Genomic DNA, 72,089 nt, shown 5'->3' with positions numbered 1-72,089 from the left:
ATCATAAACCGTCAGCAATTTTGGGGAAGTACGGGGATATTGTCACGCACCCCGTGTCGATCAGTCCGTGCGCCCTGTATCGCAATCGCTGCGATGACTGCCATTCGCGATACGGGCAGAAGTTTCCGCAGCGATTGCAAACAGATGGAATCATAGAGCACATGGACTCATCGCCGTGGATTTCGAACCTCGTAATTGCACGGTGGAAAAATGGCGAACTGAAACTCTGTGTCGATCTCAAGTCTGCATCAACAAAGCATTGATCCCCGACAAGTACCCGCTACCGACAATTCAGGAACCTTCAGCATCATTCCACGGATCTATGGTCTTCTCGAAAATTGACAAGCATCACAGTTACCTGCAGGTGCCATTAGGAGAGCAAAGTCGACATCTCACGGCATTTATCACGCATGAGGGCGTCTTTCCGTACAAAAGGATGCCGTATGGTTTGAGCTCAGCGCCAAGTGTATTCCAGAAGATTGTAACATCTGTCCTGTCAGGCACAGAGGGGACAGTGAATCTGCTCGATGACGTCGTCGTACACGGCAAGGACCGCACAGAACACGAAAAGCGTCTGAACGAGGTTCTCGAGCGCTTCGAAAAGCACAACCTGACATTGAATGCCGACAAGCAGATATCGACCTCCTTGGCTACAAAGTGTCCGCATCAGGAGTGAAACCGACACATGACAATGTGGAAGTGATTCGCGCACTCCCAGCCCCTACAAAAGCAAAGGAATTGTCGTCGTTTCTTGGTACAATGAATTTCTATGGCAAATTTGTGCTGCAGTACGCAGTGATCACGGAGCCCCTTCAACGGCTGCTGCGAAACAACGCGGAATGGGAGTGGACTACTGCACAGCAAGACGTGTTTGAAGCGCTCACAGCAAAGATAGCAGCCCCGCCAGTACTTGCTCACTTCGATCCAAGTGCAGCCACATTCGTCACGACCGACACGTCTGGTACTGCCGTAGGAGTCATGCTTTCACAATTGATCGAAGGAAGCGAACACCCATCGCATTCGCGTCTTGAGCATTAATGGACACCGAACGTAAGTACAGTAAAGGTGAGTGTGAAGCGCTTGCATGCATCTATGCTACTGAACATTGGCATATGTACTTGTATGGACGTCACTTCACACTTCGCACGGACCATCAAGCCTTGACTACGTTCTTGAACACTTCAGGATCTGGACATAGACTGCTCCGAATCTATCGCTTGTCAGACAAACTGCATCAACACGACTTCGACGTTGAATACCTTGCAGGTAATCGCAATTGCGTCGCAGACATGTTGAGCTGTATGCCATCAGCTCCAAGCAACGATCGCGATAAAATCGTAACAAGCGACATAGATGAATTCGTCTTCTCCGTGATCTAAAACGCGACCGCGAAGCTTGTAACGCGAGAGGAACTGGAAGCTGAATCTCGCACGGACTAAACACTGAAACAGGTATGTCAGTACCTGAAATCGGAGTGCCCAAGCAAAGTTCAAGATGAACTCAAACCCCACTATAGGGTAAGACACGAACTCGCAGTGTACGATGGTGTATCAATTGCACACGGCACTCAAGCAGTCGTACCGAAATCGCTGCGACATCGGGTCATACAGTTGGCCCATGAAGGTCATCCCGGCATCATGAAGATGAAGCAGAGATGTCGCGCGTCAATATGGTGGCCCGGAATTGACACGGAAGTAGAACATTTTGTGAGGGACTGCGAGAGCTGTATGCTGAGCGAGAAGGCAGCTATCCCACATCCAGCTCACTTACAACCTACGCCATGGCCTACCGAACCGTGGGAATCGATTAAAGTTGACATATTCGGTGAGGTCGTTGCAGCTCCAGCCGGACAGCGATTCTTGGTAGTCGTCCACGATCTCTATAGCAAGTGGCCTGAGATAGCAGCAACAGGCTCAATCACCACTGAGTTGGTCATTGCTATCCTAGAAACTTTGTTCACGAAATGGGGACTGCCAGAAACCATGACCACGGATAATGGACCTCAATTTGTGTCAGCTGAGGTTTCCAAGTTTCTTTTGCACTACGGAATTCATCACCAACGCACTTCACACTACCATCCGCAATCAAACGGCTTCGTAGAGCGATTCAACCACGTGATCAAAGACAGTGTGAAGGCAAGCATGTCAGAAGGTAAAACATTTGACCAGTCAATCCAAACCCTTCTGCGTACGTACCGATCAACCCCCCACTCGTTGACCGGCAAAACCCCAGCCGAGCTCATGATTGGGAGGAATATCAGAATGCCTCTCAGCGTTCTCCAACCACCACGGGAACCGGCAGAGAAGATCAGACTGAAAGATAGCAAAATCACAACAAAACAGCGGAGAGCAAAACAGTACACGGACACGCGCAAAAACACGAAACCAGCTCAATTCCGAGTCGGCAACTGGGTGCGCATGAAGCAGCCGATTCGCAGCCACAAAGTATCATCAGCGATATCACAGCCAAAACAAGTCGTGCGCAGACTGGGAGCGAGTGCATACATCTTGCACGAAGGAACGCGCTGGAATGCAAGACGCTTGATCTCCAGCTGAGGAAGAGGCAATAGCAACCTCGTGAGCGAAGCGAACCAATTCGTCTTTGATGACAGCGACCCCCTACAACATGGGACAAACAACGAACCGCCACTTCGCCGATCGCAAAGAGTGAGACACCGACATTGGATGATATCTGGATGATTTTGTTTAATGAAGAACAGTAAACTAATAACTTCAAACTGCATGCAAAATTTTGAAATCAAAAGAGAATACCCGGATTTCGGACAATATGATTTTTGGAATGCTGAAACTGCAGTTTGATACAGTTTGTAACATTATATTATTATCACGTTTATTGGAAAACTCAAAGACATCCTCAACTTCCAAAATGTGCCTGGAATCTGCCATGCCCTGGTGACATCACTTCAGGAGAAAAAGCAATCAATACCCAAACTGGTCAGCCTACTCAAGACGGATACCCTAGACAAGGTCTACACTGTTAAAACTGGTCGACAGTCTGAGGTAATTCCTGCAGGAAAGACAACCCTACTAGCAGTACATGTGCGACCTAGACCAATCAGAGAAAGGATGACTGTTCTCTTTCAACCAGATAGGAATTCTGCGAACACCACAGGACTGGAAATGGAACCGGGTTTAGTTCAGTTGCGACCGGGAAACTCTTGCTGCCTGCAAATACCTATTCACAACCAGACTCACAGGGACATCATCTTTGCCCGCTGCACCCCACTGGGTCAGTTACAACAGGTCAGGAGTATCCTTCCCACAGATTCACCCTTACCCAACAGTACCAAAGGCACCTGTATCTTCTGTTTTGACTGGTGGGGAATATCACCAAGGCACGGGTTTTGACTTTAGCCAACTCACCAAAGATCAAAGACGTGCAGCTGAGGAACTATTACAGCAAGAAGCAAGTGTTTTCTCTACTGGAGACGACAATATGGGGTGCATTCCTGATTAGCAGATGAAGATCCGGTTAACTGACAACATCCCGGTGCAGAGAACCTATCAGTCAATCCCCCGGCCACTGTATCAGGAGGTGAGGACGAATTTACAGGACCTCATTGAAAGGGGGTGGACTGTTAAATCTGAGTCTCCATATGCATCCCCGGTGGAATGTGTCCGGAAGAAGGATGGTGGGCTGCGCCTTTGCGTAGATTATAGGGGGCTGAATAACAAAACTATCCCTGACCGCCAGCCCATTCCCCTTATGCAAGATGTCTTGTGGGTTGGCAGGTAATGTTTGGTTCAGCACCCTTGATCAGGGCAAAGCATACCATCACTAGTCAGTGATATCTAAAATTTTTGTATAATTTTCAACCTTTTATTCAATTCTATAAGATAAGTACGCTGCTGTGTTACTGCAAGGTTTTGGTTATTGTCTTCCCAACGTGCCTAGTATATATGTAAGTTTGTCGTTATTTTACTGTTTGAGACAGGAAAGATGCAGTAAGCAGTAGGGTTACTGCAAGGTTTTGGATATTGTTTGTTAACATGCAGAATGTATATAAGTTCTTAGATTCATGATATGAAAGGAAAGTTCATAAGTTAGGTTTCGGTTTATATGTGTAGTGACAACATATGTTGCTCGTATTTTTGGGAGAGGATGTGGTACAAGGCTGTACAGTTCTAGCTGTTCCTTTTGGTCTGGAGTTAGCTCAAACAGATCATTATGTCTGTAGGTGAAAGTGTTACATCGTGAAAGGATTTAGTTTTATTCGTCAGGCAGTCTTAATTTAATTTTGTTAGGATGTTTGAGTATACAAGTGGTCATACCTTGCTGGATTCGTTTTGAAGTTTTAAACGAAGTTGAATTGTTTCATTTATATTTTGATCGAAAGAAAGAAAGAAGTGATTACGCCAGTGTATTGTTATGTAGACATGTACATGTATACTACTGGTGGTTAAAGCGCAATAGCGCCAACTAGTGTTCATTGCAATAATCTGTGACTGGCACTACGGTTGATAATCACAAATACAACCACTGTTTACATGATCGAAGATCATCCAGTAGTCTCTTCTTAATTGCGATGAGTATCAGAGAATATAAATGCACATTACTCGGAATCCTGTTAAAAGTAAAATGCAATGCTTTGAAAGTAATCAGTGCAGATAATTCAGAATCCCTTTGTGTAGAATTTACAGACTTTTCTGGGTCTAAGAATGCTATTGGTCCAGCGCATCAGCAGTTAGGAATTACGCACAGTTGGCTGAAAGGATGCAGTGCTGTACAAGGAGAGGTCTCAAATGGAATCATTGCAGAGCTATATCATTATCGCAAAAAAAAATTCCATTCCTTGGAAGACTGTTCTTGATGAGTGGTGGTGTGGGCTTTTTCCAGAGAAAGCTGATGAAGTACCACCAATGGGAACTGTCCAAAGCAGTTGGAAAAGTGTAGCTGCAAAGAAGCAAATATTGGGTAGGGATTCATCAAGAGAATTGTTGGAGGAATTTTTAAGAACTCCCTACAGCTATCCAACAAAAAAACCCATCAAGGAGGAGCAGCTGGAAAATGAACATACCAATGGAAATGAGCCTCCCTTGGTGACTCACAACGACAGTGGGGATGAGACTTTGAGCGTGTATGATGATGTTTTGTCACCTTACTTGTTAAGAAAGCATGGGGATACACTTGCTGTTCTTCATAAACTTTTGGAGACTGAAAAAAGGGAGAAAAAAAAAGACCTAGAAAGGCAATTACTTGAAGTGACAAGTGAAAGAAACGGAGCAGAACAGTTGAATGATGAGAATGCAGCCAGAGTCAATACGGCAGAAGGAGCGGTAAAAGAAATGATGAAGAGTCACCAAAAGGAATGTTCTAAATATCAGAACAAGTTGAAGAAGGCTGACGAACTGTGTAAGCAGTTAGAGAAACAGAGACACCCCATTCACCGACAATCGCCCTAGCAGGTCCTGGTGGAAGGGATTCAAGGCTTGCCATCCAAACATCGCCCTCCGTGTGCCACAACCGATTGGGAGAGAGTGATGTACCTTGACACCACGTGCAGTAGATGGCTGGTTCTCAAGACTGGAGGGATATCTACTGGATCAGAATGCACGTAGCATTATGGAGGAGCCCAAGAGGATCTTCAACTGTGATGAGAGTGGGTTCGCGCTTGGAGGGCAGGCCAAAAAGAAGATTATGGCCAAAGTCGGGTGCAAGGTCGTACACAAGTTCTAACATTCTTCGAAGGACCAGGTTACCGTCCTTGCCACCACCTCCGCAAGTGGGACATATCTCCCACCATTTGTTCTGATGCAAGGGAAGAGAGCGAGGAAGGGACATAACCCGCCAAAAAGGCTGCCTGCAGGAAGCATCATCCATCGCACCAATAAAGGCTGGATAGACTCACAGTCGTTCCTGAAGTACCTGGAGGAGACTTTTATTAAGTTTCTGGATGATACAAAGATCCCTCGCCCCGTTATACTTTTTGTTGATGGTCACCCATCACATGACAGCCTGGGTGCATGTGACCTAGCTCGGAGAAATAGCATAATCTTGTATCGCTTTCCAGCGCACGCAACTCACCTTCTACAGCCACTGGACGTGGTGGTATTCAAATCGCTGAAGTCAACCTGGTACAAGGTGGAGAGGGTGTACCGGAACAACCATGCAGGTGTTTTCGTGACCAAGGCACACTTAACAGAGGTTTTCGGTGAAGCCTGGAGAGAGCTCACTGAGAAGCCATCCATTGCCAAGAATGGTTTCAGAGCGGCAGGGTCGTATCCCTTCACAAAGACGTACAACCAGGCTCATCTCCTCCCTTCGAAGACCTTTCAACGTCTGTCAGCCTATGTATCTGGAACAGATGTCCTTCTCTCCACAGTCCCCTCAACATCTGGAACAAATGTCCCGCGCCCCATCGTCTCTTTGACGAGAGTAGATGTCCATCATCCCACAGTCTCAACAACATCGGGAGCAAATGTCCTGCGCCCCATCGCCTCTGTGACGAGAGCAGGATGTCCATCGTCCCACAGTCTCAACAACATCGGAAACAAATGTCCCACACCCCATCGTCTCTGTGACGGGAGCAGATGTCCATCGTCCCACAGTCTCTGCGAAATTGGAAGCAGATGACCAGCGCTCCAGTGTGATCCCTACGACACCGGGAGCAGATCTCCCTCAGTCCACATTCATTGCGGCTTCAGGAGTAGAAGTCCCATGCCCCATCGTATTTGCGACATCGGGAGCAGATGTCCTCTGTCCCTCAGTTTTTGCGACATCAGGAGCAGATGTCCATCACCCCCCAGTGCCTGTAACTTATAACCCCAAGAAGTGGGCAGGCATCAGGTATGATGCCATCTCAAGTGACGAATATTTTCGCCAGGCGACAGAGAAAAGGCGCAAGGTAGAGGAGGAGGGGGCAAGGAGAGAAGAAAGGAAAATCAAGAAACAAAGAGAGCAAGAAGAAAAGAAGAGAAAGCAGAAGGAGCGAAGCAGAAAATGGCAAGTGAGTGTGGATGGTTTGAGGTTGTGCTTTCGGGTTGAGAAGTGAATTTGTGCATGTGTGTGTGTGTGTGTGTGTTTAATTGTTCCTGACAAAACGGATTATTTTTGTTCATTATTGTACTGATGAATTAATTTGTTGGACACACCCATACATTTTTCTTACAAGATAATTACATAGATATGTGACTTTATTTCATCCATCAAGGATCAGTACATTGTAAATGAAGTTTAAAAGCAAAATGTTTGTAATAATTTTAAGAAATATACATTCATGCTTCTGATGGTCAATAACTTAGAGTTAATTGTCGCATAAGTATTATTGTTTCTTTTACACAAAATCCATCACTTAATTTTTAATTAGGCATCAAACTTTGGTGATATCAAAAATATGTAGGTGCCTAGAAACTTTTAATTACAATGTGAATAGTAACAGAATTTTTTTCTCTTGTAAATATTTCCTTCGTTATAGTACTATAAGAGATTATCACTTTCGCTTGTAAAACAGTCTTTAAGACAGTTCATGGCAACGTGCCTGAATATGTGCGAGAACTCATTACACCCCTTAGTAACACACACTCATATAGCACACGAAACGCAGTTAATAATGGTCTCATACTTCCACCAGTTAGAACTCAAGCAGGAAAAGATTGTTCTCACACTATACGTCACTTCCCTCAAAATGTTCATACATATATCTCACTTGGGATAGAATTCGGATATTTTCATATTCTTGTAAAATATAAAGGTATCAAATGATGTGAATTTGTGTACATCCTGTATTATTATCACCAAAGATTAATTTTGGATTCATACATATAGTATGGACATTGTTTTGATGTTTTGATGTAAAAAGGGATGTCCATGATTTGTTATTTTGTGTATGTTAAATTAACTGTAAGACGTTTTCATCTACCAATGAAGACATGATGATAATATGGTATGTGCAGATTTACCTTTGCACAATTTGCTGTGATACGGCTTTGATATTTTCCAGTTTTCTATGAAACGGATATCCTTTAATTAATTATTGTTTACTTGAAACATGGGAAAAATATATAATACAAAACATGATATAGCTGATTATCTGAATTGGTATGTTTGTAATCTCGTTTAATGTGTAATGTAATGTGTACAATATGCATGACCTGCTTCTGATTGTGTACAAGATAATATCTAGATTTCAAGTTTTGACATTGATGCAAATATTTGTTGAAATGCATGTAACAAAAAAGTTTAAGGATATAGTGTTCAGATTTAATTAACCTGTTGAGGACGGTTTGATTTTGCTACAAGATGCATTTCCCATAGACACTTGCCCGAGTATACTCGGGACTCGTCCTTAACGGGTTAAAGTAGGATGCTGTATTACGTTGAAAGTGTTTCTTTGAAACAATGAAAGTAATGTAATGTACTCTCTAATATAGTCTTTAGCCCCACCCCCCCCCCCACAAACACACACACACACACAAACATTAATGTGACCCGGCGTCACCGCCATACACTGATAAAGTCGTACAACCCAAAGATAAAAAAAGTGCACAATATCGTTACTGAAGTGTAAAATACTAAAGTTTATGTCTTCAGTAGCGAGAAGTTTTATGATATTCAAATGTTGCTTCATTCTGAATATTTAATATTTTTCACCCAAAGCATTGATATTTTCACTTTCATGTTTTATGAGATGTGGAACTTTGTCAAGGTAATGTGGTGATGGGTCACAAATTATCAAACAAGCATAAGGTCTTCTAAGGCCAATATAACATGTGAAGTTTATTAAAATGGAATTAGTGCATTAATGACTCGTGAGTGACTTTGTCATGTTGATGTCAATTTAAGGATGCTCCGATGTCGAAGATGAAATTTAAATGTGAATCTGAAGAAGTGAATGTTACATGTACGTGGCTGAATTTTCTGATAGTTGGACACCCTTGAAAGTGTGCATGAGTGAGTTAGTACTCATTTAATATCAACACTACAAATAAAAACATCACTTTCAATCATCTTACCAAACGTGAAGGGGAAGCATCAGCAAAAACTTCCTCTTTTTTTTTTTCCTCTAGCAATTCACATAAAAAATGTGACTTAACTTCAGATGTACAATTTATAGCAATTCATTTTGTTTGATATGTTTTACTCCCGTATAATTAAACAAACCCTTAAAAAAATAAAAAAGGACAAAGCAAAGCAAAGTATCCCCTCGCCGGGTACAAATAGACTAAACACGCATATTTAATGAACTGTGAACTTTGCCCTTTGGTCTACATATTCAAAGATCTGTCAAAACCGAACAGTTCATAGTATGTAGGCCTAGATTAAAGGTCAGAGGTCATACTTTTTCAATGCAAAATAGCTAAATTGGTTTCATTCAAAACCCTTATGTCATCTAAATGCTGGTTATCTAAACATCTTCTGAGGCAGAATCACAATCCTAAATGTCTTCAAGGCATTTTTAAAGCGTGATTTTCTCTCTCAAGATAGATAAATGCAGACACAGACCTAGTCATCTGTCATCTGTCATCTAGTCAGCTGTCATCAGAGGTTGTCTGAAGCCATTTTTTCCTGCTTGGAAAAAAAATATTATAAAAGACCCACTCATCTTGCAAGCAGTTCAAGGTTACATTATAGAATCTGACACACATAAATTTCCCACTTTTTTTAGAAAAACAAAGCTATTGCATTTATTCAAGCTGAGTGCTGAAGAAACCTCAAGATTCTTGGTGCGGAAGAGAAACAGGTCATTGAGAGATACTGCCATGAGAAAGGGGAATTCATTTCAGAGGTCTTTAGGAGACCAAAAAAGAACGGAGGAGTTTGATGAATTCTTGACCATTCCGAATTCAACATAAGTGTTCAGTATCTGTAACATGTGTGCTGTGCAGTCTGCAAGCAGAGACTGGCACATGCCTAGCAACAACTCGTCACTATCAGATGCCCAATCAGAGTGTACCAGTGCCGGATGAGATGCAGAACTTTTGCTGGAAAACTGGAAATCATGAAAACATCAATTTGAGATCTACAAAATTGCACATAGCCTTGGAAATAAAGGCAAGAGTGTGCAAGTCAACACACTGTTACATATTTGAGTATGCAGATGACAAAGATTGTGAGGATCTGGATCTCCTGATCAAAAAATTTGATGAACATTTTCTTCCTCAGCCAGAAGAATGTATCATATGAGAGTCTATAATGGGCTAGATGATTGTGAAAAGCCACATCTGAAAACAAGTAAGGTGACTCTTACATCTTTCAGTGGACATAAGATCAAACCTATAGGAAAATGCACACTCGTATATGTGAGCATCACAATCGCTTTCACACAATTGACTTTCAAGTAGTCAAAAGATAGTCAAAAGATCCAGCTGATCTAAATCGAGTGCTCAAATGGGAACATTATCCCATGAAAACAATAGATGCTATTTGTGATCGTTTAGCAGGCGCAACAGTGTTCTCAACACTAGATGCAAATTGCAGCTATTGGATGATACAACTGGCTGAAGACATCTCGAACCTGTGTATTTTCAACACAGAATTTGGTTGATACAAGTTCCACAGACTACCATTTGGCATTAATGTAGCACCTGAAATGTTCCATAGAATTACGACTGAAACATTCACCGACATAGAGGGAGTTGAAGCAATCATGGATGACATCTTGATATTTGCACTAATTCAAGAAGAGCATGTCAAAATCCTGGAGAAGGTATTGCAAAGGTGCACAGAGAAAAACTAGAAATGCCACCATAATGCATGGTTCTCCTATAGAAATAGTGAAATTTTGAGGAGTTGACCTTGACCTTGACCCATGATTCCTAAATTCCCTTGATAATTCCTGCCAGTCAGTACATGTATATACTACCAAGTTCCATGAAGATACTTTGAACCATTTACGAGATATGGAGAAAAAAGTGAAATTTTAATGTTTTCACCTGACCTTTGACCTACTGACCTTTGATCTCAAGACCTGAAACTTTCTCTGGAGAATCTGTATTTGGTAGTACATGTTTACACTAAGTTTCAAGAAAATACCTTCAGGAATTGCATAAATATGGTGAAAATAGTAAAATGTTGATAATTTGACCTTGACCTTTTGACCTTTGACCTCTTGCCAATTTCATTCCGAAACTGACTTATCAATTGTCCCATCAAATGTCATCCTTCATGGACCTATGTTGTAGGTCCATGCATTCTTGGACCAAGTTTGGTGAAATTTGCTTAATAAATCCAGTCTTGAATTATTGCACAAACAGATATATTTTAGGATTTAACCTTGACTTTTGACCTTTGACCTCTGGTCGATTTCACTAAAAAACTAATCAAGTAATTGCCTCATCATAAGTCATCCTTGGACCAAGTTTGATGAAATTTCCTTTATCCAGTCTTGAGTTATTGCGTAAACAGATACAATTTCATGATTTGACCTTGACCTTTGACCTCAGCCGATTTCACCCAAAATCTAATCAAGTAACTGCCCCATCATACTTTACATCTGGACCAAGTTTGGTAAAATTTGCTTAATAAATCCAGTCTTGAATTATTGCATAAACAGATATATTTTAGGATTTAACCTTGACTTTTGACCTTTGACCTCTGGTCGATTTCACTAAAAAACTAATCAAGTAATTGCCTCATCATAAGTCATCCTTGGACCAAGTTTGATGAAATTTCCTTCATCCAGTCTTGAGTTATTGCATAAACAGATACAATTTCATGATTTGACCTTGACCTTTGACCTCAGCCGATTTCACCCAAAATCTAATCAAGTAATTGCCCCATCATACTTCACATCTGGACCAAGTTTGGTAAAATTCCACCCAATATTACTCAAGTTTTCGCGTAAACAAATGTGGACAGACGGACGGACAGCTGACGGACAACTCGAAAACATAATGCCTCCGGCACCCTTCGGGCGGAGGCATAAAAATGTCAGGCTGAACAAAGAAAAATGCAAGTTCAACAAATCAGAAGTCAAATATATGGGTCACATTATCACTTCTGATGGTCTAAACCCAGACCCAAGCAAAACTGAAGCACTTTTGAACTTGCACTCACCCATTCCAGGCCCTGGAATTCTATGCATTCCCCTCCTCCTTTAGCCTTGTTGCATAGTGTCCCTGGAAAATCAAACAAAATGGTGTCAGGGAAATTTTAATAGTGCCTAAATATCAACGGCCTACGGCCAACGGCCAACTGCCGTGGTATACCATACTGTGTAACAGGCTACTGGAGGAGCCCTGGAAATTGCGAAAACACCAATTGTTAACTCAACCCATTATGTGCAGACCCCATCCACTTAATACCCATGTCTCCCTCTTATGTTGCAGAGTTGGAGCTAACATTTTGTAGCTCAAGGGCTGACAGGACTGCAAAACATACTGGCAGCTTCTTGGAGGAAGTCTACAAAGGATCAGTACATGGTAAACATCAGAAAGTGCCAAAGGATGTGCAGTGAACATCATTTATCTTGGACCCATACAAAGACGGGAATTTGTTTGCTATCTTTAATTCCCTTTACAAGAATAGAGCAAGTTACAGCACCAAACACACATCAAGCAGTGCACTCGCATCAGCTGTCCTTTTATGGGATGAGAAATGCATTATTTCTACATGCCCTTGGATGTGCCAGTACTTCTAGGGCATCTTCAATCTCAGACCACCAACACCACAATACAGCTTCATAATTATGGGATGTAGGGAAAGTATTGAACTACCTCAGATGAGTAACCCCAGCTCACAAGATTTCATCGTGTAAACTGACACACAAGGTATGCTTTTTACTCGTTCTGAACTCTGCCCAAAGAGTGCAAACGCTTTCATACTTAACCCTCGACAGTGTGAGAGTATCCACAGATAATGTGGAGATACAAGCTGCTGAATTGATAAAGCAGAGTCACCCTGGGAATGTTGGTGTGAAGCTAACACTGTCACTTATTTGTTGCCAATTAAATATCGACTAAACAATTAAGTGAAGTTTGTTCAATATAAAAAAAACCCTTTCAATTATGAACTTAAGTACAAAAAAAACCCCACAACTTCAAGGAATCAAACCAATCAAACTTTGGATAAGTTACAGTCAATCAACTTGATTTTTTATATAGTGTACCTTTCCCCTCAAATATTCAAATACATATACTATAAATACAATAATCACAGTCAAATGTACTATTTTGGTTTACAACATAAACCAATGAAGAGGCTGGAGACTATGAAGCTGTTAAGGCGGCATTGCTTATTAAAACGATATGACTTGACAAGTGAGGGTTTCAGGAGAAAATTACGCAGTGCAAAACCGGAGGCAGGTGAAACAGCCAGCCAGTTTGTGCATAGGATGCGGGTGTATGCTGAAAAGTGGTTGTCACTTGCAGGCTCAAAAAAGAGTTATAATGAATTACTCAAATTGATATTGATTGAACAGTTTCACAAAAGTTGTTCACGTGAAATGTCCATCTTCATTAGAGAAAACAAACCTACAAATTTGGAACAATTGTCAAAAGTAGTTGATCGCTTCTTAGATGCCAGATCGGGTTGGCAGTTAGCACAAGGTGGGAAGACCCCAGCAAAAGCCAATCCTTTCACTTCAAAATTCTTCTCCTAACTTCCGCATCACACCAGGTACACAGGCAGGAGCAAGTACAGGGCAGAGGAAGGATGCTTCCAAGCGTCCAGGATGCCACATATGCGGCAAGATCGGTCACATTGCCCGTAACTGCTACCGCAGGAATAAGCCCCCAGAGAGGCTGGCTGCAGGTGTGAGTGCATCGAACGATGACTCTCCACATCCAAGCGGACAAGACAGTGGTGCACTGGTGCCGAATGAGTCAGATGTCCAGGCGACAGGAGAACTTCGTTCTGATGATTATACTTATGGTGCAGGTCAATTCAATACACAGGTTAGAAATCCTGGTAATCAATATGAACAAGGCTGTTTACTAATTGATTCATGTTTCTCTTGTGATAAGGTGGTCCAGATGGAGGAACGCAGTATGGAATTTCCAGTGATGAGCGCAGCCTGCGGAGCCAAACTGATTCGCAAGATGCCGGTTGTGGAAGGACACGTCAACGGAAAGCCAGTTCAAGTTCTTCGCGACAGCGGATGTTCAACGGCAGTCATCAGAACAGAGTTGGTCCACCCACAGCAGATGACAGACGAATGGCGGACTTGCATTTTGATTGACGGAACTACATGAAGATTTCAAGTGGCCAGAGTAAGAGTTGACACTCCATACTTTGTGGGGGAGTTAGATGTATTGTGCATGAGTAACCCAGTATATCCCTTGATACTTGGTAATGCACAAGGTATCCGTAATCCAGGAGATCCTGACTGCCAGTGGAAACCGGTAGAATTGCTGGAGGCAGTTGAGACTAGACAGCAGAAGGAAGACAAAACCAAACCACTGAGGGCACTGAAGGTACCAGGCCAGGTGTCAAACGTCACACCAGATGATTTCCGACGTGAACAGAAGGCTGATCCTACACTAGATAAACTTCGGCAACATGCTATGGCGGGTACAGCGAAAGAAAGTAGAAATGGTAGTAAGTCGAAGTTTATATTCAAACATGGATTGTTGTACAGGGAATTTTATTCCACGACTAGAAACTCAGAAGATAAGATAGATCAACTGGTTGTTCCAGAAAAACTCAGGAAAAACATTCTTAAGTTAGCACATGAGTCAATTATGGGTGGTCACCTAGGTTCAAATAAGACAAGTGACAAGATCCTTGCTCATTTTTTTTGGCCAGGGTGTGCAGGCTGATGTCCAAAGGTTCTGCAGATCGTGCGACGCATGTCAACGTGCTATTCCGAAGGGTAGAGTGATGAAGATTCCGCTAGGAACAACCCCGATCATCGATGAACCATTTCACCGAGTCGTCATCGACATCGTTGGTCCAATAAAGCCAGTATCATCACGTGGTCATCGATATATCCTGACATTGGTAGATTACGCAACGCGCTACCCGGAAGCGGTGCCACTTCGAAACATTGACACCTCATCGGTAGCAGAAGCGTTACTCAGCATTTACTCGTGGGTTGGTTTCCCAAAAGAGATGCTCACCGACAGAGGATCGCAGTTTACTTCAGACGTAATGCGGGAAGTTAGCAGGTTGCTGTCGATTCGTCATGTGACTACAACACCATATCACCCACAATGCAATGGTCTAGTTGAAAAATTCAACGGTACACTCAAACGCATGCTAAACAAGATGTGTGAGGAACGCCCTACTGATTGGGACCGTTACATTGATGCATTGCTGTTTGCATACCGAGGAACACCACAGGACAGCACAGGCTTTGCACCATTTGAGCTACTTTATGGTAGAGTCGTGAGAGGACCCCTCATGATTGTTAAGGAGTTGTGGACCCAGGATGACACGGAAGCGGATACCAAATCTACGTATCAGTATGTGCTAGATCTGAAAGAAAGGATGGAGAAAACTTGTGACATCGCCCAACAGGAGCTGCTGAAGTCGCATGAAAAGTATAGATGGAACTATAATCGCAAGGCTAGGCAGCGTTCCTTCGAGGTCGGAGATGAAGTTTTGGTGCTCCTCCCCACGGACAGCAACAAACTCCTCATGCATTGGAAAGGCCCATTTCGAGTTGTTGGTACTGTTGGGAAGCTCGATTATCGCATTGATCTAGGAAGTAGGATCACCACATTTCATGCTAACTTGTTGAAGCTCTATGTTCACAGGGATGATGTTCATGTTGGTGCTCCATTTGAAGTAGCCTCAGTCTCTGTTGTTGAGGAAGAAGACGTCAGTGAAGATGGCGATGTGTCCTATCAGAGGATGTCCAATGAACATCTACTTCACATTCCAACTACCAAGCGTACTCAAGGTGTAGATGATGTTAATGTTGACACAAATTTAACTGATGAACAGCGTCGTCAGGTATCGTCGTTACTGTGTGAATTCGAAGATGTACTAACTGATGTTCCAGGGGTAACGCGTGCTGGTGAACATGACATAAAACTCACTCATAGTGAACCAATTCGCTTTTTGCCAGCTTTTGGGCAATTCCATTAAGCCACAGTGAGGAAATTGGCCTCTTCCGAGTGATAAACACTTCACTTCAAAGTAAGCCTACTAGAACTACTGTACTCGTACAGGGCTCCAATTTTACAACTACGGTATACGCTCACTGTGATTGAAGTGTGCTTCCCTGTCTTATCATGGACTCGCCCTACATGTCACGCTAGCGCGGTCAATTCCTTTTTTGTTCAGCAGGTGAAAAAAATCCCTTCATGTTCAGAGGGACTCGTAATAATACAGTAAATACAATGTTGTCGCCAACGCCTATTTAAGGTGTATACCCATTTCAGTTTAATGGGCGTGCCCGATTGTGTGGCTCTCCCATACACGTGGTTAACATTGAGTGTGTCTACTCTGATAGCCAGGGAATTGATCATTGAGACTGCAAGATGTGTGCAAATCTGATGGGTGCGGCGCGGGTGTGTGTGTGTTTTCGTCAGACAAGTTTCTGAGGGAAAATCATGACATTCATAAAAATTTCATTCACAAATCGTTACTGGTACTAGTAAATGGCAAGAGAAAGTTTTTGCATGCCGCGGACTACTCACTAAGACTGAAGATACATTGAGCAGTGAACCATCAAACTGACCTACTAGTACTAGGGAAATCAATTTTAACTTACAATACTAGTTATTGTTTGTTTTTTATCATATATTTATTAGAATTATAGTCGTAGCCTGTATGTATCCGAGGCAAAATTTGTTGACAAGATTTTTTGGTTAACAATAGGCCCACAAAAAAAAGGCATGATTTAACATTTTCCATGTAAAAGAAAAAAAAAATCTGAGCTGTATGGCCCTACATGCGAATCAAAATATTGATGGTGTAAAATGGACCTGTGAAAAAATATACTAGTATGCTTCAAGGTTATTATTCAGTGCTTCAAAAAGTGAAATTCTAAAATATCACCTCCATTGACCACTGTGCTAGAATTATTGTCAACAATAAATACCATTTTCATTATACAGATATCTTAATCGTTAATGTGTGCGTGACTTTCATTGTTTTTTCATTCTTGGATTTTTTTTTTCATCCAAGACAATAGTAAAGTGATGTGAATGTAATTGTTTACATTTCTTATAAATTTAGGATAAATTTGCTGCTGAGAACGGCATGGCTACTGCCATATGAAAGTTTTCAGCCGAGCTGGAGAAGGATGTCAACGAGTCTACCATCAGGGGAATGAAAGATGCGTACATTAAGGTCCTAAATGCTACATCTGAGTCTCCCTCCGAACTGCCCAAAGGAACAAGGGGAAGGCCACTTCATCTTGGGAGAGAGTGGGACGACAAAGCGAAAAGCTTCATTAATGCTGTTCGGAAGAGTGGGGGTAGCGTCAGTACAAAGTTGGTGCTTGCGGGCACTATTAAAGGGCCTTTTGCAGGGAGCAAAGCGACCCATTCTGAAAGAATACGGAGGAACTCTGACTTTAGACAAGACATGGGCTCGATCTCTGCTAGACAAAATGGGTTACTCAAAGAGAAAAGGCACCAAAGGCGTCAAAAATCGTCCTGATGACATGAACGAAATTGCCTGCAGATTTCATTGTCGGATAGGACGCCGCGTGAGAAAATTAAACATACCCGATAGCTTGGTAATCAACTGGGACCAGACTGCTGTGGATGTGATCCCAGCTATGTCATGGACTATGCATCCAAAAGGGGACAAACAAGTGCCCATCAAAGGTAGCGATGACAAGCGCCAATACACATCATTGCTGGCATGCACACTCAGCGGTCGCTTTCTCCCACCACAGGTGATCTACCAGGGGAAGACTGTGCAATGTCACCCACCGGTGCAGTTCCCATCCCACTGGGATGTATGGCACACTGAGAGCCATTGGAGCACCAGTGACACCATGATCCGGTAAGTGGACAAGGTCATCGTCCCTTATGTCTCTCACATAAAGTACACGGATGACATACCAGCAGACACCAAGCCACTGCTGATCTTTGATGTCTTTAGGGCCCACCGCACCAAGGAGTTCCTGGATCACTTGAATGAGTTGAGTTTCCTCTAAGTCTTTGTGCCCGCAGCTTGCACAGACATCCTGCAGCCGTTGGATGCAACAATCAAAAACGTGTACAAGAAGGAGATACAGGGGAAGTTTGCACACTGGTATGCATCAAGAGTGGCTGAGGGCATTGAGGATGGGGGTGCGGTTGGTGATGTCATCAGATTGATTGATCTTCGTACATCAGCTATCAAGCCACTCCAAGCAACATGGGTGATGAGGGTGCATGATGTCATGTGCAATGATCCCGATCTGATCGTGAAAGGTTTCCAGGAGACTGGAATTCTTACAGCAGTAAGAGATGCACGACTCCAACCTGTTCCCGCACTGGAAGATAGCGATGCCGAGGAAGGCTAGTGGGAGGAGTAACTTTCATACTCTGACCCAAACTGTTCAATGTTCCATGGTTTCAACATGTCTTCATTTGCAGTTTTGAATTAATAAACTATGCCATGGTTTAATGAATAATACTGAAATTGTAGCATTAAATTTGCATTCATCGAGCTTTTGAAATTCTTCATGCCAGTGTTCATGTGTGGGTATTTACGCTCGAACTCAAATTTTGGAGGATATTGACACTGTGTTTTCATCGTGCCACTTTTCATGTGTTGGAAATCATAATGAAACTTTTAACATTCTTTGAGAGCAATGCACATATGTTTACATGCCACATTTCATAAGTTGGAATTTACGATGGAACTGAGACATTTCGAGGAACATTCATTGTGTTTTGTGAACAAAAGTGCACCTGAGTATTCATGCCACATGGATGTAGATTTTACACAATCCGGGATTTCGAGGACTTCCGACCCCATCCAGGAGGGAAATATATTCCAAATTGGTGAGTACAATTTTACTGCCTGTTTTATAATTGGAAAAGTTACTAAATTTATAGTCTAGCAAGTTATCGAGGTGATAAAACAAAAATGAAAAGGTAAATGTAACAATGCCAGTTTTCCCCGCCTCCCCCCTCCCTCCCCCCTCCCTCCCCCCACCCCACTTTGAGTGCGGACGGTGCGACCGATTCTGGAAGTGCAGTATGATGATAAACATGTATTAAAATGTACAATCTCCATGCTACGTTACCCTACGTGAACAAAAACCGACTCGACGTGGTTGGGTGAGGCCTAGGGATGCATGTAAAACTTTCGCTAGCGCTAGCGCAGCTCTAAAACTTTGTAGTCTACATCTATTTGTTGCAACATTTGGTAGGTACTTGTGAATGCCGTGTGTGAGTGTCTCACTGCAAGTTCCCGTAATTATTGTTTCATTTTATAAATCTTCTACTGTGTCTTTTCTATTGTCATGTTTGGGAAGTCAAAATATAAATGGAAAAACGTTACGAGTGTGTCGGCAAGTGTTTGAACGTGTTTCTCAGGCTTGGCAGTAGACCCTACTACTACTAGTATCAATCGCGAATTTAACAACACGTGAAAATGCCACTGATACTGTGATTCGCAAAAATATCTGTACGCGAAGATATTGGCATATACAGTAACTGCTTCATAGGTCTTCTGTGATCAATGACTACTGTGAAAATCTTTGAAGTCTCATTACTCAAATTCATGGCTAAAGCGCACACAGCAGATGCCTGAATTCTCTACCGTACAATACAAGATGAATAGAAAATTAAATGAAAAATATTGAAATTCAATTTGTATTTTATGAGTAATGGAAGGTTAGAGAATTTGGCATCCTCCACTCCCTCTCTCGTATTCGTAACAGTTTTAAATCTTTCATTATAGGAAGAACTACTTCATCTCAATATTTTTTCACAGAAGTCATCAGCTTTAAGTATGGCCATTGTGCATAGAATTGCCTCTTATGTTACACACAAATTCAGCTAATGGCTGCATTCTCCAACCTTCCACTATTCAGAAAATACAAAATGAATTTCAATATTTGTCATTCTTTTCTACTTTATCAGTCATTGCACAGGAAAATACTCTAATGGTGAAATGAAGGCAGTACACACACCTGACTTGAGAAAATATAGCGGATTTCATAACAGACATAATATGTGCGACATATGATATTGGAAGAGCAGAGGAAATGGTACTACTATTGTTTACTGGTCATTATGAAGTATATGATGAGGTCATTAAAGCACCGAAACAAATATAGAAATTGCACATATATTACAAAAATATGACAAAGATAGCAAAAAAGATTTGCAAGTATCATTCAAGAAATTTGGGCTTGCCTGTTATAGGCAGAAGGAAACCAGTCAACAAGGCCTTTGTCCTGTTACACCCTCTGTGTTCAACAGGACAGAGAAAAAAATCACAATGGGGCCCAGCACTTTAAAACAGTGAGCTTTCACTTTTTCTACTCCAACTTTGTCCGATAGCCATTTAGTCTCAATCCACATGGTCTAATCTTGTTTTGTCTACAACCAGTTTGCCCAATGACCATTTAGTCCAATGTCCAATGACCATTTAGTCCAATTGCCGCATAGCCTCATTACTAGTTGGTCTACTTCCAGATGGGCTATGCTCATTTCATCTAATACCAACAATTTATTAGACAAAATGGGAAAAAGTGCGTGGTGACAAAATTGCGATTAGACCATCTGGTCATAAGACAAAACTATAATTAACCAAACTGGGCATTAGACCAAGTGAGAACTGGACCAAACGGGCATAGACAAAACTGATAGTACACCAAATGAGTTTTAGCAGTAGTGGTGTTAGATGAACTGGGAAGAAGACTATCTGATATTACACCATGTGGCAATACGACCCTGACTCCACCTTCTACACATGGCAAGCCCGCAGATACAGTGTATGTTCCCCGCAGATATATTCCTTTCCTGTCATCTGTCTATGGACTTCATGTCGTAGAACTTTCTTGGCTCGCTGCTGGTCGATGACCTCGGAGATGACAGAAAGCCATTGTAGAACTCCTTAGCTGTCATCCTTCTTCGCCCAATGGGAGAGATGCTTTGGAAGGCAACCCATCCATCCTTTCAAATTGCAAGACCGAAGGGAGGAAAGAGAACACGTCAGCTGGTATGCCCTATGTTTGTACATGCTAAAATGGATACAATATCAATCATACTTGGTAATACTACTGACTTCTTGTGATTGGAAATATCTCATTCAAAGTGTATTCTTTCATATAGCTGTAAAGCCCTGTAAAGGTGTCACTGGTTTAAAATGATTCTTAAAGAAGTTAAAATAAGCAGCATTCCTCACATTCCTAAAATATGATCCACAAGAAAGAAAAAAGAAATGGGACATTTTACAAGACAAAATTCAATAGACATACAGATAAAAAGAGGATGTCTCATCGCTGAAGACAGACATGCATTATTTGTTTGGTGTGCAGTCAATGACAATGACAAAAACAAGATAACACAAAAACAACACAAAACTTCCAAAACACCATCTGACCAGCAACCTATTCCAGTGAACACCTTCAACACAGTCCCTCCCAATAACTGTTTTACTAGGGTAAACTGTAAAGAGAATGATCTTTCAAAGGATGAAATGCACATCTTTTGTTTCATCAAGTACACCAGCAATGAAAATAAAATGCTCCTTGGACTTCTCTACTTACAAAAATGAACACCTGTCATACAAATACTATCTACCTGACACAAAACAATAAGTGATGCACACATCAGCCTGGCAAAACAAGTAGGGGTAGGAGGATTAATTCTGCTGTTTTACCTACCTTGCAATGCACATAAATTGCATCGCTTTCCCTGCAGTAACAAACTGATCCAGGGGCGGGGTCATCAGGCAGTGTTGTCCCTGTACAAATCGTGCATTAAAATGATACAGAATTTACAATAAGAACGTATGTACAACTCTCTGCAAAGACTGTATACATCTTCTATACCATGCATTTTCTGGTTCATACACTTGCTGTTCTCATGAAAATCTTTGTCCACGACTTTTTTTTTTCCCTTCTTCTTCTTTTTTGAGGACTGATAAGATGCAATTTATCCAATGCATGTTTAGGATTGATCTTATGGTTTGCAAGCTGAAATGTAGTCCATAAGCTCAGTTTATTGTAAAAATATCCAGCATGCCTTCTAAATGGCACTGATAATATGTAAGGACCAAGTTACAGCTCATTGTTCCAATTACAGGTAAAAAGAGATATACTGGTTAAAGTATTACATCCTTTCAGGGGTGCATTCAAAAGCATGAAGGACATGATACTTGGCATTCTTGCTCTGCTTTGTAACATCTCTGGTGTTGCACCAGTAAATCAGTCTACTCACCATCATTTTGTCTCGGTGGAAGCATCTGCTCCAACCTCAGCTCCTTGCCCTCAAACAGAGTTAGCAATGACATCTGCAACATGATATGGATGAAATCAACAATATTGCTTCAGTATGAAGGACCTCAGTAGCAAGACGACCAGGGCCCCATTTCTTAAAAAGTTGATATGATAGTAACTCTTGCTGGAGTGGCAATTGTCATAGTAACGACAAGAATCCAGCCTCCTGATTGGCTGTTGCTATTGGAAGTTGCCATTCAAGCAAGAGTTGCCATCCTAACATCTTTTATGAAATGGGACCCTGTTATGCTTCATACAGTTTAGAGAAGGTCCTTTTGCAAACTCTTTCACGATCAATCAAAATCATTTCATGTATAGATGACACTGAAGCCAGAATTGCAAGCAAGCTTATTTTTACGTGATGCATTCTGGAAACAAACAAAAATCAAATCCTTACATTTTTTATATTTTCCCAAGGTACTATCTTAATGGTTATGACACTTTCCTCTTGACTATAATTGAGCTTTCTAATTAATCCATTCAATGTAGAATAGAATTGGCAGACTGGATGCAACAATACATTTAGCATGTGAACTGTCATCCACAGCTAATAAAATAGGCCTGTTTCCCTTTGAGACACTCCATGATCTAATGAACATGTAGGCATTATTTTGTTTAAAAAAAAAAAAAAAAAATGTGCCTCATTTCATTACATTAATTCTTGCAATGTTGGAGCATCTTTACTTGGTTCACTTGTTTCCTAAATTAGTAATTGCTGTCATGGCTAGAATGGTGTGAGCATTTTTTTTTTTTTTTTTTTTTTGGGGGGGGGGGGGGGGGGGGGTAACACTTTATCCTACATTGGTGATGCCATGCTCGAAAACTGGGTGCCAGCTTTTTCAAAAGATTAACATTGAGCTTGAGAATTGATTGCATCCCTATACGTACCTGGCCTGACAGAGCTCGAGACAATCTGTCGATTTCCTGTACAGAAGAATGCCAATCCACCCAAGCCATCTTTTGTGGTATCTTGAGACCTGACAAAAGAAGGAAATACAGAGGGAAATCAACAGTGAGGAAAAAAAAAGAATCGCGGGATATGGAGTCATCATCATTCAGTATTGAAGCGGGGTAATTTCCATGGCAGAGAAAATGTTGAAGTGTAGAGTTCATACGTTGAGATCTCTAATTTACTTCTGTGACCGATTTTCCTCCATCACTCTTCTTTCTGTGCAGATATGTACGGTCTGTGACCTCGATTATCTGACTCTCTTTTACTTCTCTATTTTTTGGACACCTCCAAGCAGCGAAGGAAAAAAAAAGTGATTTCAAACACAGTTTAAACTACTACAAAACTCAAGCGATTTACCTATGATATTCCCTCCAAAAAATAGAAAAACAAAACAAAACAAGCAAAACATGTTATGGATTTTACAGTAATGTTTCTATTTCATGATTATGATTGTCAGTAGGCTAGCATAAATTGCATTACATTTGCAGTGTATGCTACCTATACATAGCTACCACTGGGTTGGCAGCCTACTTGTACTCATATGAACATAACCACTATTTTTCCAATAACCACCAAATCGCTTATCCAGGAGTGGTACCGGTACCGACATGGCCGGTTACCAGAGGTCGGACTGAATCTCATTTTGAACTGTCATACCGATAAAATATTTACAGAAAACACATTTGCTGTTATGCTAATGATCATGTCATAAACTCTATTTCAACATACCTAAAGTGACTCCCTCTTCTTCCTGAGGTGTTTCATTCTTTATGAACGTAGGCAGATCACAAAGCACTTCCAGTAACTGCAGGTAAATGATTGAGCAATATTATTCATACATAAGCAATAATGAAAAAAACAATACCCAAACAAACAATGAAACAAACTCTTTGGAACCGATGCTAACAAAAAGTATGTCAGATTGCAATAATTGCAGGGGGGGGGGGGGTGTTTCATCAACGTTGGTCAGCGCTGACAAATTCAGCAAAATCCTTGGTTTTGATTGGATGAAATGCTCTGGTCACTGACTGTTACTATGGTGATTGTCAGCGCTGACTAACGTTGATGAAACACCCCCCAGGTGTATCTATTCCTCTCATTTCAATGATAAAATGTCACAATATACCCCTGCACCAACACTTATACAGATTTGTTGCACTAAGCATTGAAAATATGTTGGGTGGCACCTGATGCTAACAACATGTGTCTGGAAGGTAGTCTGCTGATGAAATATTTGAGCTTAAAACAAAAATCCTGAAGATGAGATCAATAAGCATTGCACCTCCAGCAGTTGTTCTGAGCACATAGGGTCATTACATACTGGGTTAGAATTCAGCTTTATTAAAAGGCATAATTTACCACTTACAGATGAAACAAAAACCCAGCTTTAGTATTTCAAAATAGTTCTAAAATGTGAGTTCAGGATAGAAACAACCAACGTAAAAATTTGAACCAGTATAATCAATGTTAAGTATTGTTTAATATAAAAAATATGTGAACAATAGTTATAATAAAAATGTTTCCAGACTAAACCGTCTACAGTAGTATGGTTTAATGAGAAAAGCAGTGATATCTCCTTATATTTTAGGCTTTGTTGCAAAAATTTTACATGGCAGGATGTTTTGTGATACAACTGGCCTACATATATGCATCAAAAGTGATATCTCAAACATTTTTTCAATCACTGCTCCCAAAGGTAAACAGGACCTTCAAATTAATCAGCAACAACAACAACACACAAACACGTATTGTTGACCCTGACAAGTGGAAACATGATACTCACCATTTCAGAACCCATGACAGCTAGTAGATCAGACAGACTCTCAGTGGTGCTTCTCTCTGGGACTGCACACTGCCTCTGCAGTAGAATAGGTCCTACATCGAACCTAGATAAACAAGAAATTATAACTATTATTCAATCAAAACACTGTCCTCAATAGTGTCCAAAGCATCTTATTGTGCCTTGTGTTGTCCCGAAGCCACAGGGAATGACCATGTTGCTTTGAACTTTCTGATGATAAAGGCTGGTAACAGCAAAAAGATCACAATGCACTAAGATGTTTTACTTGCTTCAGCATATTATACGGAGTTATTAAACACATTGTGACTCCAATAGAATGTACACATTGTACTTTCACTCATAATACTGATAAAGCTGATAATTGGTCAATGCAGATGCTATAGACAAGTTATCTATGTGAAAATCACAAAACAGTGTGCATGTGGTTATCCACTCTTTTCTAGCATCTAGATGATTTGGCACATCTCATAACCTGTGGGTACCGTCATGTCAGGTGTTCTGCATTGTATAGCACCATCTTGTGTTCTTAAGATGTACAGTTACACACAATGCCATCATAGTGGCTAAATTTTAGCAATTGACAATAGAGATCCCAAAGCCAATTAATTCCTATTATCTTATGTTCAACATAATTATTTTAATGATACATATTTTTAATACTTTTTTTTAAACAAAAATGTTAATACAATTTTGGGCAGCAAATTAGAAAGAGATCAATTTGATTCACAAATCAGCCCATCCTGGCATTAAAATGCAGAGTGCAGTGGTACTGGTGTTGCTGCTGCTGAGCTGCATGCATAAATGCTTTGCCTATGACACCACTAGAGTGCCAGGGCATTAACATTATACTGTTAGGTACTGTATACAGAGAGAGAGAGAGTGAAAAAAAAAAAGAGATTTATCTGGTTTATAAGCATTGTTATTAAGATCACTAACACAACAAAATCTCCTTGCCCAGAGCACTAAAAATTATTTTTCATCCATTCATCGGTAAACCAGGGTACCAAATACTGCTTCAGGATATTGAAGAGTTGTCTCAAGCTCACTTGTCAGGTCGTATCCTCATGATAGACACTCCAGTGGTCTGGTCTCCATTCATTATGGTGTGCTGGATTGGGGCACCGCCTCGCCATCGTGGTAACAGGCTTGGATGGACATTGAGGATCCCCCTGGTCAGCAGATGAAAAAGAATAAAAAATACAGGATTTGTAAGTGTGGACATTACTTTGTTCACTGGCTAACCAATATCCCTGTACTCATAGTATAAACCAATATTAAATGGGTTAGTCAAATACCGGTTAGTGATTGGCTAAACACAGTCACGTGATGGAGGTACATTCGTTATGTTCGCCCATGGGCGAACATTCTTGTGAATGTTCTCCCATGGGAAAACATTTTCACGTAACAAATGACAGAAGGCCTATTAGGACCGTGCGCACTCAGTACAGTGCATTTGGCTGGCTCTGCGCGATCAACGAGCGCGATCCTCGAGGGAGCGATCGAGTGCGTTGTGCTGTTGGTGGTTGATTGACGTTGACGTATTTGACTAACCCATATACTATAACAGATGATGACTTTTGTTGTCGGGAACACGTACCAAACATGCCACCATCAGGGTTTGAAATGCTATTTCAAGAGGCTATAAGTCCCTCGACTTCGTCTCGGGACTTATAACCTCCCTCAATAGCATTTCAAACCCTTCGGGTGGAACATTCGGTATGTTCCCTCCCCCGCCAGTTATTATCTATATAATGTCATCAGCCTGTGGTTAAATTACACAAAAATATAACATTGCTCACTGATTTACAGACAAGACTACACCAAAATGCCTCTGTACAAGGAAAAACAAATCAAACAATGGGGTGAGATTAACAGCATCACAACTCCGCTGGGAGCAAAGTATCTTCAGAGGGTAGCCATCAAACGTAGAACTAAACATCCTTATGAGCCTACAGAAATGAGTGACTCAACAAAGGCTTTTAGGACTACTACAAAGGAATAAAATATAACACAGTACAATTGCCATATGATGTATACACTATACATCTGGAGGGGTCTTAAAATGTAGGTATGTATCAACTCCTAAACACTCAATGGAATGGCATTTACGGTGTAAATTATTTCATACTTCCATTGCTTCGTTGACTTAAGTTTAACACATGCAACTTAAACAGATCAAAGTACATGTTGTGAAAAACATGGGGGTGGCATGGACTTTCCAAGTAACCTGTTAAACTCTTTTAAATTTTGCACACTTTGCAGAACACATAAGTGCAATTATTCAGTTAAAAATGTCTCCTTTTTTTAAACGTTACACTTTTAGGGGTGCACGGATTGAGATCGAATCGCACCAATAGCTGCAATTGTCATGTCTACACACATAAAAATAAAGTTTCCTGCATTGGGATTCAAATTACAATACAAACGATAGCGACTACTGTTGGTTGTGTAAATGGGCATATGAACCAAATAACAAAAGAATAAAACCTGTACACTAGGTATGCAGGTTGAGAATAAGTAAACCACTTCTTTAAGCACTATATCATGAGACCATGACACTTACAGCGGAAAACTTTCGATCAGCCACTTGGGCAAGAGGTGGCCAAACGACACAATGATGCCCACGTCAAAGCCTGCTGGAGGGCCATGGAGTGGCCACTGATGGCAGGGCAGGGCCTGGGTCTGGGTGAAGTCCCAAACAGGCGACGTTCTCCTCGTCTTCCCTCTTCTTTTGATAAACTATGGAGAAAAAAAAAGAGATACTGTAATCGACTTAACGCGGTTGCCAACCTCTCTATATCAAAAAACGTACTAAACTGAAAAGCAATCAAATAAATGTTACATATATTGAAGGCAAATATGATATTTTTGTATATTTTTAATGAAGTAAGAACATACTAGTTGGCATCTCCATCCTTAATACAGGTGAATGGAAATCACTTAAATATCTTGTCAATATGTAGTCTCTGGCAAAAAGATACCTTGGAAAATAACATATCGCGATTGTAACTGTTGCTATGTACACTGATTGAATTCCAAATTATTTACACAAACTGTTGGTATGATGGCGGTAACAGGAGAGATGAATGATGTCCTATCACCAAGAAAAAAAACGAGATGGGAAATTCATTTGGCTGGCATGACATAATATCAAGATAATTTAAATTGCAGTAATGCACTCTCAAAGTTATCAACCTTGTTGGTGCTCATATCAATTCAATTTCAGGGGTCTTTGTAAAGAGCCTCCTGAAATAAAGTCCTAGTCAATTTCACACCACATTAAAATATCAGAGCAAATATCTTGTTTTCATAATAAGCTATGTTGCACAAAGGCCCACAAGTATTTGTGGACTGGTTAAAGTGATAGATACAGGTATGCCCATATGCATGCATTCTTTAAGAGTTTAATATGAAAAAAAAAAATTAAGCTAATATGATTCATAACACTGAAATAATAAGTCAGGCTGTTGCAGATGGAATGCAGTGATTCTTCCGCATGATGATAAAACTATGACGTTGTAGTAGTGACAAGGTTATACCCAAGCTTTTTCATTTTAGTTCAGCATATCATTTTGTTGACCTGCATGATATGTGAATGTAATGTGGCTTGATGAAAACAAAAAAGTTTGCTGCTGATGCTGGGAAGTGATCACATTTCCAACAAGTTCCAAAGTTTTTACCTTCTTTCAGCTGTGACACACAACAGCAACAGGGAAGATATCTGGAAATAAAAGCAACCCACTCACAGATCACTGGAGAAACCTACCTTACTCTCTGGTACAACAACTTCTAGTCTGTCTATCAGGGAGCCAGATTTCCTGAAGATGTGAAAGAAAAAAGATGCAAATCAAGATGCCACATTTACATTCCATAATTAGATCCCCTTGATGGATGCCATTTGGGTTGTGTTTTTCTTCTTTTGGTGGTGAAAGGTTAGTAAGCTCACTTTAAAGTTTATAGTATACATAGTTTTTGAATGTTTGGTACCAGATACAGATTTACATTGCTATCACTAGACAAGCATGACAATGCTAGTTCTTGGACATCTATCATACTGGCTGTCTGGCTCATCCATCATGACTTTAAAGACATGGCAAAAGCAGTTTAAAGGACAGTTGACAATGTTCTTATAAATAAAACCAATTAAAATAAAATATTTGTAAATCATTTCACCATCAGGTCTGCAGGGGCGGAAAGGGGAGGCGCCTTTACGGAATTAAAGGCGGGTGCACGCCCGGTGCCCCCCCCCCCCCATCTGCCACTGGGTCTGTGTCCCTGAAGCACTAAACATAAACCATTTCACTAATACATAATAAATTACGACAGGTGATACCTTGATCCTTCCAGAGCTTCTAGATGAGGAAGTGAGAATTGATCAGTGCCAAAAAACATGACCTTCCATGGCTGTGTCTTCACGCTTTGGGAAACGCTGCAGAACAATCGTCCATGCACTGTCAGTTTCCTGCTGATTCTGGTGCAAACATCAATTTTCATCAGCTTGCTCCCAAGTTGTGTCAACAATGCAGGCATTACAGAAGTCCTGAGCTCCATAGCTTACAAGTTTAGCAGTTCCTTGAAGGTTGCATTCCACATCTCTGTGGCCAAATGGAGTGGCTGAAGAAAGTAAGATTACTGAAGCTGTGGCATGTCAGTAGAGTATATCACAGGCTACAACATTTGGTGTCTGCCAGCTTCTACTCTTGTCAATACCTCACTGCATTGTTCAGTCATAGTCTGAAATGAAGAAAAGAAGAGGGCTTTCCTTGTAACAGCAATCAATTTCCACTAAAATCTAAAGGAGGTAGATCTTGATATTAACTGATTAGGGTTTGACAGAGTGTAGTTTGACCAGATTACGCTCACAGTTTGATTGACCACTCTGCAATGTGATAAATATTCAGATCCTGAAAGATACACTACAAAAGGAAGAAGAAAAACTAATAATAACTTATGATGCAATCAATGTACCAGTTGGAATACAGAGTGCAAATTTTAGGCATCATTTAGTACTTGCATCCTGAATGTAATGGTTACGAATATGCACAAGTTACACATAAATTTATATAGTATTATGAGCATAAAGCTATAGGCAAGCAACACGAGTTCCAAACCACAAAAGCTCCACAAATCATTTGCTCACATCTTAAAGTGTCTTTAGACTTTATGAAACAGGACTTAAATGCTTAATATTAAACTTACACTTGATTCAGCGAGCTATGCTCAATGTATGCTCAATAAATCGAGTGTAAGATCAATCGCAACTCGTTATGAAACAGGCCCAATATAAAAGTGCACCTGAGGTAAAGCAAAGCAAAGGATTCTAGATGTTAATGGTTACATAAATTACATATAAATTTTAAAGAACAGTAGACTAGACTAGAGAGTTTACAACGCAAAAATCGGCGAGATATTAGAGTCTAGATCTACTTGTTGTTCACCCTATTTTTTAGGGAGAGGGGAACCAAATCTTAAAATGACAGTCATGTCTGATTGTAATTTGCTCCAAATCGCATTAGTAGATTACTCTTGATGAACTGTTCCTTAGTCCGTATGATAATTAACGTTACTATTAAAAGGTCTAGATTCTCTTTCTTGTAATAACTGGATTTGATAGTGCGGTAATAGAATCACGACCAGCATCGCTTGCAATGGCCCCATATATTTATAATGACGTAGGGTTTCTGATATCGTCACGGATTTGGCAACATTCCACCTTTTTTTTTCAATATAGAAGACCTCAGTTTTAAAAATTTGCTGTTTAATCAAATTTTGAGAACACACAAATACAATAATGTGGGCATAAATATACAGAATGCTGGAAATACTTTTGTACTTACCACCGAAACGTCAGAGACAGAATATCATGCAGCACAACACCAAAAGCTAGCCTTCGACTCCTCCCGCTACGCTACCCGTCGCGCCAAAGCTGGCCGCGCCGCTCCCGATCCCTTCAGCGAGCTCTCCGCGCCGCTGGGTGAGCATGGGCCGAGCTCAAAGAGTAAGGTTCTATGACATAGAACCGCTTTGGCCGGGCTAGACCATTAGTTCGGTGGGCTAGACAGCTCCCACCCCGGGGATCACACACGCACGCTAGCTGCGCGCTCGTAGTAGTAAAAACAAAATGTTCACTCTACACACTAGTGTGTCTTTGTATCATATCAAGGATTGTGTAATCTTTGGTAATAATATTATATGTAACCGGTACCGAATTGTAATCGGGCTGGCCAGAAAATACGTAAAAACCGCCAATAATTTGTCAAATGACAGGTAAATGACGGTCTACCTCTGTATATCTATGTGTAGGTGTGTAAGTGTGTGTGTGTGTGTGGGGGGGGGGGGGGGGGGGGGGGAGTTAGGGTGGGTGCGAGGACCGGTAGGGTCCAGGCCAGGGTGTGGTCTTGGTGGGTGTTGTAACCCCCCCCCCCCCCCCCCCGGCGCCCCCTCCCCCCCCCCCCCCCCCCCCCCGTAATCCTCGGAAAGTATAAGGTTTATGATTACTGTGACGAAAAAGGCTATCCTGCTGGGTTTTAGGGGGCTAAATTATTTAACTATATGTACTATTCTACTATCCATTTATAGAAAGACCAACAGAGTATAATATTATCTGATAGTTTCTTGATAATAGATGGATTATGCTCTAGACAAATAGGCCTACAGCTACCCTCAGAATATCCTAAATATTGTGAGCTATGGACGCAAGATAGATTGTCTACACGTTATCCATTGAGCACTCACACTCCGGAAGCACTGGCGTTCTTATACTTCCACATTCTCGGTTTGATAGGCCTAATGGTTACAATATACTTTTCTTTTTCAAAGGCTAAAATATATTTATTTGATATTGTCTGTTGCAGCTGTTAAAGAGAGCATTGAGTCTCTACAAATAAGATCAAGGTCACATGACACACCCATTTCTCCATCCAATCCCTACAGTCTTTATCTCTGGACGTTGGTACAATCTAATAATTTATGACAACGTTAAGGATGCTTTACACAAGTCTACAGTACATCGCCCATGTAAAATCTCCCTTGTTTTCGTTTTCTCATATAATTTGTTATCGCTATCATGCGTGTTAATTGTGTATTTATATAAAATTTAATCAAGATTGTCGTATTACCAGTCGTTGGTAGGCCTATTGTATATCATCATTATTCTTAATGTTATTGTACAGTATCGTTATAGCTAACAGCAATGACTGTATGGGTGTACATAACTCTGCTCTTTCTGTCGACTGTTCAGTATGAAAAAATATCCAAGACGAATCTTCCCCGTTTAAGTTCCGTTTTACATATATGGTCCACTAGTGGAAGAAAAGAAACAAGATTATTCTGGCCAACCGTCAGGACGCGTTTAGAAAGACTTCTCCCTCATGGCTTAATTAGTACTCTGCAGGGAGTGCATGACGTCATTATTAGATTGCACCAACGCACAGTGGGCCAGAATGAGCTCAAAGTGCGCCAAAATTATATTCCGTGGTTTCTTTTTACCCAAATTTGGTGTCTTAGGGTAATTAGGGGCGTAGAATTGATTGAACATAATTTCAAACTCATATGACGTCACTGTGATGCTGTTTTTCATTGGCTACCAAAAATCTGTCTGTAAATGATGAATAAAGCAATGCAAATCTTAGGCTGTTATTTTTTTTCTTTAAAGATTAATTTATCTTTTCACCTTCACTGACACTGCTTATCTACTACCATTGAATACACGATGCTTACATGTCATAGAAAGTGTATAAACATTCGGGTTTCGTTAAAAGAATCGAATTTATGCTGAAAGTTCCATATTACACACGTACTGCAAAATGATACTGTTGTCCGTGTAAACTAGTTAGAATATAAGTTTATGATGTACGCTGTACGTTTGGGTGAATTTATTCACTTTATTCTATAGCAGGACATCAATGCGCGATATAAAATCAATCTCCGATATAGTTCTTATCTCTCTACTTCATACATAACCTTAGGCCTATGCCATATCAATTCATACAAGCGCAAAAACCATTTTGTCTAATTTAAATGGAAGGATAACAAATTGTGAAGTCAGTAATCAGGAAAATGAAAGGTTATGACTTAGCAGCTAAGAATGAGTCTGCCGTGTATGAAAGTTTACTTGGAAAAGCTAAAATAATAAGATTTTTTTTTAATGAAAAATTTATCGAAATCACAATCATATGAAATTATGAATTCATCCACGTTCCACAGTGATTTTTTTTTTCTCATCAGTCGTCGGAAGCAAAGTTTTTTTTTTTTGCTTCCGACAACCCACAAAGTGTATCGGATCACAGTCTGATGAATCCGACTTGTATTGGTCGCCTATCAAGTCAATGTCAGACATGTCAGGCATGATCCGATGAGGCAAGATCATCCGATGAGGATTGACCTGCAATCGGATTCACAAACTGCGATATTATACACTTTGCTGAGCGGCCGGAAAGCAACAGTCTTTGCTTCCAACGAGTAGCCGATGAGAATAAAATCTCTGTGTTTTGGTGTTTAACGGTCTATCTGCATATGTCAAGAGTAGCATCGAAGTACATGTATTTAGGTGTCCATACAATATGTATCGCACTGGGAATAGCTATGTTTACAGTAGTGGCAATGACAATTATGGACAATATGGCTACATGGCCTTGGCTATGTGCAATTAATATTTATGTACTCTTTTATCTTCGGAGGAGGGGTCTTTTAGGTGCCGGACTAGCCCTATACATTTATTTTATAACTCTGTTTGCCTCTTATTCAGTGTTATTCATGTTTCTGTGTCTTTAACGTGCGAGAAAAAATAAATGAATAAAAAGATGCCGCCCTCATGCGGCCCCGTATGATATAACAGCATTCCTAAGCGGCTGCAAGGTCCAAAATAGGCGTAATGTGTCGCGGAAAATCGGCTCTAACACAAAAAGTGGCAAAAGGTGGCAGCCAAATCTGGTATCAGCTTAAAGCTGAGACATCAGGGAATGTGGTGGTAATAGAATTTAGTTGGAAATCCGTGGCAATCGAAACTTTTCATTAGGGTATATTAAAAAGACAAATAATTAGCCTCTTTTCCAGGATATTTAGCGTAAAATGTTCATGAACATTAAGTTTCTTTGCATTTTTACGGCATTCATAACGTATAATGAACTCTGAGAAATATGTGGGAGAAATTACAGGTTGATATCTCAAAAACTACATGTTGAAATTATTTATTTATTAAAGAGGTTACAATTTGCTTTGAAACTCTTAAAATATTGTATTTTGCTACTTCAGGTAGGAAATATACCCCTTTAATGTACATACCTGATTCAAATATTTTAATGATATATTCTTCAAAGCATTACCTCTCAAGAGCGCATGTCAAAAATTAAAAAATCCCAAGTGCCCAAAGTGACTTTTGGCGCACTTTGGTATCTCTCTGGCCCACTGTGCAACGTCCCGACTGGAGGGATTGGATGTAGAAATGGGTGTGTCATGTGACCTAGATCTTATTTGTAGAGACTCATACTCTCTTTAACAGCTGCAACAGACAATATCAAATAAACATGAGCATTTTGGCCTTTGAAAAAAAAAGGATTTTGTAACTATTAAAATCAAACCGAGAATGTGGATGTATATAGAAGAACGCCATAAACAGTACTCCCGGAGTGCGAGTGCTCAATGGGTATAATGTGTATATAAATACGTCCATCTTATATTCATGGTTAACAGATATACATAGGCCTACCACCATTGGAAATCTTTAAAGGACAAGTCCACCTTCATATACATGTGGATTGAGTGTATGCAGCAATATTAGTAGAACACACCAGTGAAGGTTTGCCAAAATCGGATAATTCGTTCAAAAGTTATAATTTTTAAAGTTTCTATACGTATAGTCACTGCTGGATGAGAAGACTATAATTATACAGTAACATGCGTAGAATGATATAAGGAAAATATAAAGAGAATTTCAAAAAAAGATGTGAAAAACATTTTCGCGACTTTATTCCCCCTGCCTTCTGTAAGAGGCAAGTCAAGTGTTCTTTTATTATGCGAGAAAAGAGAAAATATGTTGAATTTTCTTTGTATTTTTTTTACATCGTTCTACACATTCATGTGACATCACAAGCTTTAGTAGTCTTCTCATCCAGCATGCAGTGACTGAGCAGAACACTTCAAAGATATATCTTTTGAACGGATTGTCCGATTTTCCTCAAACTCTCATTGATGCGTTCTACTTATATTGCTGCATTCACTCAATCCACATGTCTATGAAGGCGGACTTGTCCTTTAACCTTTCTTTGCAATAAAAATGTAGACAAATATTAATTCACTTAACTTTGAAAGTGAAAAGCTGATGAGTAATAAAATCAGGGGCCGATGCGGGACTGTATGTTTTGAGAAATTAATGTTATAGATGATGATTATGTAAAGAACATTTTCAAAAAGGATTTAATAATGTTGGCCTTTTAAAACCGCGGTTTATATACAGGTATATTCATGTACTTTTTTGGGGTGATGGGGGGGGGGGGACGGGGGAGAGATGATCCTTTTTCCAAGAAATCTATTGATATATCAATAAATTAAGCATCCACAAGTCAAGTTTGGTTGAACTTTTCAAAAATAAAAGTGTTCTCTCTGTTTTGCCTTTTACTGCGCATAAAATACAATGACTGCACTGGGGCAGATACATTCCATTACGTACATGACGTAAAGTATTTGAAGTACATCTATAACATATCCTCAGGAGCCTATACCCCCCCTTTTTTTGTTAGCTGTTATACTCTGTCACTAACTTAATCTATAGCTTCATGTTGAATTTCATTCTATGTGAACTGACAGTAATTAACCAATTAAGGAAGTATGTATTTCGGTATGCCGAAAGACTCTTATTATCTTTATCATAATTTTAGCACCTTCCGAAATCATGTGATTCAATGAGTCATTGCGTGTATGATGACTTATCTCACCTATATCAACTGCGCATGCCGCACTTCTGATACACGTACTGCAGTGACTGAAATAAGTATAGTGTAACCAAATGAATTAAACCATATAAATTGCATTAAAATCGGACGGAAAATTGAAGAGAATTAAATGGAATTTCAAGATCCATGTTTAAAAGAAACAATAACAAACGACAAAGCAAGACTAGTGTTCCGTGTAAAAGAATGAGCACTAATAATTGTTGTCAGTGATAAAGTTCAAAATTAAGAAATTAGCAAGTATTAAATTGAAAACTGAATGAATTAGATGGATTTACTATTACAATATAAGCAATGAGAAGAATAAGACCTTTTCAGCAAACTTTTTATTGAAATTCAAAATCCTTGAAGGAAAATGAACTGGGTTGATATCGCACAAGCACAGTGAGGTAGAAAATTTGTAGTAAAGGTGAGTGACACAGTTATGTAAAACACAATACTCTTTCAATATCTTAAATGCGTGATTGAACCTTTCATGTAAATGTTTTCATGCTCCCATACACACTGGTAACAGAATATAATTATGCTTTCATTAAGATTCTTAAACAAAAATAAATCAAATACTTCCCTTCTGTCCATGAATATGCGCACGGTGCTTGGTAAGGCGTGAATGAAGTGTATATCTAGAACAGATCGAACTAATTACAATGGGAATTTCGTTTAAAGTTCACCGACGAAATTCGCCAGCTTTGCTTTCATTCTCTTCATCGGCTTTCCTTGCCCAAATATTTCTACTCTTGCTTCTACTGTTCATTTTCCTTAATTCTCCTTCTCCCTCTCTTCCCTCTTCTTCTTCTCACATCCATGCCGTTCTCTTCCTTTCCTTTCTCCCACTTCAAGGGATATTCACCCCCGCTATCTGCACTCCTAAAAGATGTCAAATCGTGTATTTCACCTGTTGATTCAAGCGAAGTCCTTATCTATCGTAGGGCGGTTAGCTTCAACAACGCCTAGATCAAGGGAAAATCCCTTTCAAGCACGCTGGAAGCGCACTGGCACAACACACAAAAAAGTTTAGTTTCACACGCACGCACGAAGAGATGTTTTTCCTGGAGAGAAAGTAAAGAGCGGCATAACGTCACCCACTGGATCAGACGACTCGAATGCTTTCGAGGAGAAAGAAAGCAAAGAAGGATAGTGTCAAGCAAGCACTTACTTTCATTTAGTATATTCGCACATCGACAAGAATGGTCTAAGGGAGCATCTTGGTGATTATATGTTGTTCAAGACGGATATTTTGGAATTAACAGCAGGAGATTCACAATGAAAACTTCACCAATATCCTTTGCAACTTGCGTATTTGTTGGGATATGTTTGTGTTGGCTGTCTCCGGCGGCAGGTGAGTGCATGTTCTCGAAGCTGTAACAAAGCTCCAGCCGTATGCTAGTCAGAATGACGTATGGATTGTACACCGCAGAGCTTGGCAACATCGTTGAGTTTATGCCAAACCATGATTGAGCAAGCTTTCATGACTACTGTTTTTAGTGTTTACTGATGCTGTGAATATGCTCTGTCAGTGTCAGACCATGGAGTCTTGACTCTGACTGTTTTGATTCGTGAAGTGCCAGTTATTATGTACCGCTTTAAGTTTCTCCAAAATTACTCGTGGATCGAGCGAATGCAGCAATAATAATATTAGTTTATATAGCACAAATTTATCAGCCTGAGGGAAGTCTTGAGTATGAAAACGAACAATGCATTCATTTTAAAGTTTTAGTGCCACCATTGCTGGATGAGAAGAAGTTGTGATGTTGTGATAATAAATTATATTATTGAATAGTTGGAGCCCTTGGGGATACTTCCCCTTTATATGAACAAAATGATCATAGGAAAGCTATAAAGTGTAACTGCATTTTTTCCCCATTTTTTTTTTTACTGTCAATCAGAATTAAGTAATTATTCATTTCCACAACTCTTAAAAAATTAGATGCAAAACTTTATTTTTTTTTTTTAGATAAGAAGTAATTTAGTGAACTTACTGGTACACTGTATTGTGTATAAGTCACAGCTATGAATACTCTGAGGTGACATCAACCAGTGCTCCAAATTTCCAATGAAATGATCACTCTTAATTGTTTTGTGAAAACATTTGAAACTTAAGAATTCTGCTGTTTTTTTCAAATGATGTAAAATTTGTGTGAACTTTTGAACTTTAATGTTCAGATAATGTTTATTTCTTCAAAGTGAATTTGAAAATGAAGTAGAGCAACCCTTTAGCAACCTATAGAGATGGGGTTAAAGAGGAAATCCACCCCAAAAATAAATTCATAAACTCGAAGAAGAAAGAAAAACAATTCCCTACAGAATATTCCAAAAATGACAAAAATCGGATAAGAAATATTTTAAGAAAGAGTATACATATATGTAATTTTGAAGTTTCACATTTTTCCAGAAAAGATTTCTTTGCCTGTCCTGATGAATATTCAAATAAGCGAGTTGATGATGTCATGCTGTCACAATGTTCATGAAGGCCTATGTTATGTATGAAATTCTGAAAAATTGTTATTTTTAGCTAATACAGGTAAAAACATTCTCATACGGTACCAAAATATATCAGAGTTAACATTTGTGTTTTTTTTTTATTTTAGGTGGTTTAAGGCAAGTTTTGCAGGCTTTATACAGCTGAAATATTAGATTTTCGTCATTTCTTTATGAAGAAATAGTGAGAGCATGATATCATCAACTTGCTGCAATTTGAATATTCATAACAAGTGGTCAAGAAGTGTTTTCTGGAAAAAAGAAGAAGAAATGTCAGAATGTCATACCTTCCTTGTTTCTTATCTAATTTTGATCATTTTTGCACTGAATGGATTTTTTTTGTATGAAATTGCTAAAATTCTTTGGTGGACCTCTTCTAATGCTAGCGAAAGCTTCAGCCTCTGAATGGATGGCTTGTAAATATACTAGCTCAGAGCCAACTTCCACCATTTGTTGTTACTTAATGCTATTTACTCTGATTTGTCCAATACAGAGGCTCGGTTTAAGCCAGAGTGCGTGGCATGGGATCAACTAATTCGCACCATTTCTCGCAATGCGAGGGCCATCCCAACAGCATCTGCGAAGTGCTCGAGATCGGCAGACTGCACTCGCTTTGCATGCAAGTTTCTTATGCTGGTATGTAAGCCAGGACACATAATTGAATTTGAAGTACAATGACAGAGACTCCAACCCAAAGCACCTTCTGATCTGGAGATTCTCCCGCCTGAAACCCCTAGCAAACGGGAGACTCCAAGTTGATATGCGCGAAGCGCGAAGTTCCTAGGGTTCTAGATGCTCTCTGGTGCTATCGAAGGCTTATTTTTTCAATATACAATAGCAATAAGTAAGAAATCCTTTCCAACGGGAGACACAGAGCCAGGGCGGGAGAAATTAAATCTCAAGCGGGAGAATGGGAGATTTTGCAAAAATGGGTTTTCGGCGGGAGATCTCCCGTCGAAAACGGGAGAGTTGGAGTCTCTGCAATGAATGCTGCAATCGTGGTGTGTCACAAGAAATAGGCACTGACGACTGAGGTGTCCAAACTCTGTTTTGCTGCATTCATTTCTCATGACCTGTCAGGTTACAGCTGCTACATGGTATGACCTTTGTGAAAAAACAGAACGTTTTGCATAGAAATGAGCTGTCAGTGTCTCTTTCCTGTAATTATGACTTAATATCCTTTGCAGGGACCTTGAATTCCTGCCAAGAGACACTCTTTCTTGCCATTCAACTCAGATCAGTGGTATTCTGATTTTAGGGGGAAAAAATGGATTTGAGCACAAAGACTGCAAATTTTTAAATTTTAACTTTAGACAGAAAAGGTTTGTTCTGTAGAGAGAAGCTGTGATCATCCCCATAGCATATTGGTACCTACTTGGTCAATTTTTATCCAGGATCACACGTTTAACTCGAAAGGGAAGTATAGTTTACATCATAGAGCAATAATTACAGAAGCCCTTGATGAAATTTACTCAACTTTGTAGATTGTTAAAAAAGGCTTTATCTTCTCTATTCTTGGTAGATCGGGCATTGCAAAAGTCAGATCAAATTATAATCTTTCACAAACACTGACTAATTCAGTGCTTATTTGCATCAGTAATAGGGCAATTTAAATCAATCAGGTGCAATAAGGTTAATTTACTCTTCTCTAAAAAAATGGATGTATTTCTTGAACTTTACAAACCTCCTACCAAGATTTATCAAGGCATTATGCTGATATTATTGTGAAAGAGATCTGCCAATAAATAACCAAAGGCCTTGCAGTGTAACTTCCTTCTTTTTTGACATTTTTTTGACAAAATTTCATTTTTAATGAAAGTTGATTTACACATATGATTCCTTTTACTTGTTACTGACGTTTCCCCCCTTTGAAGGAGGTAAGTCATGAGCTCTTTTGCGATGCTAGAAAAATGAAAATATGAGGAATTCTCTTTGTATTTTCTTTCCAGTGTTCACTATTACTGTGACAATTCATGATTCATTTCAAATGGGAACTTTTCTAAGCATTATAAAGTTAGTCATTTATAATTTGATGACGCTTTGCCCATTAATAAGTCAAATAGTGAATGATGGTCTTAATTTTGAAATAGAATATGTTGTATGGTATTGTCATGCTGAGTGCAGTCTTGCAAACTTAGAAAATATAACATGCCTTCCAATTTCTTCAAGAGTAGCAAGTGATACATAATGAATCTCATGTGCTTGACAATATTTAGTGAAGTCTAAAGCATTTATACTTTGTATGACCCAGTGAAGGGGTAATTTGGCTACATCCTCGACAGGTTGAATTTGTTAAAAATAGCATAAAATGCGGCATCAGCTGGTTATATGACTTCATGTGACTAAGGCAGTGAAGTCTTGAAAACAAGCGACCTTTGTGCTGCTCTGCATCATTGTGTGCCTTTTCTGGTCTTTAAACTCAACTACCAAGAGTGTCTTGTGTGTGCATGTACCACATATAGTTTACTGTGAAAATCCAACCTCTTCAAAATTATGTTCACATTATACATGGACACATCTGCCCCCATCTTGTCCCTCTTCTTGTTGATATTACCACATTCAGAGTGCATAGGAACCTCAGTCATCCTTGCTTTCCCCCTACCACCTGTATCCTCATTGCTGATTTTCTCTCTTGTTTGTTTACAGGAGGTATACTAGTAGTCATATTTGCACCCCATTTGTACCTCACCCCCTCTTCCTGTCTCCTTCACCCATATTGTCAGAGTCAAGGATGTCACAAGCCTTACACTGGAAGCACTCAGTCGAAACTCCAGACAGGTCTAAAAATAAGCCTGCATCCAGCAGAAAAATTAGAAAAATAGAAAGAAAGAAGTGCCTAGTAAAGTTGTGAATCTAGCTTTTGTAACCTGAACAGATTTACTTGTACCTTTATTATGTCAGTGCTTGACAAAAATCGTAAAGTGACTCATTGAATGTATAGCTGATATGATCCTTTTCATCTGTTGTTTTATATTCATGACTGTGTACAAGGAGCATGAGATACTATACTTATCATTTATAAGCTTTGATGCAGGGCCCGGCTTCCACCGATTGTCCTCAAAGTAATTGAAAGAATTTGGATTCTAGTGGCAGATGGTTGATTTGTATGCAACTGGATTTATGGTAACATTTTTCACCCCATATTCTGTCATGTACCGGGTATTGGAAAATACCCAGTATGTCAATAACTTAACAGAAGCAACAGAATTAAGCATAAATGAATCTGTGTATTTTCCCAGAAAATAATGAGTATTCCTCATGCTATCTAAAACATTATTGGTGAAAGCAGCAACCATCGTGACGTGGCATTCTCTTTCCTAGGATCTATGATTTCTGATAATCAACCATCCACAAGAATGAAGAAACATGGTATTTATCAGAGGGATTAATTTTTCAAACATGGTGTACACAGTGCATGCACCATGACGTCAGATTTCTTTTAGTCACCATGTTTGTATCATTTTAGCTCCTATTTTCTGTTGTGCTATGACTGGTATGTCATCCTCCCTCTCCCAGTTATAATTGGTATATTGTCTACTATTATATAAATTACATTAAATGTAAATATAGAAAGCAAACATTTCAATGTTGGCAAATGTCACAGGTATACACAGTATACATGTAGATCACAAAATGTTGTAATTGTGCAAGTGTGGCACTTGTTCATGAAATCTTTGTCAAAATAATCCAAAGCAAACACATAATTGATATTTTAATAATATCTTATATCTATTCCCCCCCCCCCCCTTCAGATATCACACTATTACAAAGATTACTTGATACTGCATTGGAAAAGCAAAACCTTACAGCAAGCTTTGCAGTATAGGTACTAAGTTCTCTAACGTTAATGATATGGTTACAGAGTAGTAGTATCCCACTTGTGATCCCCAGTCACATGCCACAGAAATATAGCAATCAACAATTCTGTAAAATACATCATTGTAGAAGAGCAAAGAGTACCAGAGAAGATAGCTTTAGTCAGACAATGACAGACATGGCATTGCCACAACTTCCACAATATCAGTTTGCAACATACCCAATCTCCTGTTTTTATCATGGTAAATTAGAAAAGTGCTGTGTTGCTTGAAGGAAAAAGTGCTGCTTTCATTTCTGTGTTTTAATTGATGTATACATCCAAATTGAAACTTTGTTAGAACTGCTACTTGTAGAAGATAATGTCCCAGAATTTAAACCGTTCGTTTGTTTGGAAATAAATTGTGTTGGGGATTTTTTAGTTTGTGGCAACATTGGCAGTAATGAAGGAAGCTTGCCTATCTGTCACCTTCTTAAACTTCTTAAATGACACATGAATAATCAGGTAGGAGAGAAATTGGCTGAGGAACAAGTTTGGAAGGATATAAGTTATTCTGGAGAGTTTGAGGTGTGCTCATGATGATGACTCATAGCCATCTTGCTAACCTTTTGATCTGTCTAGTAGATTAAAAAAAGAATTAATAGCGAGAGATCAGTGAGAATGGCAGCTTTAGTGATTTACATTACTCTATGTCTTACAGACATGTGAGTAGCATTGGTTTATGTACAGCCACATTTACCCTTGTGACTGGTGATTTGAATTGTCATGCTTCTGAGTAATGGATGTTCAGTATGATGCTAAGTGCGGTACATGGAAAGTGAAGAGTCAGCTTCACCTGACTAAACCTGATGTTCTCCCTTACCAGGAAAGCTTGTCTGCCATATTCCAGACACTGGCTGAAGCCATGTTTGTTTCTTTTGTTTTGTTTTTTAGAGAAGAATACTGGTGACAAATAATTCTTGTCAAGACTGCAAATCTGTCATGTACTATGGATAAGTTACAAGTAATTCATCTGCACAGTTTGATAGAACCTACTCTTATTATGAACTTTGCATGCAGTTCAAATAAATTTTGATTTATAACAATGTACTTTTGTAATGGTCGTTTTCTGATTTGATTACAAATTATGTTTAGTGCTGATGATAACAGTAGCAGCATTACTTTTATTCTAATGATACAATAGTGTTGGAAATGGTAATGATAATCAAACTCAGTGAGAGGACACTTTACTGTAGCCCTTAAAAGTTTTTCACGTGGGAGCCCAAGGAAAGCACAGGTGCTGAGGATTTGCTGGTGTGAGCAGAGATATAGTTCTTTTATGAGAATTCTAGCAAGGACATTAGGCCTATTGACCAGACAATTTAAGATGTCAGTTGAAACATCAGTGTCAATGTTGGAGTCTTAAAATAATTAGTGTTTGTCCTTGCCTCTTCATCATGTTGATAATTGTTTTGTCAAGTAAAGAAAGGAAGACTTTTCTTCGAAGTTGCTTAACTTAGTTCACTGATTGGCATACATGGTGGAGACATCAACACAAATGTCTGGAAACTAATTGTCAATGAATAGAGATTATCTAATCTCCCTAATCCCTATTATGTCACTATGGACTTCCTGTTGGACTGAGGTACATTGCCACACCTGAGCGCACAGGGTTTGCTGACTTTAGAACTAGGTCAAGTGTAGATGGATTACTGACTGTTGATGATAAAGCTTGGCAAGTTAAACCAAGTGCCTGGGCATATAAAGGATTAATGCATGAGATCTGGTGCTGATGGCCTACAGAGAATGTTCAGGAGTTTGAGGTTAAAGTGGCAGCCTGGTTTGGAGCTTCCAAGAATAGAAGGGTGAATGTTCGAAGACAACCCCATGTCTGCAACTGCTGATGGTGAGACAGACGCCCTTTTCAGACGTAGGCCAGTTTATACCAAAACTTGATAAAGAAATGACGTATAAAGAATCATCGTATAGCGGACAGACCACTCAGGTGCTAATCTTGACATTTCTGTAAAATGTTGTATAGATGCGCAGTTTCTCACTGTGCATGTTGTTATGGCCATGGCGTCGCCACTAGTGAATGGAATAGGGTCACCTTTTGCGCGTTCACACAATAAGCCCTGCTCAGTTATTGTATACCATTAGATCTGTATGGTTGCATATGTTCAGACATGATGGAATGCTGATCTGTTATCGAGTTCTAGTTTGAAACGATGCTCTGACCGTTGTTTCGTTACACATCGTTTCGTTATATGTCGTTTCGTTAGTCAGCATTCACACATATAAATTCATTGCATAGCCATTTCGTTTTGGTATAAATATTTTTTCATCTGAACACTGTCACAAATGTACACACTAGTAGTTATGTACATATGTATGATGTACTGTATGCATGGCTGTTTTAATGTGTATGTACACAGGTTGACCAGATTAATGGAGAACATTCTATGTGGTATAGATATAGTACATACAGGCTGACCAGATCAGTGGAGAATTTTCTAGGTGCTATACAATGTAGCTATACAGTACATGCATGTAACAGGAAATACATTATAGCTCACTCAATTTAGAATGATTTCACCCATTCCAGAAGGTTCTGGGAAGTGCTAACATATTTGGCTGAGTGAGGCACTGTCCCTGTAGCCCAATATGATTGGTAGTTATTCTTGGTAATGATGTTTTGTACATAGTTAGGCAGTGAGTCATCCAGGTTTCCTGGAACTTGGACTGGCTAGTAGGTTGGAGAGAGTTATAGAATGTGCTAGAAGGGGGTGAATGGATGGTATATAAGCCAGAGAAATTCTGCAGTAGGCAGAGTACCCAACACCTCTGCTCTGAGAGTTACGTCACTTCTGGCTCTGAAGCAACTTGTTATAGTCAGTCCTGTGTTACCTGCTGACCTGTTATGTTTGTGGAGATAAGGCCTGGGAGACATTTTGCCTGCAGAGAATTATTGCCTATATTGGAAATAGACTCCATATTTTAATGTCAACGGACATTGCCATGACAAAGCTGTGACGGGCTGGATTCCTAGCTGGACAATATAAAGTGAATCATCATTCAACGCATCGACTGGACGTGGTCGTTGGATTCTGCACATTTCGCTGGGAACATTATACTGTGGATCTATCACATGGACCTATACCTGGATTAATACCGAGGATAATCGCAACCTGCGTCTCTGGATTTACGTCGAAGGAATCATTCATCGGTGCATCACGGATCATTCATTTGTGCATCAAGCATCGTATTTGGACACTACCAGGAAACTGTAGGGATTTCGTGATTTAGTGAGTAAGTGATTCCATTACTGACTTATATTTGTTTCTAGTGATCATTATTGTACTGATGTGAAAACCGATTACGAGTCTGTACCCACAATATCACTGTTAATAAACCGCCTGAACATCAGTTGATTGTTTCTTTTGTGCGATCATTCTCAGAGTGATTTTGGTCGTAACAAAATTGGGGGCTTGTGTCCGGGAAGTGAATTTAAAGCCAAAACTTAGAATTTGGAACGTTCCGGAATCCAGAATATTGGTACAGACAAAATACCAGTTGAGTTGATTGTTCAATTGTATACATGTATTGTGTGTAATACATTGTGACAATGTCAATCAGTACAATGGATGTTCAAGCATTTGTTCAGAGGACAGATTTGTCCCTCAAAGATTTGCAAAGGTTACGCAAATGTGATTTGACTGCTGTTGCACAGCATTTAAATGTTGATGTTCCACAAGGTGCTAGAAAGGCAGAGATTCTTGACTTAGTAGCTGGTCACATGGAGCTCAAAGAAGAAATTGACACTTCCGATCAAGCTCACATTTCAGATCAAACACGGCTTGAGCTAGCTAGATTGGAAATAGAGAAAGAGAAGATGAGATCGGAAAGAGAGCAAAAGGCTAGGGAAATGGAAATGCTGGAAAGGGAAAAACAAAGAGAAATGGAAATGCAGAAACTTGAAATGGAGCATCAAATGAAATTGCGTGAGATAGAATTGGCTCATGCACAGATTGTTGAAAATCGTGAAAGGGCTCCCCCTGAATTTGATTTGGCCAAGAACATTCGATTGGTGCCAAAGTTTGAAGAAAACAGAGTTGATGCATATTTTGTGTCATTTGAGAAGGTGGCTAACAGTTTGAACTGGCCACAGGAATTTTGGCCCATGCTCCTTCAAAGTGTGTTTGTCGGCAAAGCAGCTGATGTGTACTCATCTCTCTCTGAAGAGCAATCACGTGACTATGCTACAGTCAAGAAAGCAGTGTTGAATGCTTATGAGTTGGTGCCAGAGGCGTACAGACACAAGTTCAGAAATTCGTACCGCAAACCAGGCCAGACACATGTTGAGTTTGCTCGTGAAAAAGAAATGACGTTTGATAGGTGGTACAGATCCCTGAAAGTGGATCAGGACTTTGATAACCTACGTGAGGTTGTTCTCTTGGAAGAATTCAAAAAGAGTGTTGCTTTCAGTGTGAGGTCACATTTGGATGATCACAAAGTGACAAATTTGCATAAAGCAGCCTTGATGGCTGATGAGTATGAGCTGACCCACAGAAATGACAACAGACCACCTTTCAGGAATTTCTCTGGAAATAAGAGAGACAAAAATCAGTCGAGCAATCCAAAGAATGCTGGTCCTGAAAAAGGCCCGAGTTTTGAAACTTCATTGGCACCAAAGCCTCAATCTGACAAAGGGTCCAGTACAAGTGCAAATGTCATCAAATGTTTTCACTGTAACAAGACAGGGCATGTAAAGTCACAGTGTTGGAAGTTGCAAAACAAAACAAAGAAGGACTTGGGATTTGTCATGTCAAAAAGTGTCCTACCAGAAAACAGTGTCCCGTTCAGTGAAACACAGGCCATTGAAAGTCAGTCTCCCAAATTCAAAGATAGGCTGAAGCAGGTGGATGAGAGCTATCGTAGCTTTTTGTTTGATGGTGAGGTGACCCCATGTACCTCTGGTGAGGCAGGTAAGCCAGTGGTCATCCTGCGGGATACGGGGGCCTCTCAGTCATTGATGGTGGATGGTGGTATGACTTTTCCACCAGATAGTGCAGTGAATGCAAAAGTCTTGATTCAGACTGTTGATGGCAGTTATATGTCAGTGCCACTGTATAGAGTGGATTTGAAGTGTGACCTAGTTTCTGGTCCTGTCACTGTTGGAGTTGTTCCTGAGTTGCCCATGGCAGGCATTGACTTCTTGTTGGGGAATGACTTGGCTGGGGACAAGGTGGTTGCGTCTCCAGTTGTTTCGGAGAAACCAGTGGTGGTTGCTGAAACTGAGCAGTTGCAGGAGGAATTTCCTGGGATTTTCCCAGATTGTGTTGTGACTAGGTCTCAGGCTCATAGAGCTGTTCAAGATGATGCGGATTCTGTTGATGTGGAGGAGAATTCCGGTGTTTGGTTGGCAGAAACCTTTTTCAAGGATTTGAATGATGGGGTTGCTGTATTAGGCTCCAAGGCTAACAGTGATGGGCTGTTTAGCAAGTCTTCCTTGGTTGAAGCACAGCAGGCAGACTCTGAGTTGAAAGGCTTGTCTCAGACGGCGTGTTCTGAGGCTGAGGCTGAAAAGGTCCCTGAGTGCTATTATGTCAAAGATGGCATTTTGATGAGGAAGTGGAGACCTCCCCATAGGCCAGCTGATGAGGATTGGACGGTGGTCCGTCAAGTTGTTGTCCCTCCTAGTTACCGCAGTGAGATCTTGAGGATTGCTCACGAGTTACCTGTTGGCGGCCATTTAGGCGTCAGAAAGACAAAGGATCGGATCATGAGGCATTTTTATTGGCCAGGGTTGAATGTGGATGTGGCTGAGTTTTGCAAGACTTGTCACACATGTCAGGTGGCTGGTAAACCACAGCATTCAGTGAAGCCGGCGCCATTGATTCCGATACCTGCGTTTGAAGAACCGTTCAGTCGGGTTCTAGTTGACTGTGTTGGACCTTTGCCTAGGACTAGGTCGGGTCACAAGTACCTCTTGACAATCATGGATATGTCCACACGGTTTCCAGAGGCTATCCCATTGCGAAATATCACTGCTAAGACTGTGGTAGATGCTCTAGTGCAGTTTTTCACTAGGTATGGGTTGCCCAAGGAAGTGCAGTCTGACCAAGGGTCAAATTTCATGTCAGGCATATTTCAAGAGGTGATGTATCGTTTGGGTGTGAAGCAGCTGAAGTCGTCAGCTTATCATCCCCAGTCCCAAGGTGCGTTGGAGCGCTACCACCAGACCCTAAAGACAATGATTAGGGCGTTCTGTGAGGAGTATCCCGAGGATTGGGATAAGGGCATCCCTTTCCTACTGTTCGCAACGAGGGACTCCCCAAATGAGTCGACAGGTTTCAGCCCATTTGAGTTGGTGTACGGTCATGAAATTAGAGGCCCACTGAAGCTCATCAAAGAGAAATTCATGACTGAGGATGATGAGGTCCACCTACTTGACTACGTGTCAAAGTTTCGTGAAAGGCTTTCAAAGGCTTGTGAGGTAGCTAGGGAACACTTGAAAGTGTCACAAGACTCTATGAAGAGAAAGGCAGACAAAAATGCCAAAGCCCGAACTTTCAACCCAGGTGACAAAGTTCTTGTACTGCTGCCCATACAAGGTGAACCACTGAAAGCCAAGTTCAGTGGCCCATACTGTGTCAAAAAGAAACTCAATGATGTGAACTATGTGATCAGTACGCCAGACAGACGAAAAGATCAGAGGGTGTGTCACATAAACATGCTGAAAGAGTACTATGAGAGAAAGGCTAGTCAGCCAGTAGGCGTAGCTCAGGTGGTAGTAGAAGAAGTAGATGAAGAGGATCAAGCTCAAGATGAGAATGGAAGTGAGCCCTCTAGTGCCAGGTTGTCTAACTCAGAGATGTTAGGGAAAGTAGATGAGGCACTGAACTACCTACCTGAAGATCAGAGGAAAGATGTGACTAGTCTGTTACACGAGTACAAAGAACTGTGTAAAGACAAACCAGGCTGCACCCCTCTGGCTGTACATGATGTTGATGTAGGAGATGCTGACCCTATCAAGCAAAACCCTTACAGGTTAAACCCGAGCAAACTGCAAAAAGTAAGGGAAGAGGTTCAATACATGCTAGACAATGACATAATAGAACCGAGTAAAAGCAGTTGGAGCTCCCCAATCGTCATGGTGCCCAAACCGGATGGGTCTCAAAGATTCTGTATAGATTACAGAAAGGTGAATGCCGTGACGAAAACAGACTCTTTCCCCATTCCCAGACTAGAAGACTGCATTGACAGGGTCGGAAATTCTGCATATGTCAGTAAAATAGACCTTCTAAAGGGATACTGGCAAGTGCCCTTGACCGACAAAGCCAGAGAGATTTCTGCCTTTGCTACACCAGATGGCTTGTTCCAATGCAAAGTAATGCCATTCGGCATGAAAAATGCTCCAGCCACCTTCCAACGGCTGACAAACCAAATCATTGCCGGACTTGACCACTGTGTAGTATACATTGATGACATCCTTGTGTATAGTGACACGTGGGAAGAGCACATTACACACTTGCGGCAACTTTTTGATCGACTCAAGGAGGTTGGATTGGTGATTAATCTGGCAAAGAGTGAATTTGCAAAGGCCAAAGTGGTGTATCTCGGGCATGTAGTCGGTCAGGGACAAGTATTGCCAAGAGAAGCCAAGGTAGAGGCTATACTAGGCTTTCCCATCCCCCAATCCAAGAAGGAGTTGCTCAGATTTCTGGGCATGGCTGGTTTCTACAGGAAATTTGTACCAAATTTCAGCACAGTAGTCACCCCCCTAACAAACCTGCTGAAGGGCAAGGCAAAGTACACCTGGACTGATGAGTGTCAAAGAGCCTTCGAGAAACTAAAGGCAGTCCTTGCTAATGAGCCTGTTTTGGCAGCTCCTGACTTCGCAAAGCCATTCAAGGTGGCAATAGATGCTAGCGATGTAGGAGTGGGAGCGGTTTTGCTCCAAGAAGATGAAGAAGGCACTGAACGACCAGTTAGCTACTTCTCCAAAAAATTGAACACATACCAGAAGAAGTACTCCACAATTGAGAAGGAGGCTCTCAGTCTCATCCTTGCCCTCCAGCAATACGAAGTGTACTTGACAAATAGCAAAGGGGAGGTCACAGTCTATACTGACCACAACCCCTTGGTCTTTTTAGACCGGTTCAAAATGAAGAACAACAGGTTGTTCAGATGGAGCATGATGACGCAGCCATATGCACTCAAAATCAAACATGTGGCAGGCAAAAACAATGTAATTGCAGACGCTCTGTCAAGAGTGTAACATGAAGAGAGTATCAAAGGTGAAAAGTTTTCACCACATATCATTTCCAGTGTATGTGTTTAGCATATTCATTAATGTGTGCAAAACAGTTTGATATGATTGTATAAGTTCTGAGAATCCAAGCAATATCATTGTAAATGGTATCCATGAAAAGAGAACATGGAATTAATACAGCTATCCAAAAGGCATGTGATAGTATGTGATTATTGTTGCTTGACTTGGATTTTACCTCACATTCATTGTAAATAATAATGAGAAATTGTGAAGGTAAAAGAAACCCTTGCTACGGCAAGGCTTTCTTTTTCCCATGGGGGATGGTGTCACAAATGTACACACTAGTAGTTATGTACATATGTATGATGTACTGTATGCATGGCTGTTTTAATGTGTATGTACACAGGTTGACCAGATTAATGGAGAACATTCTATGTGGTATAGATATAGTACATACAGGCTGACCAGATCAGTGGAGAATTTTCTAGGTGCTATACAATGTAGCTATACAGTACATGCATGTAACAGGAAATACATTATAGCTCACTCAATTTAGAATGATTTCACCCATTCCAGAAGGTTCTGGGAAGTGCTAACATATTTGGCTGAGTGAGGCACTGTCCCTGTAGCCCAATATGATTGGTAGTTATTCTTGGTAATGATGTTTTGTACATAGTTAGGCAGTGAGTCATCCAGGTTTCCTGGAACTTGGACTGGCTAGTAGGTTGGAGAGAGTTATAGAATGTGCTAGAAGGGGGTGAATGGATGGTATATAAGCCAGAGAAATTCTGCAGTAGGCAGAGTACCCAACACCTCTGCTCTGAGAGTTACGTCACTTCTGGCTCTGAAGCAACTTGTTATAGTCAGTCCTGTGTTACCTGCTGACCTGTTATGTTTGTGGAGATAAGGCCTGGGAGACATTTTGCCTGCAGAGAATTATTGCCTATATTGGAAATAGACTCCATATTTTAATGTCAACGGACATTGCCATGACAAAGCTGTGACGGGCTGGATTCCTAGCTGGACAATATAAAGTGAATCATCATTCAACGCATCGACTGGACGTGGTCGTTGGATTCTGCACATTTCGCTGGGAACATTATACTGTGGATCTATCACATGGACCTATACCTGGATTAATACCGAGGATAATCGCAACCTGCGTCTCTGGATTTACGTCGAAGGAATCATTCATCGGTGCATCACGGATCATTCATTTGTGCATCAAGCATCGTATTTGGACACTACCAGGAAACTGTAGGGATTTCGTGATTTAGTGAGTAAGTGATTCCATTACTGACTTATATTTGTTTCTAGTGATCATTATTGTACTGATGTGAAAACCGATTACGAGTCTGTACCCACAATATCACTGTTAATAAACCGCCTGAACATCAGTTGATTGTTTCTTTTGTGCGATCATTCTCAGAGTGATTTTGGTCGTAACAACACCCTGAGAGAAGACAGGGGAGAACTGGGTATCCATGATGGAGTAAGCCACAAAGATGTGGGAACAAACTGTCCAGTGCAGTAAAAACATACACTGTACTGTATATACCAAATATTTTGCAAGGTTTTAATTTTCATGAATTTTGCGAGTCAGGTGCTATTCATGAATTAAAAGACATACCAAAATATTAACTCTGCTCTCATCATGAATGTGACGTGCAGGCATACATTTCTCTGTTCAGTACTGTGCTCCACAAGCGCAAATTTAACCACTTGTGAAATTGTCGGGAAGTCCCGATTCGCGGAAAATTAGACTCACTAATATGACATAACAGTACATGTAGTGGAATGAATGGAAGCCTCTGGCAAGCAAACTGCTTGTTAACAGTTGGCCAGAACTGCCAGGTACTTTATTAGTCATGAACCAGCTCCACTGGGGATGATGAATACAGGGAGCTTCATGGCTAGGAATACAAAGTCTCGAGCAGGCCCTGTTACCATGGTAACATGTTGGCTCTTTAGGGAGAGGAGACAACAGCCTGTGACAGAAGGGATCAAGAGACTCTGCATTAAAAGTAGTTTTTATGAGCATTCACTATTCCTTGACCTCACAACTCCAACCCTGTTTAAAAGAGGAGCTGAACAATGATACATTATAAAACTAACCAGATATGGCATACAGTAGTGAGACCTTGATGTTGCAAGGGAGATACAAGTTGTTAGACTGTCATAATATAGACTTATGTCAGGAGGAGGTGGAAGTCATTGGCTGCAGAAGGCTGCAAACTTTTCATCTTGTGGATCAAATCAACTTTCAATCTGCTGGATGTTTGAAGCCTATTTCCCTCTGTATAGTGATTGAATGCTTGTTGGCAATCTTAACCTGGGAGCAGGAGACGACCTTGGGGCCCAGAATTTGAATGAAGTTGTGCAGGAATTTCCATCATAGATTGCTGATGTTTTGATGATTTTTATTTTTATGTTGTAATATTTATTCATTTTTTATTGTCTTACAAGGCTAAGGATTTGAATTTAGCTGTGCAGGAATTTCTGTTAAGCCCTGCCAATGTTTTGACGATTTTATACTGTTTTATAATGCCTAAATTTTACATCACCTACAAAGATTCTTGCTACCTGATTACTCATCACATGGCATTAAACTGAGTACCGGTACCTAAAAAGTGCAGTCGAGTTCGTTTGCTGTTGCCTTGCCTTGTTCAGTGAGGCATCTCATCTTCAACATCATGAGAAATCTTGACCTGTACACTTGTAACCATTCACAAATTGTGGGACCTATATTATGCTATATTTCTCCAAAGTCGGTTGTGCTCTGAAAGAAAAAAAAAGACAAGCATAGAACAATTTTTGTTATCACATTTGGGCTCTCATCTGAATATTCAATGCATGAATTGGGCTATGAGCATATTTACTTTGTAATCTTTTTGTCTACCATCAGATACAGTAATCTGACCCATAATACACGAGGGTTACTCAGTGCAAAGCAAGCAAGAAAGCATAAATTATTATATGAGAGTGATGTCTAATATTCCTCTAGAAATATGTTCATTGAATGTTATTAGCCTAATGCAGCTGCAAAAGTCATGATTCAAAGTTCTCCATGTACATGATTGTGATACTTCGGAAGAGCATTTATCGTGTATGTGCCCTGTAAAAATATTGACATGATAATATCATCAATGATTAGTAAAATGTGAAAAGATGAATATATATAAATACTTTCTTTTAATTCTATATCTCTCTGTGTTTCCAGAGAAAGGATATAATATTTGATGTGAAGCTGCTTCCCTGTGCCACCCCAGCTCAGATGAGACTTCTTGTACTGAGCAACACCGATAATGTTTACTTCGAGCAGACTGTCATGCACGGAAACACATATCCAGTTCCAGGTAAACCAGAGGGATATGATTCACATTTACAATTTTTTTTTTTCCAGCCAGCCTTGTAAATCTTGCACTTATCTTAAAAAAATTACATAATTGCATCTCCAGTGACAACAGTATTAGCCAAGTATGTTATTGCTCTTAATTTAGCACATCTTTTTTAACTCCTGAAAGGACACTTTTAAGGTCACAGTTTACAGACATCAGAAATTTATTCAAGATCTGATGTATATGTCTCAGAAGCGTGTAAAGGATGACACACAACGGTCCGTGCTCACTTGCAAGGCAAGTGGTAAGTCAATACAAGAATATTAGCTTGCTGTGGAATAGAATGACTTGATATTACATATCTCCATATTTCACTTTCTTGTTGATTTCACAGTATTATATCCTCTTTTCATGTTTCAGGTTTAACATACAACCTGTTTCCCGGAATGCGCCTTCAAATATCAGTCCAGGTTCACTTCAAGAAAGTGACAGCAGGTCTTGAAATAGGGGTGAGTCCTGACAAACAGAATCTATCTAAGACCACAATTGACAGTCTATTGCCAGCAAGCTGAAGATGTCACTCTTTTGTTTACTGTTTTGAGATGTAAGACACTTTGATTAACTAAATTTCATGAGAAAATGCAAATGGACTTAGCTGGCTGGTCTGAACACCAGGACACCATGAAGGGACTGTAATAGTGTAGTACAGTACTACAAATCTCCTCCAATGTGTTAAATTTTTCTTATGCAGAACTTGTGAAGTTTATCACATGACGATAGTCAAAGAACAGAATCAATTTCTAACTATACAGAACATGAGCAGATTAAGGTGCACTGATTTTGGAGTGACTTTGATCGCCCTTGAAGCACAGCAATATGAAATGAGCCATCTGTTCGTTCAATGATCTTACATGATTTCAAGCTGATTTTGCAAATATGTTAGACAGCTAGACAGAGCACAGATGTTTGCACTTTGTGAAGGGTCAACATTTCTGGTTCACTGTATGTCTCTCCAGTCCGTCTGATTGCCAAATGTGAGGATATTCCAGCTGTTACTTTCAGAGGTTGACTCCCAGCTTTGTGTGATACTGCGATTATACACAGATTGTTTCTGTCTTATTTATGTGATCAGTTCAATGGAAAGTTAATTATTGTTGATCATGTTCTAACAGATCCATTGTCATGCACTTGTTCCTAACAGCCATGAGGACAAAGATAGTTTAAAAGCTTTAAGATTCAAAAATGCCAGCTAGAAGGCACATGCATGAGAGTGTGATTTTCAGTGTGATGAAATTGATTCAGTCTATGCTCTGAGAAAGCTGATGGCAATGAGAAATGTTGTGACTTTGGCATCAATATGTATATATTTTTTTCATCTTGTTTCATGGAGATGACATGAATGCTTGGTTCATAAATTTGAGAGTAATCTCAGTGACTATTGCTTTGATATAGAAATAGATTAGTTGATGTTTGCAACAAACTTTATCCAAAGAAAGTACCAAATGAAAATGTTTGCTGTATCAGCATCACTTTATCCGTTTTAGTTTCTGTCTTATCCACTTTGCCTTCCAGCTGCGCCTTAAATTTAGTGGACCAACGCCCCTGATTACATTCTCCTATCCGATATTTCCAGATTACGTCATTCCTGTGCGTGACTGCACAGCAGCAGGTAAAGTATACATCATCTATTTATTAAAGCAAGCTGAGGTTAGGGCTAAGTTTGAGAGGCCAAGTTTATCAGCATGTATTGTATATCTACATGTCATGTCTTTTATGTCCTCCCCCCCCCCCCCAAAAAAAAAAAAAAAAAAAATCATATATATATATATATATATATATATATTTCATTTCATTTCATTTCAATTTATTTTCATATTTCTTACATATATCACAATATAAAGTAAATTGATACAAAATTTATACAGAACATAATTCAAAATAGAACTTCACCGGAATGTTCAAAAGTTTGTCTTGGTATACACAAGGTCTGTATTATGCGACTTAAACTGAGATCATAATGCGAAAAATATGATGGGGCCTGCGTAAAAGCAAGTTTGTATAGAGCCGCAGGTCCCGTGATAAAATCAGATTAGGGGAAGCATAAGTACAGATATTTTTAGACCATACTATAACTGGGGGATCCGATTAAAATGAACAAAGATCAAATCAAATAAGTGTTACTAAATAAGATACAAAATAAAATACAGAAAGGTCACATGTTGCAACTATAACCTACTACAAGTATACAGACAGTATACAGAGCGTATAAAAAAAAGGTAATCCAACTTTGAAGGGCTACTATTTTATAATTGTCAGCTATGGAGAGCGCAATGTTGGATGTGAGGAAAGAGGAACTCTTCCTCTTTCCATTGGTACCTAATTATGTTGACAAATGTTATGCATGACTGAGCACATGAACTTTAAAGGCACCAATGACAAATTGCACTATTTCCAAGTTCGTGTGTTATTGTGAAGGAACAGTGAATGTCTCATTGCATGAGTGAGATCTGTCAATGAAAGGGGTCAAATCATCTGGCCAGCCTGCATGACTGCAGGTTCATGCGTAGGATTTCTTCTAACCTTTTATGATTCATAACTTTCAACACTGCCACGTTGTCGATAACTTGGTCCTTCCCGTAAAGGCTAAACATTACCCATTTTTCTCTCTTCATATTCAAGACATGATTTGTCGCTGCGAGCTATGTGTTGAATATGAACAGAGAAAAATGGACTGTGTGGTTTGGCCTCTGTGGGAGTGACCAAGTTATCGGACAGGTGGCCATGTTAAAGGTTATGGACCATAAAATGTTAGAAGAAACCCTAAACACAAACCTGCATTCATACAGGCTGGCCTGATGATTTTACCACATAAGTTCCAATCTGAAATCCAAGAGTTTTCAGATATCTGCTGTCAAGTGTTAAATACTGTATTAAATACAGCCTGCTATGCTTTCATAGTCTTAGCAATCCAAAGTTTGTGACTGAATGTGGCAATATGCAGTCATCATTAACAGCGTCATGGAGCTAAGGGATTAGAAATCTGCTGAAGAATTCAGAATAAACTGTTTTCTGCTGAAAGCAGAGGTTTATCACAAAGTGTGCTAGTTGTTTTATAATCACAAAGTGTGCTAATTGTTTTATAATATTCAACATGATGTTTAATTTTCACCATGCAGTGACCCCCACACAGATGCACTGTGCACAGATGAATAAGACGATCACTGGCTTGACCCTTCCCCAGAGCCACCTGTGTACGATGGTCAAAGGATGTGGAGGGTTCAATTGCAATGGACTGATCCCTTCTGGACAGTCTTCCGCAGCAAATGTAAGTCACAGGTCCTATCTTATGTCCCCCTATGCTTACAATACTTGTCCAAAACTTTAATTAGCCATATTGCCCAAATAATGAATCAAACCTTTTCCCTTTCTCCCTGAACCATACTTATGGGGAGATATTGTGCTACATGAAAGACAGCACTAAGCAATTACAATAGTAACTTTATCATCATGCTATGAGAGCCATGATAGCGTCTTTTAGGTTATATAACTGATTTTTTTCTCATCTCTTTTAGCTTGCTAGTCTGCGGAATCCTCATTGTGTACTTTATTTGCATACCCGGAAATAGGAACATAATCATTCTATGCAGACTGTTCATAGAAGTGATTACGAGTATGGCAGGTCATGCAGTGAAATATGGATTTGCACTTGACATATTAAAGGGAATCTCACAGATGTTTTTAAATGCCCTGTTAGACTGTGAACCCAAGGCGTATGAAGTCGAGTCTCGCTGTCTTTTTCTTTCAAGTAAGATTATGGCCACCTGACGTAAGTGGTGCTTGAGTACCTGATGCTGTTAGTGGCAATTGCAAATGGGCTCCAAGAGGACCGGGTATTAGGAGATAAACTAATTAGGAAATTGTACTCCGGCAAAGTAGATACAGCGTGTAGTTCAGTAGTTGCCAACAGCATGAAAAGAGCAAAGCATAACCAGTTAGCCGTATGGATACAGCTACATGAGAGGGAACAAAACTGTGGCATTTGGTTCAAGACAGATGATGATAGCAAAAAGCTCACCCTCCACAGAGTCTATTCAGTGTATATATCTACAGACAGTGACATTATTGTGTACTGCTACATTGTAGATTAACCAGCAGGTACTTTTTGAATACTGCAAAAGATGATATAAAGTCATTTCCATCTTATGAGACACTTAACTTAGTCTGAAAATCAAAGTGTATTTTGCTTAACAAAATAAATGCTTAAACTCTGGAGGTATATTCTGAAGGTATATTTTTAAGAAAGAGGCAAAAAATACAATGATTTGCATACTGGGATCAAACCTGAAGAGTAAATCGTTTGAACCTAAATTTTCAATTGAGTTCAAACTTAATTTACCAGATATTTTCACAAAAAGTAGACAGTGAAATACAACATTTTGTTTAAGATTTGAGAGATAATAGTTTAAAAATGATGTTAGTCATGACAAGAAAATGTTCAATGACATGCATTTGTCTTACCTGTCTTATCTTACAAGAAGTCTTAGAAACGAACAGTACGTGGTAGATCTGTATCCCTTGTAGATCAATACATACGGCACTAAATGATTGTATTTAGATTTGTGAGCAACAGGTGGAAGGTGAAAGAATGACTAGTTTGACAGAAGACACTGGATACCATTTAGAATTTGCAAGGGAGAAAAATGGGAGCACTTTCCTGTAGTAATCCATAAAGCAAATGCATTCATATAATCCCTTAAATAGTTAATTGTCACAAAGACTCATATAATCATGATAAATGTGATAATGCATTACACAAGTTGTTAAAAGATACCTACAGGTGTAAGCCAGCGACAAAATTCTTATTCAAAGCATAGAACCATTGCTGTTTTTTATTCAATTGAACTGATGCCGATGTGGCTGCTAATAGATGCAGTCTGTGGTGCAGCCAGCTAAGTATTTGAGTCAAATAAAACATTCCTTTGTGCATTTTTCATCATTAATATGGTTCTCTGTGCTCTGCTCACTAGAGGCGGATAGATTGAGGGGTGGGGGGGGGGGGGGGGGTGTGCTTGACATGATGCCATTTAAGGAGGAAGAAGATAGTTCCCCTATGGAGTGATTCATCAGACTTGAATAGCCTGTCAGGTTGCATTTCCATGGGCTCTAGCCTGTACCCTAACAGGTTTATTTCCTGAGCAATGTCAAAGCAATATGAGCCGGTAGCTACACTAACTTTATATAACTTTTATAATCTCTCTCTCTCTCTCCCTCTTTCTCTCCCTGTCATTTTTTAATCTTTACAACTCCCAATACCTGGATATACTTAGAATATACCTCTACCATACTGTTATCATTAATATCATATTAGCTATGATTTTTAACTGTTGATGGGGTAAATCATGTAGCCTCCTGTGAGCTCTTATTTGTAACCTGTGACCCTGTTTACATGCATACCATATAGAGTTATGCTAAAACTGCTTAGCAGTAGTGACCTAGTGTTGCAAGTGTATTATTTTGCTAAACTGTAACATATAGAAGACATCATGATTTAGAATAGAACAAATCTGATGGTCATCTTTATGGCATATATGGAACCAGTCACAACGAAACCATATGCTCACTTGTTAACCTCAAATTCACAGTCAGGCATGCAATTTGAATGGGAATTGGCTTATTTAAAGTATTGAAGCTTTCGCTCAAATACCTGAGTGTGAGAAGTAACTTTTGCAATGCCCTGTGGAACTCAGGTCTGTTATTGAACCAGTCTAATGTGACTTTGTTGATTTCTGTTTATGAGAAATTTGACATGTTTTCCTGTACTTTCCATGGTTGAAGATAAAATTACTAGAAAATATATTTTGCATCACTTCTATACAGATATGTGTATACCACACAGGAATGTGTTGAGATGCATGCTCATACATACTGTAGTGTGTGGTATATATAGATATATATGCTTTATATATATGTAAATGATGTATTTTTTTTAGCATGATATTTTGTGAATGGGGGCTTGAAAGTCAATACTATTAGTGGTTGAATTTGGGATTGAGAACAGCAAAGACTAATAAGAAATAAGAATTGCCCCTTTCCAAGAGAATGCCCGGTGATGGTGATAATGAAGATGATGATTGTTATGATGACAGTTGTATAGTACATTGCTGATGCTTGTGATGATGATAATGATGATAGTAATGAAAGTGACCATAAATAATGATGATGGTGAAAGAAGAGAGTTATTATTGAGAATGAAATGGATGACAGACATAACCACACACATAGATTAAGGTTCATTTGTTTATTCATCATTACTTGTCTTAAGAATAACAAAATATGTACCTAAATTTGGCAAAAAGCATGATGCCATCTAAGAGGAATGCATCGTGGTATAGGAAAACCACTGTATATCAATTCTTGTAAATCAATTTTATCAATAGAAGATGATGTTGGCATGTGGACTAGGTACTCAAAAGGTCATGTCCACATTGTTTAATACCTAGCTGCTACAAGCTTGCACAAGAATGATGGAGGCACACTCTGGATTATAACATGACTCAACTGTATAAACCCACAGGAGTATTAGCTGGGTCGCCATGGTCACCCCACAGCCCTTCTGGACGTCATAAGATGGCAAATCTCATCATGAGAACAGCATGAATCACCAAAAGTTCCTCGCAGGCTCCTAAATCCGATGGCAAATACATGTCCTTTCTCTCAGCAGGTTCAAGGCATACTACAAAACTCTAACAGCACCATCATTTTGTTACTAGTAACTGGGGTATATATAATAGTACATGTCGTAGGGTCTTCAGAGCATTCATATTAATGCATACCAACTTTTATGTGATGATCATCAATGTGAGATACAAATCCTCTTGAAGAGATGATGCAGTAGCTGAAACTCAGGTCACAAACATGGTTTGCCCCAATAGCTTTGAAATGTGTGTATTTCCACAGCAAAAGAGGCCATTTCTGCGATGTCGGGCCACATTCTGTTTCCAGTGTGCATTACCCCCCAATGCAATATAATGATCTTTTAGAACACATTAATGAGAGATAACTTTGCCCTGAAATTGCTTCAAACAAGCTATGTGCTTGCAATGTTTTTTTGCTAAAATGAATATTTTTGACCAAAAAAATTCGTATGATTTTAAATGATCTAATCCTCCCTTTTTTCAATTTGCAGCCCATAAAGTATGGTGTGAGTCTTGTCATGAATGGATGTGACAGCCCTCTGTCATACTCCTTGGGGATCCGCTCAGCCTCTGGTAGCTGGCAGTACAAGTTCTTTAGGTCCAAGGAAGTCTTCGTCAGTGAGTATCAGAGTTTGTCTGTCTGTCTGTCTGTCTGTCTGTCTGTGTGACATAGTGTATGTGTATTTCTTTAATACTGACCCCAAAAAGTGTGTATGTGTGTGTGTGTGTGGGGGGGGGGGGCTGCAGATAATATTGAGTTATCAAGGCTTACTCCTCTTCCCCCCCCCCCTCTCAAAAAAAAAAAAAAAAAAATCAGATGATATTTTCTCCCCATCCTAACCCAAATCTATACATTGGCCAGATTCTGAATAATTTGACCCTATATCTTATCTGTGATTGCTGTAAAGTATAAGAACAAATAAAAGGTGAAATGAAAAAATCAGATGCACATGAAGGATCTGCATACGTTGCGAGTTTGAAAATTTAGTTTATATATGTTTGATACCTAATAATTTCTATCGTTATCGCTTTCCAACTAGATAATTTGTAACTGAATTATTCAACATTTTTGACCATCTATCTATCAAAATTCTTAACATATGACATCAAATTTACAGAGAGATATAGGTAGACAGATAGAAAAATTCATAACATATGATTCAAGTCATTACACCAAAGAATGAATGTATTGGGTTTTAAGAAACATATTTGCTCATTTTTCTCTCATAGATACAACTTATTTTTTTCCCCCATCACATTTATGTGTTCTGTAGCATTCTATGAATTTGATTTCCTTCCTCAATGTTGTGAAAGCTTTCACTGTCATATCGTATTGATTTTCTGTCTCATGAATAGCTGATTTGAAATCTTACCACCATTTACACTTGTCCTCAAAGTTTTGCATGCATATATATTTTATGTACATGTATGTCCTCATTTTGTAGGCGGGAGGAGCCTACGCACTGTAGATGTTATTGAGTTATTGAGGCTTACCCTGCTGTGTTCTCATTTTACCCATAACAGACTTGACGTTTCCCCATCAGACAGTGCTGCATGCGAATCTCATCATGACACCTGACATCAACCTGGAGACAATGACAACCTCGGTAAGAACTCGTCACTCTAGAGGGCAAAACTCCACTCTGTATCCAAACTGACTTTAAAGGACAAGTTCACCTTCATAGACATGTGGGTTGAGTGAATGCAGCAATATTAGTAGAACATATCAGTGAGAGTTTGAGCAAAATCGGACAATCCGTTCAAAAGTTATGAATTTTTGAAGTTTCTGCTCAGTCACGGCTGGATGAAAAGACTACTATAGCTTGTGATGTCACATGAGTACAACGATATGAAGAAAGAATAAAGAAAATTCAACATATTTCCATTTTTCTTGCATAACAAAAAAACACTTGACTTCTCTCGTTCAGAAGGCAGGGGGAATAATATTACCCTCAACATACATCAGTAGCAAGTCAAAGAAATGTGCACTTTATTCAAAAAGTAAAGTTTTGTGAAATTCTCTTTTTATTTTCCTTATATAGTTGTAAGCATGTGACATCATACACTGTAGTAGTCTTCTTTTCCAGCAGTGACTGCGCAGATACTTGAAATATTCGTAACTTTTGAACGGATTGTCCAATTTTCTTCAAACTTTCACTGATGTGTTGTACTAATATTGCTGCATTCTCTCAGTCTTTAAATGTATATGAAGGTGGACTTGTCCTTTAAATCCTCTGTCCTGGTAACGAGTATGACTGCCTCTCGGGAATAATCACCAAAGTAACCACACCTGCTCTTATGTGTATATTATTATAATATGTAAAATGTATGTGTAGGGACCTATAGGTGTGTGCATGTATGAGGTGCAGAAGTGTAGAAAATATGTGTGTGTATTCTTTTGTATGGCTCTCAACCCTGCGTGCCAATGCCTTTGAATATACCATCAATTTCTCTCATCCGTGTGGAATTTACTGTATCTGACAATGAATAGAAACTGACATTCTGTAAAACTTGAAGGTGCTGATATGGGCTTTAAGGAAGAGATTAAACACATTTTCATTTTCAAATACTCGATCTTTAAGGTCATGATGCAAGAGTTATGTCATCCCTTGGAAACAAGACCTTGTATCTCAATTCACATGCATTTAGACATTAGCTTCTAAACTCAATTCTCAGATGTCAAGATGTGAGCCTTCAAAGAAAACAATTGGTAATTTAATCCAAAACAATGTTTCTACATTATGTGGTGTCAGCATTTAGGTTATATTGACATTTTGAAGAAAAAAATTTGTTTTCGCTCTCCCGAAAATTCATGCTTTTGAGATATGAGGTCTATATAGTCACACCAGAGATGATATGCATCATTGAAATGTTCTTGTTGTGTGGAAACTATAGGACCTTTATGCAGCATGTACTAGAGAAGACAGCTCGCAGAGAAGTACTGTAAGGTTTATTTCCAACAGCCAAATTAAAACCATATATTTTAACTAATCTATTTTGTCTCTGCTTGACACCTGAAAAGAAATATCATGAAGCTTGTATATGAGAATTAAGTAAACACTTTATGAATATGATTAAGTGAATATGTCTATATGATGTAAATTCATCTAACGATCAAAATCTATGAATTTGGTAATTCCGGTAGATTGTTTTATGGTATTCATATATCTTCCATAAAAATTTGTGCCACTTGCACCAAGACATTGCCTGTACACATGTGTGTTCAAAAAATCGTTGCGACCAAGGCCATTGAGTCATGCAGACCGAAGCGAGACAGATTAAGTAAGCTAAAGGGGATATGCAGGGGTTAGCTGTCATGCACATGCTTTTTCGTATCCCCATGGGATCAAGCCCTTGTTTGGAGAGGTTCGTGGCCTCTGGTGGATTCTGTGCGTCACCCAAAATTTTGCTTCCTTCCATTTTGCTTTGCCTCCCCGTCCGTCCCTCTCAGATTCCAGTGCATGTGGTGCACACTTGGGGCCTGGTGTCAGATTTTGTTCAAACTTGAGATTAAATACTGATGGTGTGATAATGAAGTCATATTTAGAACGGATAGTGCTGGGAGGAAATGGAAATATTTTTCAAAGATTCAATATATCATATAAATCATATAGCAGTAATATGGCTGCTCATAACCTTGCAACTGGTTTAGATATCACACACACTCACAAGAAATATTGTGGAGCTTTATTTTGTAAGTATTCTGTGAAAGCAGACATCTAATGATGCCAAACAAACTTGGTGGAGGAAAAGCAATGCGAGACCAAATGTTAGACCTTCTTATACCAATAATAGGACTTAAATAACCATTTGTCTCATGCAATGTATCTATCTATTTTCATACAGTCTACTTCAAGTTGTCATTCTATACAAGCTGGTATAAAATGGGATTGATACATTAGATAATCCAGAACAGTGTGTTGACCAAATTCATTCAAATCATGTAATGAAATCATCAAATTTTAGATTGGAATATCAGAATTGTGCAAGGGCTTTCATGTCATATTATGCACTCTTCTATGGCTGTTTTGTATAGAACTACCCTATTGAGTGTTCATAAACTTGTGTGTTCAGTGAGAATTGAAGTAGATACGGTAATGGAAACATTTGTTATTTCTTTTTAGGATTAGGTATCATGGCAATTTGTATATTATTGTATTTGTTCTATTTATCTGCCATCAATCTATTGAGTGATATAGTGATTTATAAAAGTCTGAACTATGATTTATAAGGTAATGATTCTAGTGACAATATGATTTCTTACCTAGAATATGATTTGTTTGTTTTCCTGTTTAGAAAGGGCAAGTAGAAATCACTACCTCACTTGTGAATGTGTGAATCATATATACAGAGAGGAATGATATTAGTGGTAGTTAGAATGACAATGTTTATGATAATGATGATAACGATGCTGATGTATTTAGTGAAATAATAACAGTAATAAAAACAATAATGCAATGCCTTTTCCTCATATACTGCCCTTACAGACTAAGATACATTTTTCTTTTAAATTACAGCTTGCACTAAGGAGCTGTGCTGGACGGGAGCCTTGTTTGAATACAACAATTTTGGATCAAACAGAAGTACCCATCCCACCCTGTTGTAAGCTCTCAGTCAAATCATCATTTCATTTAAAATTGTCAAATATTGATTTTGCTACAGTGTCCTGAACACAGCATGTTTGAGGAGATAACTCCTTACTGTGTTAAGACAGACCTTCTCAATCACATACAGTAGAATCTATTGAGCATGGTCAATGTTTCTCTTGTGTAATTGAACATCAAACTATCTGCTTTGTTCATGAGTCGAAGTATTATGTGTCTCTTTATACAGTTGAACCTCCCTTATCCGGCCTCCCTTTATCCGGATCTCTCTATTATACGGACGCAATCTCGCCGCGATTTTTTTTATAAATAATTACGGTAGGAAAGGGGGATTCCCAACTCCTTGAGAACTCCTACACAAACACACATGAATTACATATACTTGATATATTTCTTAATAATTATTTAGGTAAATCATCCCAAGAATTTATAAAGGAAAATGATTTAATTCTTGCAAACACGAACCTCTATTTTGGGGTCTGTTACTGAGTGTAACAATGAAAAGGTTGCAGTATACACATTACTACATGTGGTACTACAATGAGCTACATCAGTACATGTGTATGTACATGTATAAAGCATTGAGTCTCCCGTATCCGGCCAAATCCCTTATCCGGATGAGCCCCGGTCCCGACTTGTCCGGATACGAGAGGTTCAACTGTATTTCATGTCTTTATCATGTGTATATGTTTCAGACTGTGTTTTGAGGTAAAATGCATCTACAGTGTGCCCTAAAATAGATTATGATTCAAAGCTGTATGCACTTTGGAATGTAGTGAGTGAACAGGGAAAAGTATTATATTTTTGTCTTACACTGATTTTTTTTTTAATATCTGACTGCAGTTAATTGCCTAAAATCCTTAAATGTATTGAAATAGATGAAAGAAATAGTCCATGGATATCCACTTGTCTACAACACCAAATATACCTTTTTGCCATGATTCAGAATGGTCCAAAATCTTAAGTTAATACATTTTGTAGACACTATATTTTATACAGTTTTGAAAGCTTCCATCAGTGTGAAAAAATGATGTATATAATGAAATTGATGGTCAAGAATGTAATTTTCTATATTTCGTGGGGTGGGGGGGGGGGGGGGGGTGGGGGGCAGAGAAGGGGAGAGAGAGGGATAGGTTAGCAACAACTATTAAAACGTTACAAATACAATAACTCTCAGTTCTTGTTCATTTATGTGTTTCTTTGTAATTTTTGTAGAGTGGTTGTGGCATAAGGTGATTTTGTATGAATTACCCTCATTCGCACAATCTAGGGAGTGTGTAAATCAATGAAATATACCATTCTGATGAAGACAGCTTATCTTCAAATACTCTTACTGCACAATTGGGCAGAGGCTGTGTGGACTCCATGATGAAATGGATGGGTCCTAATTGAGACCATTTGCTTTTCTTGGTAGTGTGGAATATATTTTGGAGGACTGTGCAACTTGCTAAAATACACATTTAATTTTTTTTTTTCAACAGAACACAAATTAGCAAGATATGCAGCTGAAATTATCTGACAGGGATCAGCCTTAAAAAGACCTTAAGTGTATTGCTGATTCCTCCACTTGTAACATGTTGAAGTATCTTCAATAAAGTGAGCTGCAATTTTGTAGTGTCATTTTTATTTTATGTACTCATACTATGTGGAAATAAATAAATTGAATTGAAATGATGATACAGTGAAATCAATTGGCAAATATTTTCTATGAAAAAATGAAAACATACTTCTCATAACATAATAATAAATGATATTTATTATTATAATTATTATAACAGTGAATTCCCAGTCATGTACCAGGCACAGAATTTCAAGTGTAGCTGCTCCTCCGTGTTTTCATTATTTTTGTCAATTGGGAAAGTATCATAATTGTGTCTTTATCTGTCGGTCTGATTTGCCAGCTTTTACTGTGCCCACAGGAGCATGATACAGTAAAATCGATTGGCAAATATCATTCTTTTAAAGCAAATAAACTTTTCATACAAGTGTCATACCAATCATGTGCCAGATATAGAATTTTAAGAGTAGCTGTTCTTCAGGGTTTAAATTTGTCAAAGGGCATCATAATATGGTATCATTATGGCATCAAAATATTGTATCATACTATTGTTTCTGCATCTGTCTGTCTGATTTGCCAGCTTCTACTGTGCCCACAGGAGCATGATGCAGTGAAATCAGTTGGAAAATATTCTTTTAAAAGAAATATGCTTGTCAAAACAGTGATTTACCAATCTCGTACCAGATCTGGAATTCATAGAGAGGCTGCTCCTCAGTGTTTTGATTAGTCAAAGGCATCACAATATGGTATCATAATAGCATCATGATAATGTATCATGATATCGTTTCTTCATCTATCTGTGTGATTTGGCAGCTTCTACCGTGCCCACGGGATCTACTCCTACTGTTGCCACCACCCCACAGGCTGATGAGTGTCAGGTGTGGAAGAGAGTGGAGAATGAGTTGATACAATCGGCTGGACCGGGGTATGGCATTACCTCATGCACAACCATCGAGAACTGCAGTGGCTATGACTGTACAGGAGAATTTGAGGTGAGCGTGCACACAGGGAGGGATTTATTATTTTCTGGAAGATGTTTACTGTTTCCACCACTTGATGGTAACGAGTGAAAACACTGATTTTGCAAAGCATATTGAGACTTATCAAACAGAAAAGAAAGAGAGATTGATTGTCGCCGAACCATCATTTATAACCTCAACGTATCAACTTTAAACATTAAAACGATTAAGCTTTTTTTTAAAAATCTATCCTTGCATCTTTCTTCAAGAAGTTTATAAGCATATCGTCGCTGGGGTGACAAGACCTTGTAAAATCTGCAATTTTGGTGAAAATGACTTTTTTGCATTTATGGTCAAATAATCGGTTAAGTGATGTCCTGTCCAATTCCTAGCTGTGTTACCCCAAAAATGAAGCCACCATGGCAAGACAAAGGAACAGCTGTCCCATTCGGTATAGTGCTTTGGCCGCCATGTTTTTTAGCTCTCCTGAACATTTGACATTTTGTAGATACGAGGTCTTGTCGCCCCAGCGACGATATATTGTCACTTATTGTCATGAAGTGATTACTGTAAAGCAAAATATTTTTGTGGCATGAAATTTTCACAAATTGGAGCTGATGGCTTTTTTTGCGGCATGACATTTTTGTGAATTGTCACTGCCATTCAATGCATATAGTGTAGATGAGAACTTCTGCGTGCATTTTGATTTCATGAATCTTGTGAATTTCACAGAATTAAAATGCATGTGAACATTTCTGGTTTTACAGTATTCAAAATGTGACTCTTTGCTGAATGTTGAGGACATACATGGCAAAAGAAATAGAGGCCAGTCATGAGTAAGCAGTTACAGTGGAGCAATTAACAATTTATTTTGTGTGTCCCCAGGGTCACAACTACACCATTGTGACAGTGCTCAGACACTGTGCAAACCCTGTCGTCTTGAGTATGACTGTGCGGAGTAAAACGGACAGGTTCTTCTGGAAGAAAGCTGTAACTCACAATGACAACATCACAGTGGCAGGTAGAGCTATAAAACATTGCACTTCATGCTAAAGCAAAAAGTGTTATGTTCACCCTCAGTTTAGATGATATTGTAAAAGTACATGTACCTGGGCCCTATGTCATAAAGTTGTTAAGCAGCAACCATGTACTCACCTGTTGTGTGGTAGCGTCAATGAATAATTTGGAGCAATTTATGCTTGAGTGAAACATGTTTTTGTAAAAGAGAAGCATCGTTATGATGTCTTTCTTATGGGATATGATTGCATTCTCATTCTATGTATGTTTGCTTGAGAGCAAGTAGGGGATTTAATGCATATTGTATAATTTTGAATTGTTGGGGGGGGGGGTTATTAACCTTTTGACGTAAAACAGTGATGTTTGTGTTATCTTTAAACTTATTCTGAGTTACTTTTCACTTTAATCCCAATAGTTGTGATATATGACAAGAATAGCAAATTTGAAAGCTATTTAAGTTGATGCTCATAGTTTTAAGCACCTAAACTTTGACTCGTAACAGAACGGTGTTGGCCTACTTGTGTATGTTGTTTTACCTGGGAGGGGAACTTACTTGAAGCATTTGCACTTTATGTATAAAAAAGAATTAAAAGAGTGGTAATAGCATGACAATTTAACTCAGTGTGCATGATTTATAGATTATGTGATCAGTGTTTACTCCCTCCTTCCTGGTATTTGTTTGACGTTAACTGAATCCACATTTTTCATGATATCAAAATCTATGAGTGGCTGATGGAGGAACCATCTAAAGGTGATGAAATTATTATGGTACGATACTGTAGGACATAAACATGAAATGTAGCCAACAAAATTAAAGATTGATTATTTCGTGATTAAAGCAGGCAACTAGTGCTCTGTACAAATCAAAGTAGTATGTCTGAATTCACCAGAGGATATTAGCCATGCCTTTGTAAACCTTTCTCTTTGTGCATGTATTTCTCTTGATTAAGGTACACATGGAATGCTTGGATTTCACATCCACCTGTTGAAGCTATCTGCCAGGCAGGTGTTAATAGGGGTGTATGCCAAGGTGGGCCTACCTGGTCTCTCACCACTCAGCGTACCCCTCATCAAGGATCAAATAATGCCTGTCTCAAGATGCAGAGGTGAGACTCCAGCTCATTGAGAGTGAGCAAAACCTTTTTTTTTTTGGGGGGGGGGGGGGGGGGGCAGAAATTCCATCTAGCAATTAGTTGTTAGGATAAAGGGCTATCCCTCATTGGCTTGGAGATAAGGTGGCAACCTGGTGGCGACTCGGGTCTTGCTGGTTGCAGAGAGGTTACGGAGACATCTCTGGGACATCTCCGCGATATCTCCAGGAGACTAGCCTGGTCTCTGGGGAGTCAGGAGAGAATCAAACCCTTTTTTTTTTTGGAGACTTTTCCCAGTCTCCAGCTGGTCTCAGAGACATTACCGTGATGCCTCTGAGATGTCTCCTTAGTTGCAGCCAAGTCGCAGATACTAATTTTGTCTGCGAGGTCTCCGAGACATATCCACAACCTTACGGATACCCATTGGCGGCCTACTAGAGACATCGCATCTCCGAGGCAAATAAGTTTTCACCTTGTTGAGAGACATCTTGGATGTCGCCTTTGAGTTGCCTTCTTAGTGAGAGCGCAAGCCATTTCTTGATCTCTAGAGTAGCAGGATTTGCGTCATCTGATTAGTCGTGGAAGTTGCGGCAAAGTCTCCTTCAGTGAGGTAGACCTTTTCGGCTATCCTGTGGCAAGCTTTGAGGTCGTTAAGCCAGTCAATTATGAACAGAGCATGCACATAACAACCTTTATTTGAGTATATTATATGGAATTGGTCCAATTAGTTAGCCTTTGTGAATCTTATTGTTAATCCTGTGTCTGATCCAGTTTGCATCATAAGCTGATAGCCAGATGAAAGTTGGACAAGCTTTTGCACAATTGTGACGAAAAAGCTGATGTCTGTGTTCAGGCTGATTGTGTACAAGATTGGAATGAGTTGTGGAACTCCCATATTAGTCTTCTTCATAAGCACTTTGAGGTTGAGGAAAGAATATGTAAACAAATAGCAATGGCACATAACCATAGTAATGTGAAATTTGTAAAGATCGTATGTACATGATTATATTTTTCTGTGCTGCAAGATGAGCAATCAAGTGAAAATATGTGTTCTAAGCCTTGATTTAAATAATGCTACAGTTAGGGATATTGATGAGAAGGATTTTGAATGTGACTCGCAAGACATAAAGAGAAGGCATGCAGCTTTTGAATTTTTGACCTCCTAAACATTTTACACAGTTCCGCCTTGGAGAGGCCCTGGAGGAGGTGGGCGGGCTGGAGGTAACAATGGAAGAGGCGGGGCCAACGAGAGGGGCAGGCCCGATCATCCCAACAAGCCACGCCCAACCAAGAGCCCTGTACAGAACATGAAATCAAGGACAGGGGGTAAGTTGACCTTACTTGACTTGCTGCGGTAGCAGTGATATATGTTTGTTGAGACACTTTCATCAAACACACGTGTTACCAAGAAGAAAAAAAAAGAAAGAAAAGTCTTCCTCGGCCTGGAAGTCCCCTATAATCTTTAGAGTTATAATTTTATTGTCTCATTTTTAGCTGAGAAAACCTTCTGATAATGAATTTCCAACTAAACTGAGAACAGTAAAGACAAAATTAATACTAGAACAGTTGGAAGCATATCTGTTGCCATGGTAAATGTCAAATATGGAATGGCATTGTTTGTTGAAATGACATTTTTTTTTTTTTTTTTTTTTTCAACTTGTGAATCAGACATGAAACAATTTTGAAACTTACCAGAAGTCATTGTGTTTCTCTTTTCAAACTTCAAACCTCATCTTGTGTAGTGAGTGTTGGCATTGGACTAACGATAGGAATAGGCATCGCATCTCTGGTAGCAGCTGTCATGATCTACGTATACTACAAGCAGTTCCCCAGCCCCGACCGTGTCATTCTCGTCCACCGAACAGCGCCCCCAACTACGGCACGAACATTATGATGTAGTGTGTTAAGTAATAAGACTGACAGACAGTCAACAAGTGAGTCGGAGTAATAGAAAAAGGGTCAAAGTGTGTGTGTGTGTCTGTGTGCGTGTCTGTGTGTGTGTGCACACATGTGTGTGCGTGTGTTTATGTTTGCAGATGTATGTGAGGGATAAAAAGTGAGATATAAAACAGAGACATGGAGAAAGCAGGATGTTTACAAAGATTATGTATTCATGGGCAGCAAAGTATGACAATATGTGATCTTGAAAGAGCCAGACATTGCTGGATTGTTTGGTCAAGTTCAATCTCACATCTACTGTATACGCCATATATTTCGCGAGTCTAAATTTTCGCGAATCGGGAATTCCCGACAATTTCGCGAGTGGTTAAATTCGCGAT

General features: G+C 39.5%; 2 protein-coding genes and 1 pseudogene across 2 annotated transcripts; 2 read left to right on the top strand and 1 right to left on the bottom strand.

Annotated features, from left to right (window-relative positions):
* The first annotated feature begins 4,546 nt into the window (after positions 1–4,546).
* LOC139726440 (uncharacterized) lies at positions 4,547–5,423 on the top strand (annotated as a pseudogene).
* Positions 5,424–20,693: 15,270 nt separating this feature from the next.
* On the bottom strand, positions 20,694–29,780 carry LOC139726439 (methionyl-tRNA formyltransferase, mitochondrial-like). Its single transcript, XM_071637397.1, has 10 exons — positions 29,390–29,780; positions 28,823–28,874; positions 27,620–27,795; positions 26,103–26,225; positions 25,039–25,141; positions 23,985–24,060; positions 23,192–23,280; positions 22,245–22,317; positions 21,689–21,768; positions 20,694–20,975 (listed from the first exon to the last, which is right to left on the bottom strand). The coding sequence occupies exons 1-10, from the start codon at positions 29,605–29,607 to the stop codon at positions 20,826–20,828; spliced, it is 1,140 nt and encodes a 379-aa protein (XP_071493498.1). The 5' UTR covers positions 29,608–29,780; the 3' UTR covers positions 20,694–20,825.
* A 7,485-nt stretch (positions 29,781–37,265) lies between these two features.
* LOC139726438 (uncharacterized) lies at positions 37,266–71,704 on the top strand. Its single transcript, XM_071637396.1, has 14 exons — positions 37,266–37,341; positions 38,974–39,116; positions 53,769–53,904; positions 54,307–54,395; positions 55,459–55,555; positions 57,063–57,211; positions 61,073–61,199; positions 62,106–62,188; positions 65,099–65,183; positions 67,557–67,735; positions 68,588–68,732; positions 69,667–69,825; positions 70,990–71,136; positions 71,553–71,704. The coding sequence occupies exons 1-14, from the start codon at positions 37,266–37,268 to the stop codon at positions 71,702–71,704; spliced, it is 1,767 nt and encodes a 588-aa protein (XP_071493497.1).
* The last annotated feature ends 385 nt before the right edge of the window (positions 71,705–72,089 follow it).

The sequence above is a fragment of the Diadema antillarum genome, unplaced genomic scaffold (assembly GCF_040938485.1).
Source record: "Diadema antillarum isolate AM-2024a unplaced genomic scaffold, OU_Dant_1.0 seq00000083_RagTag, whole genome shotgun sequence".
NCBI lineage: Eukaryota > Metazoa > Echinodermata > Echinoidea > Diadematoida > Diadematidae > Diadema > Diadema antillarum.
Note: the sequence above shows the minus strand (reverse complement) of the source record. Positions and strands in the feature narration are given on the sequence as shown.

Bases quoted from the DNA above. Each gene is read 5' to 3' on its own strand.
- LOC139726438 (XM_071637396.1), top strand. From the start codon at position 37,266: ATGAAAACTTCACCAATATCCTTTGCAACTTGCGTATTTGTTGGGATA. The intron at 53,905-54,306 runs GTAAACCAGAGG...TTCATGTTTCAG, and splicing joins AAACACATATCCAGTTCCAG to GTTTAACATACAACCTGTTT. The intron at 65,184-67,556 runs GTAAGCTCTCAG...GTGATTTGGCAG, and splicing joins AGTACCCATCCCACCCTGTT to CTTCTACCGTGCCCACGGGA.
- LOC139726439 (XM_071637397.1), bottom strand. From the start codon at position 29,607: ATGGAGCTCAGGACTTCTGTAATGCCTGCATTGTTGACACAACTTGGG. The intron at 28,875-29,389 runs GTATCACCTGTC...TCACATCTTCAG, and splicing joins GAAGCTCTGGAAGGATCAAG to GAAATCTGGCTCCCTGATAG. The intron at 20,976-21,688 runs GTAGGTAAAACA...GCAATTTGAAAG, and splicing joins CAATTTATGTGCATTGCAAG to GATGGATGGGTTGCCTTCCA.